This window comes from Dipodomys merriami, unplaced genomic scaffold (assembly GCF_024711535.1).
Source record: "Dipodomys merriami isolate MVZ:Mamm:240054 unplaced genomic scaffold, mDipMer1.0.p SCAF_32, whole genome shotgun sequence".
Lineage (NCBI taxonomy): Eukaryota > Metazoa > Chordata > Mammalia > Rodentia > Heteromyidae > Dipodomys > Dipodomys merriami.
In genome coordinates, this window is record NW_027204715.1 from 4,004,360 (window position 1) to 4,076,009 (window position 71,650).

A 71,650-nucleotide genomic window follows, 5' to 3' on the forward strand; every position below is an offset into this window, starting at 1 on the left:
CACCTTGGCATATTCCCACATTAACAGCCCCGGCAGGAGCCCCGGCAGCATGCGCCCTGTAAACACAATGTCAACTGAAGGAGAGGCATGTAATTACCCCAGGCAGGAGACAGAGCTCACCAGACTGCATGTTTTCCAGCTTCCCATTTTACAATTTAATAATATCTCCTGTAATTATACATCATTACAGCGTGTGATGTCACGGACGGACTCCGGCTCGGCTCTGGGGGAAGGGGCGTCAGTGGCTACGCTCAGATGCTCCCTCAGCCTTCCAGGTGCTCGGCTTCCTGTGGCTTTAGTAAGAATAGAACAGGAAACAGCAAAGCAGGTGCTGCGAAGGGCACCTTGCATGCGCCGCTCGCTCACCGCTCACCGGAGCCAATGTGAGCCTCCCATTGCGCAGTCAAAACAGCCTAGCCTCTACAGGCTATGCTGAGTCTGTGCTAGTGAGGCCTCTGGACAGGGTTGGTGTCCTGGGCCAACACAGCGAGGTAATACAGACTGAGGGCTAAGAGACAGAAATGCATTGCTCACCGTTCTGGACCATAGAGATAGACCTCAAGGGGTAACCGGGGCCAGGCCCACTGGAGCCTGCCGGAGATCGCTCCTCCCCATCTCTCCACTTAGCATATGGATGGCCATCTTTCCCATATCTTTGTACCGTGTCTTGTGTGTGTGTGAATGTGTGTGTGCATGTGTATGTGTGTATATGTGAGTATGTGTGTATGTATATGTGTGTGTGTCCGTCTGTCTGTGTATCTGTCCAAATGTTGCCTTCTCACAAGGACTCAGGTCATACCAGTTTAATGAGTTAAAAATCCATTTTAATTATCTCTATAAAGACCTTACTTCTGGATAAAGTCACATTCCGGGATATGGGAAGTCAGCACTTCAGTTTACCTTTTCTTGGTGCTTGGGGGAATGTGAATCCACTCACAGCTCGCTTCTTGCCTTGACTTGATGCAAACACCACACAAACACCTTAGCACACATTCTCAGATTCAGTGCCCTACAACCCCCCCCCCCCCGCCTTGCATTACTGGTTGAATCAGGATTAGAAATGAGATCTGACCAATGGCAAGACTCCTCACTGCCACCTGCTGCTCCCTATTGCTTCTCTTTATCCTTGTAATTAAAGTAAATCAGCCTTAAATTGGCTCTTATAAGCATCTGGAGAACTGTACATCTCTTTGGGAGGAAAGCAGAAACCCCTTGTGTGTCACAAAAGTGCAAGCAGAAAGCTCACTTCTACAACTCTGTACTTTTACTTTTAAAAGACAAATGTGGTCTTTGGCTCTGTATTCATTTTTCTATGTCCGGTTACCATAGTACTAGAAAATCCAGTCTGTACTGGAAAATCTGTACTGGAAATCCTCTGATGGTCTGTTTTCTCTTTTCATTGAATGCAAAATCTGTTGCCTTTGGAGCAGAAGGCAGGGGCACACAACTCCAGGAGGCAAAATGATCTGTGAATTCAGCACAGTGAACATCAGCTGACATCACTGGGGTGGGGTGGGGTGGGGGAGCACAGGGTGCCCAGCCCTGAGTTTGAAGTCAAAACTTCTGGTGAAGTCATGGTTTTCTCTCTTCATTGCTACTGATTACCTGAGCCCAGTTTCCCTTAGAGTGGGGTCAAAGCTCTTCATGGAAGAGAGACGGCACTTTGCCCCATTCATCAAGACACTTAAACTCTGAGACATCACACTCACTCCCCAGTGCAACGCCACTCAGGTCTGACTAGGAGAGGAATTGCAGGCCACGGGTCAACAGAGGGGTGTGAGTTCTCAGTTCTCAGCAACTTCACCTGCAGTATCCTCAGATTGCCAAGGGACCCTCCTGGTCCCAAGACTGCTCTCAGGAGGTCCACAAATCCTTCTCTCTCTTTGTTGCCACCCATGTTGTATTTCCTCTCACCTTCTGTTGTGGGGGATGTGCCCTCCCCCAAGATACAATGATGTCCTAAAGTTCTGGCCTGTGAAAGGGACCTGGTTTGCAAATAAGCTGAGATGCCATCCTTGCCCCGGAGACTGGCATCCTTCTAAGATGAGGGAGTGCCCTATGATGTCAGAGACTCATGGGGCAAAGGTCATCCGGTGACAAGGGGAGGCTGGGGCGGTGCGGGGGGGGGGGGGGTTCCAGGGACTGTTGGGACCCACCATAAGCTAGAAAGGGGTAAAGATGGCTTCTGACTAGAGTCTCAGCAGGAGCACGGCGGGGCTGATCATGTAAGCTCAGATAGCAGCCTCTCAAACGGTGAAAGGAGAGTTCTCCGTTGTCTCAAGATCTCCAGTCTGTGTTTGGCTGGAATAGCAGCCCAGGGCACTCTTAATTCCGCCTGCATCACCTTCTCTGTTCACAGTCAGTTGGCTCCAGGTTGAGACACATCCCACTTAAGGAAAAATAATCCACTCAAATTTTGCTACTGGTAAAAACATGAATTGAGCAGAAGGGAAAAAACTCCTTTAAAAAATGTATGATGGGAGGAAGGTTGGGTGGGGGCAGTGGGAGGATGGGATGAGAAGGGGAAACAAAGGAGGAGGCTACAATGCTTGATAAGAAATGTACTCATTATCTTGCTCATGTAATCGCAACCCCTCTGTACAGTATTTTCACAATAAAAAAAATGTATGATGGGAATGTGGCTTCGTGGTAGAGTGCTTGCCTAGCATGCATGAAGCCCTAGGTTCAATTCCTCAGTACCACATACACAGAAAAATCCAGAAGTGGTGCTGTGGTTCAAGTGATAGTGTGCTAGCCTTGAGCAAAAGAACCTCAACGACAGTGCCCAGGCCCAGGACTGGCAATAACAAAATGCATGATCTCTTGTGTTGTGAGTGAAACACACACAGTATTTCCACCCATCTTAGTTGGTCACCTCTTTGGTCGATGCTCAGGAACTGTGATGAGCATTTGAACCAGGGGACAAGGCAGGCACAGGCTGAGGAAGGTCTGGGTGACATGGTGGGCTGACTTCTTAGCATACTACCCACCAGCCACCTCCTCTCCAGCAGCCACCTCTTTGAGTCCCCCAGATCTCAAGAGCACTGAGTTTCCATCCAAAGTAAAGCACCCAGCAGAGCGTCAGTGTGACTAGAGAGACTCCAAGAAGGCCACTTGGGAACACAAAGCCCTTCAAACCAGGCCTACATAATCATTGGCAGTGAGTTGCTCAACGGTTCTGAAATTCTCTATAGAGTGCTTTGGATCCTGAAGGATGGTAGGAAGAGCTCATGGTGTGAGCAGGTGTGTTTCTCCCAATGTTCTTTAACAATGGCCATCATCCAGATGAGGGGGGCTCTGGTTAGTATGGTCTGTCTCTGGGAGCCACCCACCGGTGACTCTGTCTCTGCAGTCTTGTTTTCTCTTGGGGTTCCCCATCTCTAGTCCCTGGGGCTCTGTTCCTATGCTGTCTACTATGGATGCATTGGGCCTGCAGGAGACCCTCTGACATCATCAGGAATGAAGAATCTGACTCTGCACTGAGAAAGAGAATGTAGACTAGGGAATGACGTCTGCTGACCTCACCAGTGCCCTTGTCTTACGAGATTGCTGTGCTGAGTTCTCCACCGTCAGAGCCAACCTTCTACCCCTTGCCTTCAGGGTTCACAGACTCCGGCGGGCCCAGGAAGAGGACACCACCCACCCCCAGCCTCTCAAATCAGCCACACTGGCCACAGAGACACTGTGTTGACACCTCCCCAGTGGAGACTTGAAGGAGAGTTTGAAAAGATGGTACCCCCCATAAGACCAGAACTCACGTGGGCCAAATCTGCTTCCCTGCAGCCTCTGTGGCCCACCTGGAGCGTGCTGTGCAGAGTCGAGGCCCTTCCACCCCGCTCCCTGCCGCCTGGCAGTGCCCTGAGCACATCCCCCTGGGAGGAGTCCTTCAGCAGTGAGCTAGCATCCCCGCATCCAGTCCAGCAACCCCAGCCTGGCCATACTTTACACCTACGGAGAGCTTCAAATTACCCAGGCCTGAACCTTGCCCAAGAGGGCCAGGTTAACATCTGATACCCAGCCTTTCCTACCTCGGGTAGGTGAGTCTGGGTATAGCCAGGGTAAGAAGAGTCAAGTCGGAATAGAAGCCCCAAGGTTTCCAGGTGAAGTGGTCTATTCTCTTCTCTCATATTGATTTCTTCCTTCCTTCTTCCTTTCCTTCCTCCTTCTCTCCCTCCCTCCACTCCTTCCTCCCTTTTTAGATTCCTTCCATTATAAAGCCTTAACAAGCTGTCACCACTGACAAATGTCCACTGAATGAATGAATGAATGAATGAATGAAATGTTGTTGTGGTTTTTGTAAGTGACCAGCTTATTCTGGTCACTAAGGCTCTATCCTGCTCAACTTTTATTCTCTAGAATTTCTCATGTGAAAAGGGGCAACACTGTGTGAAAAGTATAATATATTTTCACACCTGTAAAATTGACTGCAGCCCAAAATAATTTGACTTTGCAATTAGATTAAATACAAAGAGTCGCAGGCATAGCCACAATTCATGAAGAGGGGAGGTGATGAAAGCGAGCAAGTGGAAGAACTTTCTACAAGCCGCCAGAGGCGCTGAGCACCTGGAGATCAAAGTGGACAGCCCCGCAGCTCGTTCACCATTCTCGTTCTTTGTGCAGTAAAAGTCCCATTAAATGACATCTTATTTATCAAGCTTCAAACAAGCACCATCTCATTAAATCCAGCCAACTGGACTCAAACATGTATGCAGTAGGGGAAAACCTTCAGACAAGCAAAAGACTAAGAAATCATTTTGAAAATGTGTAAGGAAAGAAAAAGGGAATAGACTAGATGATATCCTCCGAAGAAAAAGCCCAGAATTCTTCACAGAAGAGGAGCCGGAAACCACTCCCAATAAACATTTTATGAGTAAACTGAGAAACGAACAAAATCATGGCCCTAAGCATGTAGAGACAAAAGGGAAATCAGTTTTCATAAAGAAGACCGTCTCCTGACTACAAAGCCATAATTTTCCTTCACAACAAACACATTGATTGGTTCCTTTATTCACAGCTACTCTTTTTAAATGCCCTGTATTAATTTTCATGCTATGCTTATCTAGATTCAAATGATTTTAGAAGCTGGGCATGGGGGATCATATTTACAGTTCTAGCTACTCAGAGTGTCGAAGTCAAGAGGGTCACAGTTACTGCTTAGCCGAACACAAAAGTTCACCAGACCCATCTCAACAGAAGACACTGGGCATGCTGGACATGTTTGTTATACCAGCTAAATGTACAAAAAGAGTAGGGTCCAGGCAGAGGCTCAGACAAAGAGTAAGACCACATATGCCAAAAAGGGATGGAGGCATGACTCTATCACAGAGCACCTGTCTAGCAAGCACCGGGCTCTGAGTTCAATACTACCAAAGAGAAGGTGATCTTAGCCATCCTTCCTCATAACACGCGAGGTCAGTGCCTAGTGGCATTTTACTGGAGAACATACACCGAAAGTATCTGATTCTAATTACATTGTCATGATAATGTGCGTGCATGCCTGTAACATACAAATAATAGTGTATACGTGTGTATATGCATACACTAAATCTTTAAAACTAGACTATATTGGGAACCCTGAGGTCTCTGCTCTTGACTAAGACACATTTGCACCTTGGTCTTTTGACCTCTGTCATCCCTAGGACCTTGGACAGCGGGGCAGATGGATGGATGGAGGGTAGCAAGGTGGATAGGTCTTGGTACATAGACATGCATCATGAATCCATGGCATGTGTGACATGGAAGCATTACAAAGGCTGTCCTGCTTGCTGCAAACTGCAGCTCATAAAACAGTTCTGACATGTCTCTGCAGGCAGACAGGGAATGAAGGACAGACAAGGAATCAAGGACACATCAGATTACCAATCCCTTCTGTAAGACACCTGGTCAGAGCCTAAAAACCACCTTGCTCGACCTGAATTTCGAATGGAATGCTATTTGGTCCCAAGGCAGATCTGGGCAGCAGGTTTTTCTGGGCACTATTTTTTAATTTTGGCAAAGACAAGACAACAGAGAGACAAAGTAAGGAGCCACAGTGTGGCATCTGTGACAACATACCTGAAAATAAAGAACCTACCAGCAAGGAAATTTTGACTCACAATTTCAGAGGTCTCAGTCTATGGCTGACTGTTTCCAGTATATGGTGGTCTGTGGCAAAGACATCATGTCAGGGAGCTCACCTCTTAGCAAGTGAACAAAGAGAGGAAGAGAGAAAGAAAACAAGATCCAACAATTCTCCCTCGAAGCCACACACCCAGGGAGCTGACTTCCTTGCTAGGTCCACCCTCTAAAGGTTCCTTCACCTCCAAGCAGCATCACAGGCCAAAGACACACATGGTCCTTGAGTGCATTTAAGATTCAAACAGCAACAACTAGAAATTCAATCCTTTTAGGTTAAAGCAAGGCCACTCAACCAAGGGTGATCTCACACATAGGCAAGGCTGAGCAATGTCTGCGAACCTTTGTGGTTTCCAAAACTGTTTGGAGATGCTACTGGCATGTGGTGAGTGGAGGAAAGATTTGCTGTTATCCACCCTTCCATATGGGACACAGCCTCCACAGCGCAGACTTATTCTGCTTAAAATGTCACATGCCAAAAAAACCGGATTGAATTGTTGAACATTTAGACATCCGAGGTGAAGGTCAAACTCAAGAGAACCAGTGCTGAAGGTCTTAGATCACCAAGGGAGAGATGCCAAATATTTATTGAGTGGTTCGTGCATCATCCATTTGGGAAATTTTTATTATATCTACTATAGTAATAAATGTCAGGAGATATCATCTTTATTTTGTTGTTAAGGAAACTTAAAATTCACAGAAGTTAACTAGCTCTCCCTACAGTGAGTAACTCTTAGGTGGGTACCCAGAAAGTCAACTCATCAGATTATTTCCCAGCATGTCTACTTACAGGAACATGCTTTGTTCAGAGCAGGACAGATGAAAATTCAACATGAAAGGAAGGGCACACTTCCTCACACTTGTGAGTAAACTTGTCCTTGGTGCTCACAGAAGCCCACAGGAGCTGAGAATACATGCATCCAGGAGATGCTGCACAAACTCAAGAATGACACTGTCAGGGAAAGGACATTATGTTCCTCTGGACAGCTCCTAGTCATTCAGCGGTCACTTGTCCAATTACTCTGAAATCATTGGTGCTCTGATCAGAGACAAAATTTTGTCATTGGATCATTGACTCTTCCAGGTTAGACAACTTTTATGTTCTGAGAAGAGAGACAGGGAGGGAGAGAGAGGGAGAAAAACAGGAAAGAGAGAGAGAGAATCAGAATTAAAGTGATTCCATATTCATTAAGTTTGGGAGCTGAGCAGACACTGAGTAGTTAACTTATTAATAAACAAATCTAGCCCTGTGTTTCAGGGAACTCTCCTTAAGACAGGGATATTTTCAGACTTGCTTTCAAAACTTTCTCCATTTATGCATTCCTCATTAAGATTCTCAAATCTAGACAATCATAATTTTCCACTCCATAAATCCATCCAGGCCCAAACCTTTGAGCCTCGAGCTCTTCTGACGCGCGTCTGACCTCAGCCTTTGTGACGTCTGAAGCCATCACGGGCTGGCTCGGATTTCTCCTGCACAAAGTCTGTTCTCGCTCATGGCACAGCTTTTGTGCAGAACTTTTAAAAATAGTCCCCTTGGGTTCCGAGCCGGAGCTAGCTCATCACTTGGGCTGTGGCATTGCCTTGGAGAGGTTCCCAGACTGGAGGCCATGTGAGGTGCAGGAGTGGAAGGCAGCCGGGCCAGGCAGATGGGCCTGGACCCCGGATCAGCCCCAGGTGCAGCCTTCAGGATCATTCTCCGGCGGAGGCTGACACGTAGGAGCCTCTTTCCCAAAGCTCGCAGGTGGACAAAATAAGTTTGGGGGGTGGGGGGAGGTGTTTTCCTCCTCCAGCGTCAGAGCCCAGAAGCCGGGCCTCCCACCCTTCCCTAAGAGCGCACTGGGACAGGGAAGGGGCCGTGCTCTGTGGGAGGGGAGCGGGAAGAGGGCCTCGCTCCTCTTTCCCTCATGCGTTCACTGTGCTCCTCTGAGATCACAGCTCCCACCAGCACATTCCACACGTACGGTGCTGGGGCCTGAAGTGCGCAGCAGAGGAGGGGAGCAGGCTGGGACCCAGCTGGGGAGAGGGGAGAGGAAGCCAGACCAGCTCCTGAATGGATGCCCTCAAGCAGGGAGGGAGAAAACCCTTTCCCACCCCAGCTCCCACCAGGAGACTCCTCAGAGCCCAATCCCATGTCTTGGGGGGCACCAGCAACAGCAGCAGCAATACAGAGAGCAATGGAGCCTTCTGGGGCTGTGAGTTATTCACTCAGTCTGCCTAATGGGTTATGAGAGAGCCCATGGAGGGCTAGGAAGTAACTCCATACATCCCGGGTTCAAAAGCCACCATGTGCTAGGGACCTAATCATTGAGAATATTAGTATGGGGGCAGAGGCAGATACAATTTGCTCTTTAACACACTTAAAAATGGGCATGGGTGTACAGTCCTTCCCAAAGCAGAGTCTGCCTGTGATTTATACCTTCCACTACACCCAGCGAGGAAAGGTGAGGAACAGAAGCCAGAGCAATGTAGAGTAGGCAGGGAACCCATCACGAAGTTTGAAAATGCCGTGTGGTTAAGAGATTCCTTTGAGGGAGTTTTTGTTTTATCAGTCTGCCATAACAAAATGCCATAAGCTACGCGGCTTGAAGAACAGAGAGTTGTTATCTCACCGTTCTGAAGGCTGGAGATCCAAGACCAAGAGGTGAGCAGGGCAGGTTTCTCTTGAAAGCTCTCTCCTTGGCTCTAGATGATCAGATAGCTCTCTGTGTCTGCATGGGGTCCTCTGGATCCTAATCTCCTTCTTATAGGAACTCCAGGCATACTGGATCAGAGCCTACACATATTACTTCATTTAACCTTAAGGAACACTTCAAAGGCCTTGTCTCCAAATGCAGTCTCATTCTGAGATATTGGGGGGCTCAGGACTTCCAAGAGGCACATAACTCATCCTATAAGAGGAGAAATTGTGTGTCTTCAGGAAGCAAGACTGAAGGTAGCATGTCCCTGGTTCCTGAAACAAAACCAATTTAGCTTTACTAGTTTCTATACCTGGGTAGTGAGCTTGGCCCAAAGCAGCCTCCTTCCGCAGCAAACGATATTCTACCTTGAGAAGTAAAACAAAATGTAACTGAATCCAAGAGTATATTCTGGCACCCAGGGGACTGAGTCTCAGCCAATCACAAACATGCCTATCTTAGGAAAGCACCCATGCTGTCAATCAAGTTGTACCTGTACGTCGCTTCTTCTTTTTTTTTTTTTTTTTTTGGCTATAACTAGAACAGTTCAAGGCTGTGGGATATATTCTGATCCATCTTTGAGCTAGAATGGTGCCAGACCCAAGAATCTTCCACTCTTGCCCAAGTAAATTGTGTTGAGATAGATTTTTAAGAATATTAAGTGATGCTGGGCACCAGTGGCTCACGCCTGTAATCCTAGCTACTCAGGAGGCTGAGATCTGAGAATCGAGATTCAAAGCCAGCCCAGGCAGGAAAGACCGTGAGACTCCTATCTCCAATAAACCACTAGAAAACCGGAAGTGGCACTGTAGCTCAAGTGGTAGAGCGCTTGCCTTGAGCTGAAGAGCTGAGGGACAGCGCCCAGGCCCAGAGTTCAAGCCCCATGACCAACAACAACAACAACAAAAAAAAATATTAAGTGCATTTCAGAGAGCACTAAGAGGGAGAAAGATGCAGCCACGTCCATGGAGCATGGCTGGAAATGAGGGTGGACCCCACCTGCTTTTCCTCCAGCCTAGAAATGGAGCTGGTGCTTGGAGTAGACAGGCAGCCCGTGTGTGCGTGTGACGTGAGCTGCATGGATGACGATCCCACAAAGGACCACAAAGGACCTGCGTCTGAGTGGTGACTGGTTCCCCACCCCTCAGAACACAGATGTCGTCACAAAAGCCCTGCCCTTCAGGAAACCTTCTACATCCTAAACTCTTCTGGTTGAAAACCAAAAGGCTGTTTACATAATGAGTTCGAAAATAAAAGGAAAATATTAGAAGACTTTCTTCATGAATTCTGATGAGGATATTATTCTGTGCAGAAGCACCCTAATTATAAAGCTACACAATAAACCTCAATCCCAACAATTACTCTTCTCTATCAGGCAGATGGTAATTGCTTTTTAAAAATATGTGTGTGTGCGCAACTCATGTCTTATCTGTTTAAGTTATCTGTTTTGAGGAAGTAATATCTATACTTTTAAATTGGTTCATTTTTTATTCTTCAGAGGCTAACTCTGAATAAAATATGTTTTTAGAAAATTATTGCTGGACTAGACAAAAAATAGCACTAAAAAAGAAAATAATGCTTCCTCAGAAACAATGAGATTCCAAAGTGGTAAGACAGAGGGAAACAGTCATGAGCTTTTTCTTTTCAGCTACTTGTGAATGCTGAGAACAAAACTGAAATTTTATTTTTTATTCTGTGCACAAACATATGCTAGGCAGGCTGGGATAGAGAGGATCCAGGCTAGCCCACCTCTCCAGGCTAGCCCACATCTCAAGACAAAGAGAATTCTCGAAATACTAAGCATTTTTTTGTGTGTAGTTATTCCTAGAGTCTTTACAGGTCAATTCTCTTTTTTAAAAAATATGGCTCAAGAAACCTGCCAGTGGAAAGTCTGTGAGACTCTTATCTCCAATGAACCACCAGAAAACCAGAAGTGGTGCTGGGGCTCAAAGTGGTAGAATGTTAGCCTTGAGCAAAAAAGCTCAGGGACAGTACCCAGCCTTGATTTCAAGCCCCATGATGACAGAAAGAGAGAGAAAAAAAAGATGGCTTCATAGTAAGTATTCCAACTGTAGCTCAGAATAATACTTTCCTGCCTTAAAACATTTTACAAAAATATTTGTGAATATTTGGGAAGAGGTTACATTTAGTCATGGAAGACCATGTAGAGTAGGATTTTGATGCTGGCAGATCAAAGCCTATTAGCAAGGATCGGAAATCGTTTAGCATTTTCTTTTGTTAAAAATGAAGTAACTAAGCATCCTAGTCTGAATGAGGGGGTATATGTGTTTTGCTCACAGAAAAGCTAAGAGCTAGGACTCTTTTCAAGCTTAAAAGAAGATTTATTGTGATGCTCACCCATCCATACCCTGCCTTCAGCACAGACAGGGTTAGTGCTGCCGGATGCCATTCCCTGCTCAGCGAGGAGATGCTGGGACGGTGCCATGGGCAATGTCTCTGCTTGGATACTCAGGCAGCGGCCAGCAGACCGGCCTCGCGTGTTTGTCACCTCGAGAACTGGCTTTGCCATGGGGGAGGCAAGAGCAGGCAGAGAGGACGGGATGTCTCCCTGCCTCTAAAGGGGGCATTTGGAAAGCAAGTCTACCTGCTTGATGAAGCGCCATAGATCGAGCCTGCAGTGCGTGTGTGTCACCTGATCTCCTGGCCGCCATGTTCAGAACATACATTTCTTATAGACATTTGATCATTAAAATGTACATTGTCCAGGTTCCTGTAGCTCATACCTACAATCCTAGCTTCTTACGAGGCTGACAATAGAAGTAATATGGTTTAGGTCAGACTGAGCAAAAAACAGTCCGTGAGACCACTCCTGAACCTATAGCCTATGTGTGTATCATCCTAAACCACGCAGAAGGCTGAGGTTCGGGGAATTGAGGCTGAAGGCCAGCCTGGGCTGAGAAGTCTGTGAAACTTCATCTCCATGGATGGAAGCTAGAGGTGGTGGCTTGTGTCCTGGTGATGACAGAAAGCCTAAAATTGGCACCAGCGACTCACACCTATAATTCTAGCTACTCAAAAGGCTGAGATCTGAGGCTGGAGATTCAAAGCTAGCCTAGGCAGGAAAGGCTCCCACCCCCCAAGAAACCAGAAGTAGATCTGTGGCTCAAATGATAGACTAGCCTTAGGCAGAAAAGCTCAGCAACAGTGCCCAGGCCCTGAGTTCAAATTCCAGGATTGGCACAGAAAAAAAATTTACAGATTAGTCCAGGTACCCGATCTGGGCAGGAGTTGAGCCTCTGTCTCAAAATAACTGGTGAATTCTCTACAATAAAGTAAAATTTTAAAAAAAAGAATTAAAAAAAACTGGTGAAAAACAGGATGGAGGTATGGCTCAACTGTATAGTGCCCACTTAGAAGCATGAGGCCTTGAGTTGAAATGATAGATCAGGGAACAAGATAAAGGACAAAACAAAATTCAAACATGAGTTTGGAGGCACAGAGACAGCCCAGACTCGACTCAGGCACCCCAGTATCATCTGCTCCTGAATGTATATTTGAGGTATCTAACCCCACCTGCACCCCACCTCCCTTCCACCCAGTTACATAAGGGTTCTTGAGTTTGGGTGAACTAGTGGACTTAAAAACATGGCGGACTGGTCGTGTAGGGTCATATATTCTCTGTTCCAATGAAATCATTCCATGTGAGACGCTGACATCACTTTTCTTAGATAACACGGGAGGTGGGAGCTTCGTTTCTTCCTCTCCCCACCCCATCTGCGCATTTGGAAGGATGCGGTGCTGTGGCTCTCTTACAGGCTCACGTGTCCGTCCGAGGGGCCCATCTTACACACTCTCTCCCAAACCAAGGCAAGGGCGGCCGGGCAGACACTGGAACTCAGGGAAGCTGAGATGCTGTTGTGCTCTTTGCAGCCAAACAGCAGTCTCAGTCTCTTCCACCTGGCACAGTTGTGGTGAGGGTCCTGACCCTTGCCCCTACCCTGGAAGTGGAGTCTTCCCCAGGCAGCTGCCTGAGTGAAGCACATCCACACTCACGTGGAGATCCGTTATATAGCAAATGTGTGGGCCAGATATAACTGCAAGCAAGCAGATGACTGGGCGTGAGCTGGGCAGCTGCCCAGATCCACACGAGGAGAGCTGCACAGAGATGGTTCTGGAATCAGCATGCTGGGGGAGGGGGGTGCAGGGGGCGTGATTAGGGGGCGTGATTAGGACTCAGCTTTGCTATTTAAGTATGCATTCCTGGATGGATGACTTCATTTAGGCATGTAGTCAACCCAAAATAATACACTACCCACAGAACGCTAGCAAGCTGGATTTTATCTCTCACATCTCTCTTGAAAAGATATTTCTTGTATAGATTCAAATTTCTCTCATTCCTTTCTCTTCCTCTTGTCTTTGGTTCGGGTGGCTTTGCCCCGGGCACTTGCTGGTGTTTTGATTCCTGTGATGACCTGAACACATGTGCTGGCCAGTGGTTCTCCCTTCAAGGAGGGGAGTGAGCTGGTGCTTGTCCTGTGGGAGAGCCACTTCCAGTTCCTCCTGTCTGACCGGCAGCCTAGGCTGTCACCTAAATGTGCCTCTGTCTTCCATGGCTGCAGTAGTTGAAGCCCCGGCCTGGCCCAGCCTGGCCTTTGTCTCCATGGGGTCTGCGAGAGTGGCAGGTGCAGTCCATAGATGCTGTGGGCCAAGGACCCTGGCAACCTGCTCTTATCTACTGTGGTTCCATGGCGATCTCTCCAAAGTCTGGTTCACAGAGGAACTTCTACTTCCTGCTTGTTTTCTAGTAGTTATGTGGGCGGGGATGGAAACTGCTGCATCTTGGAAGAGGGTTTGGAAGTTTCTTATGACGTTAAATATAGTCACCGAGTGTTTGATCCAGCCATGCTCCTCTTTGTCATTCCTGCAAGTGAAATGAAAATGTATGTCCAAAAAGATAGGAGATAAGCATTCCCAGGAGCTGTGTGTAAGATAGCTAAAACCAGATGGTATCACGTGGCCTTCAACAGAACGATGCATCAGCAGACTCTGGCCTGGGCATTCCAAGAACACCAGCAATCAATGAAAAACAAACTATCCCAGGTGACAACATGAGCCATAATTATAATTGATTACACAATGATTGATAGAAGAAAGATAAACAAAAGTACATACATTTTTCCCTTCATATCACACACACACACACACACACACACACACACACACACACACACACACACAATCAAGCAAAACTCACTACTCATGGTGATAGAAACCAAAACAGTGTGGTTGTGGGTGGGCCCTGTGGAACTGAGAAGGAAGGAGTATGGGTGAACTTCCTAGACAATGGGAGTGTTCCCTGCCTTCCTGGATTGCAGTGAAAGTTACACCTGTGCACACTGTTCCAAATCCACTCCGTGTTGCATTTGAGATCCATGTCCTTTACTACGTACACATTAATCCTCAATTTTAAACAACTTAAAAATTAGGTATTAGTTTAGAGTAACACAGTTGGAGGATTTATTCTTCATTATATTTTTGAAAATTGGTATGGGAGCACTAAGATCTTTACAGTCAGACAAGGCTGGTAAGATAAACAGTAGAAGACTCTATTACAGTCTAATACCCTGAAAATGCATAATATAAATATGATACATGTTCTCAGTTTCGGCTAATTATAAGATTTCACTTACCAGCCCTCAGTCATGCCAGGATCAGCTTCAACTTTCTTTTCTCAGAATACTACATTGGGACCTATATTTAGAACCTGATGTTGAAGGTAGCATTGAATAGAGATGCTTACCTTGACACAATATCAGCTGTCATTCCACACTTCCAGACAACCAGAAAGTAACTGTCTTAGCCTCAAGCAAAGATGAAAAGGGCGGTGGGGGAAGGGGGGTGAGGAGATGATTGGAGATGATTATCTCTGGAAATCTCTTTTAGGACCAAGTTATTTCTTCTTCGGAAAGGAGTGTATGACTCATTTCATCCCTCAAGAATTTCTCCAACTGCCAGAGAAAGATCTGTACTCTGTAATTACAAAAGCCATCTCGGATCCCTTCTTCCCTGCTCAGAAAGCTGAGCAAGGCCCACGAGGACCAGTGCTGACTCTGCTGCTGGGGTGCCTCAGCCAGGAGCCCACAAGGCCCCCCCTCCATCCCACAAACCCCTGTCCCCATAAGCCCACCCATCCCACAAGCCCCCTGTCCCACAAGCCCTTCTCATCCCACAAGCCCCCCTCATCCCACAAGCCCCCCCCCAGTCCCCACGTGCCACTTGGTAGCTGGAGGCTGAGGGTTCACGGAGGAGCTGGGCAGTGCCCACCAGCGCCCAGCAGGGGCAGAGAGGCCTGACGGAGGTGCGGAAGCCCTGGGGGGGGTGTCCGTGCTGAGGGGACACCCCTGCAGCTGTTCCCGGACTGGCCGTTGCTGCCCCAGGGGCCTCACGCCTGGAGAGTGGGCAGCTCACGTCTTAGCTCAGTGGCCTCTTTTTTGGCTTCTCCGGCCTCCATTTCTGTCTTTGGGACCTTAAAACCTCAGCTGTTCGTGGCCAGCTCTCTGGATGAGGCCTCTTCTGCTGACCCTGGGAGAGCATCCTGGCCTGTGCTCCCAGCTGGGTCCTGACGAGTCCAGGACTTGGTAGCAGGAGTCACTGGGGTCAAAGGTGGGGAGGACTGGCTACTGACTTTGAACTTCACATGGGTGCAGTGGAAAACGGAGAACAGAGGAGAAGAGCAGTGGCCTCATGACCCCTAACTGGCACTGCTGGTGGTGGTGGCCGCAGGCGGAGGGCACACTGCCAGGAAAGCCTTGGAGAGCCGGGGCCACTACACTCAGCACTGTGAAAGGAGAGGCAGAGTGGACCTGAGCCACCAGGAGGAGGTGGAAAAGAAGGAGGAGGGGGAGGAAGGGGAGGAGGAGGGGAAATGGGGAGAAGGGGGGAGGGGAAGAGGGGGAGGGGTGAGGGAGGAGAGGAGAAAGAGGAGGAGAAGGGGGAGGAGGGAGAAGGGAAGGAGGGGCAGGAGGAGGATAAAGGGGAGGAGGGGAGGTTGGAAAAGGGGAGGAGGGGAGGAAGAGGAGAAGGGGAAGAGGAGGAAAAAGAGGAGGAGGAGGAGGAGGAGGAGCAGGAGGAGGAGGAGGAGGAGGAAAAAAGAAAGCCTGTCAGCCAACTTCAGGCTTTGCTGATGAATAATGGAGGAGTGGCAAAATTGGTCCCGTGACCTTGTAATGTCACAGAGCCACACAGAAAATGACTTCCAACATTGACAGTGACCTTAGTTCAAGAGAAAGCCAACTTTAACAAATCTGGGACAGGTGTCTTGTTAACAGGTAGTACCATTAATGTCATATTCATCTTGTGAGACTGGGGCTCACGACCAACAAAAAGAATTGAAGCTGAGTGCTGTGGGACACGCCTGTAATCCTGGCTACTCAGGAGGCTGAGCTCTGAGGATCACAGTTCAGACAAGCCTGAATATTTTCTCCAATTAACCAGCAAAGGGCTGGAAATGGATAATTGGAAGGCAGCCTCTGAGGTAAATAACAAACAAGTTCTGTCTCTTCCTGACAAGATTAAATGTGGATGGGGAAGCCACTGGCATGTATGACTCCATTCTCAGATGATCAGTCCGCTTTCCTCCTTCCCTCCCACCTTCCCTCTCTCCTCCCAAGCTGGACTGGTTTTCAGCCCTGTCTGCAGAGCCTTTGCCATGTCTATCACTAGTTGAGACCAAAGGATTTCTCCTTAGAGTTTTCTTTCTCACTTACCTAAACGCACTCAGCTCGGCCATTCCAAAACTGTACACTTTATGATTCATGTGATGACTTTTTAGGATCTGATCCTTTTTTTCATTGTAAGTGCAATACATTCCTTTTCCAAATGTTCCAAAATGAAGCAAAAGGCAATAATGGTGACAACCAAATGTAATATGTCCTACTGTTAGGTTTGGGACATATATTTTCATCCCTCTTGGGACGTAGAACATTCTGGAATCTTCTAGTGTAGGAGAAGGACAGTTGATGAACCATGTAGGCCCATTCTGTCTACCCTGACCACCCGTCCTACCACTACAGTGAACTTCTGATGGGGGCACTGGGAAGTCTGGAAGGACTGAGAAGGGAGAGAGTTAAGAAGACCTACTTGTTCTACGACAATACTTGCTGCCATTCAGACTGTCCTTCTAGTCCTTTCCATGGATTCCATATTTGCATGTAATTACAGCTACAGTATAAGATACAATCTTGCACCCTGCTTCTCACTTAAAGTGATTTTGTCAATCACAAACATTTCCCGTCTGCATCATGCTCTTCACGACTATAATTTCAGTGTTGCATAATGCGCCCGGAAGTGGAGTAGGTAGAGCTTCCTAACGCTTCCCTGCTTGTCACTTTAGATTGTTTCTTTTTTTTTTCTTTTTCACTTTTGTTGGTTGTGGGGCCTGAACTCTGGGCCTGGGCACTGTCCCTCAGCTCTTCAGCTCAAGGCTAGCACTTACCACTTGAGCCACAGCACCACTTACTGCGTTTTCTGCTTATCTGGTGCTGAGGAATCGAACCCAGGGCCTCATGCATGCAAGGCAAGCACTCTACCACTGAGCCACCTTCCCAGCCCATTTCATTTTGTAACTGACATTTTCCAAGAGTCAGCCTTGAAGTCTGTGGGTAAGAGGGACGGCTCTGTGGGTCAGCCAGTCCTGACGGGGCCTTCCAGCTCACATCAGTGTGCACTATGATCCTTCCATTCACAGTCAGTATCTACACAAGTCATTCAGTCACTCACTAGTCTGTTATCTGCTACGACACTGAACTTCCTGAGACTAGATCATCGGTGAAGAGGTTGCAGGGGCTCGTAGATTGGGAGTCTAAAGGCCATGGTGACAGCTCTTTTGAGGACCCTTTGACTATTCACCTGAAGGCGGATGGGCTACTGGTGTGAATAGTTCTTAACCCATCACAACCCACGCACCACTGGGGACTACACTTCCAATGCACCAACACGCGAACCTCTGGGGTTGCAAGGGCATTCAAAGCATTGCCGTGGCCCTAGCGAGGCTCCATCTACACACACAGACCAGCAGACGGCAGCCCGGGACTTGGGGTAAACTGCTCCCCAAACGCATCGGAGGCATTGTTGCCTGGGGTGGCATAAAGCGTGTCTGAGCCGGCTGTGAGTTATGGTGATGCCGCTGCCGAGGGCTTCCTCTGGGCCCAGGCAGCGTTTGGGCCGCTGTGCCCACGGGGTGTGGGTGCAGACAGAGACCACCCTGCTTGCGTACGGTTGAGCAGGCCCAGCTGCTGCGCTTTGATACTGCTTCTTCACTAATAAATGGGTGGGAGAAGACTGTGGAAGTCAAATAAGAGCACACAGATCCGATGGCCTCTCTCTCTGCAGTATCAGCTTTTCACTTTTTGTTGTTGGTGGGGGGGGGGGGGCTTGAACTCTTGGCCTGGGCACTGTCCATCTCAAGGTGAGTGCCCTACCTTAAGCCACAGCGCCACTTCTGGTTTTTTTAGTGGTTTATTGGAGATGAGAGTCTCACGGACTTTCGTGCACAGGCTGGCTTTGAACCTCCATCCTCAGATCTCAGCCTCCTGAATAGCTAGGATTACAGGTGTGAGCCACCAGCACCGGGACACTTTTTTTTTTTTAATGTTAACCATCCTTATGTTAAATAAACTCATAAGAACCGGGTGCTGGTGGCTCACGCCTGTAATCCTAGCTACTCCAGAGGTTGAGACCTGAGGATTACCCTTTGAAGCCAGCCCTAGCAGGAAAGTAGGTAAGACTCTCATCTCCAATTAAAAAAAATAATCAACAAAACAAACAAACAAACAAACAAACAACAACCCTAGAAGTGGAGCTGTGGCTCAAGGGGTAAAATACTAGCTTTGAGGAAAAAACAGCAAACTCAGGGAGAAGCGCACAGGCCCTGAGTTCAAGCCTCAGGACTAGCACAAAAATAAATAGATATAAATGCATAAGATTTTACAAGTAGACAATTCTTGTTTGCCCTGTCATCAAACAAGAGAGGGTTGGGTAAAGTAGCACAGCCATGCCATGGGAGACCGAGGTGACCCTACACCACCGGCCTTGGTCCCCTGGCCTTTGTCTCTTAGTCCTTCCTGGAGACCCGGCAAGGCAGCCGCCTCCTGCCCATCTGCCGCAAGCGATGTGAGCTGTCTTCCTAGACGTGTCCTAATCTCAACCCAGGCAGTCAGGAGAGGCCTGTCACAGGAGGCTGACGCGTCCTTTCCCGGTAAATACATCCTAATGATTCAGAACACAGTGGGAAATGTAAGATGTTAAGAAGGAAAAGACAACGTGTGGGGCTCATAACCAGACGAGTCTGCAGCCAGCCACCAACCACAGCAGGGTTATCTGCGTGCAATGTCCCCACACACGCCAACGGTCAGGCCCTCCCGGCTTCCGATCGGCTCTGAATTAGCCTTTTACTGGAAATTTCACCAGACTGAAATAATAACAACAATAATAATAATAATAATAATAATAATAATAATAATAATCGTGGACAGGTTTAAAAAGGGTAGGTAAAAGGAAGGGTGGGCCTGCAGTCCCCCTTGACCTCGGGAGGTGGCAGGTTCGCCTCCGCGCAGCTGTAGCTTCTCCCTGGCATTGTTGGACAGGGCCCCGAGCTCTGCCCGCCTTTCGTTCCTGGGGTCCCCTGCGGTCCAGGGCAGCCTCCACGCATGGCAGGGCCTGGAGTGGGGCCGATGGGTGGGGGCGGACTTGAGCCCCTGTCACCATCCGGGAAGCCCTGCAGGAGAGGGCGGCCGTTCTCTAAGAGATCTGCGGCCAGCTTGCGCCCACCTCCCCTGTGCCCACCACCCCTCCCCTGGCTCCCCCCACAACCCGTCCTCAGGAACGTGTCCTGAGCTCGCCCTCGTCCCGCCACACAGAACCTGTGGGCGGACTAGTGGACCCTAACACCTGACCCCAAGGAGGCAATCATCCATCAGGGTCACGTCCATCCGATTCAAAGGAATCAATCTCCCTTCGGGTTCTCGTCCATCTGATTCGAAGGAACCAATCATCAGGGTCACATCCATTTGATTCGAAGGCATCAATCAGGGTCACGTCCATCGGATTCGAAAGAACCAATCATCCATCAGGGTCACGTCCATCCTATCGGAAGGAATCAATCATCTGGGTGCGTCCTGTGCTGCCCCTCAGGCCGCTCTGAGGACGAGAAGTGGGGTCGAGGTTCGCGAGGGCCCCTGCGATCCGGGGTGAGGGCCGTGTGCGGCGTCCGGGCGTCCCTCCCCAGCCCGGGTCCCCGGAAGCACGGGGGAAGGGGCGAGCAGCCCCGCGCCCCGCGCCCCGCGCCCCGCACCCCGCGCCCGCCGGCGCGTTCCGCGGTCTCCCCCCAGCGGCCGCGCGCGCGTCGCCGCCGGAGCCGGGCGGCGGGGGTGGCCCGGCTCCCGCGAGCCCGCAGCTCCGCCCCGCGCTCCCCCCCCCCCCCCGCCGGCCGTGCCGCCCCCTCCGCGCCCGCCGCGCTCGCTCGGCTCAGACTGAGCAGCCGCCTCTGCGATGTCAGCAGCCGCAGCGGCGGCGACGCGAGCGGCACCGGCCCGGGCCCCGCGGTAGCCGCCAGCGCGGCACGGCCCGGCGGTTGCGCACGGCGCGAGCCCGCCGCCGCCTCGCCGCCCCCGGGGCGCTGCGGGAAGGGAAGCTCCGCGCGCCCCGGCGCGACTCTGGGACGCGCACAAAGGACCGCGGACGGACGGACGGACGCACGCAAGGACCGGCCGGAGGACGGTCGGCCGCGCCGCTTCTCGGCCACGCGTTCCCCCCACGGGCGCCCGGAGCCGCCGCCGGAGCGGGAGCCGGAGCGGGGCCCGTCCCGTGACAACGGGCGGAGAGCGCCGGGTCCGCCCGCCGCCCTGCGCCACGGCCGCCGCGCCCCGCTGAGAGGCCGCCCGTCGCCTCCCCGCGCCCCAGCCCGCGGGGTCCCGGGGCGCCGCGCCCGCGCCCCGCCTAAGATGGCCACGCTGCTCCGCAAGATCGGGCTCATCCGCCTGCACCGGGACACCGGCGACCCCAAGCACCACCGCGGCGGCGGCGGCGGCCAGCAGAGCGCGTCGCTGCGCGGCAAAGGCGGCGCCAAGAGCGGCCACAAGCAACCGCCGCCGCAGCCCGGGGGCGCGGGCGACGCCAGCCCGGGGCCCGGCAAGGGCCGGCGCGCGGCGGAGCCGGCCCCGCGCGACAAGGCTGCGCCTCCGGCCGCGGGGGCGGCGGGCGCGGCGGGCGCGGCGGGCGCCGGGGGCCCCCGGGAGCGGGCGGCGGGCGCCAGGGCGGGGCCGGGGCCCGCGGCGGCGGCGGCAGCGGCGGCTGGCGGCTGCCCGGTGCCCGCGGCCCGCCAGCAGCACTGCACGCAGGTGCGCAGCCGGCGGCTCATGAAGGAGCTGCAGGACATCGCGCGCCTGAGCGACCGCTTCATCTCGGTGGAGCTGGTGGACGAGAGCCTCTTCGACTGGAACGTGAAGCTGCACCAGGTGGACAAGGACTCGGTGCTGTGGCAGGACATGAAGGAGACCAACACCGAGTTCATCCTGCTCAACCTCACCTTCCCCGACAACTTCCCCTTCTCGCCGCCCTTCATGCGGGTGCTCAGCCCGCGCCTGGAGAACGGCTACGTGCTGGACGGCGGCGCCATCTGCATGGAGCTGCTCACGCCGCGCGGCTGGTCCAGCGCCTACACCGTGGAAGCCGTCATGCGCCAGTTCGCCGCCAGCTTGGTCAAGGGCCAGGTAAGGCGCGCGCCCGCGGGCTGGGGCGCGGGCTGGGGCGCGGGGGTCGGGGCGCGCGGATGGGGCCTGGGTGCCGGGTGACCCGCCAGCCGACCCGCAGCACCCCAGCGTGAGGGGCCTGGGCCACGCAGCTCCCCGCCGCGCTGGCCCCATTTGAACACATCTCCAAAGAGACCCTTCCCCTCGCGAGCCGGGGTTTCCTTTTTCCGCCTCCCTCCCGGCCCGGGCGCCCCAGCCTGCCCATCTCTCTCTGCCTCTGCTGCCCACACAGCATCTCTTCCACTGGCGCCTCCCCTCTCTCGCCTGCCTCCATGTCCTTCCCACCTTGCTTCCCTGCCCCTGCCCCCCTCCCTTTCCCCTTCTCCACTCTCCTCTCCTTTCCTGCCCTCCCCCACGGTGGTGTGCCTGCGCATCTCCTGTCCCTACGAGCCAGTGCTAGGAAGGTGTGAACTTTTCCCCCAGCTCAGGATGAAGGGGTCCACTCAGCGGACCCTCCAACTCACAGGTTTCCTCCCCAGGCCTCTCAGGGGGGTTCTGTGCAGGGGTTCCACCGAGGCCAGCCTTGCCCGGGGTCCCCGTCCCCGGACAGGCTGGGACTCCCGTGAAGTGAGACGTGTGCTTTCCAAATACCTCCGGGTTGACCCCTCCTGTAAGTGACAGGGTAGGGCCACCAGGCCTGGCGCCCACCCCCTTCCAGGATAGATCAGGATAGATGGCAGGGTCTTTCAGACTTGGTGTTTTGTTTTGTTTTCTTTTATGCTGCCCCTGTGATGGGGAAGATTGAGCAGGCCAACAATCCTTACCAAAAACAGAAAGGAAATAAGATCACCTGAGTCTCACCCATGGCTGGGGGGGGGGGGGGGGAGCAGCTTTATGGTGAAGAAACCCTGTGGCGGATGAATGAGCTCTCTGAGAGTGGGTTCCGCTGGTTGTCCACCAGCCTGGCGGTTTTATTGTATGTATGCTTTTGAACGTGCTCCAGCTGTACAGTGGCCTTCTCCCAAACTAATACTAAACACTTGATAAAGTTCTGTGTCTGTATGGTCATCGTAGATGTATGGAGAACCCCCGTTTTCTTTAGAAGACCCCGGGTGACCTTCCCTGTGGTCTTTCACAGCTGCTGGAGGAGAAGCATCAGCTTTGCTGTTGCCTGGCTCAGTTCCCTCCCTGCAGGATGCTTCACACTCATCTAATGAAGTTTGTTCTGCCAATTTCACTAGAGGTGGAACCCCTGGGGTTCCAAACAAATAGAATCCTATCTCCAGCAGAGAAGGTCACTGGATCCCTGAGCCAGCCACCCTGCCTGGCCAGCTTCTCCAGGGTTCACAGTCCATATCTCTTTGAGTTAAGAGTAGGATGGATTTGACAGCTGCAGAAATACGGCATTGGGTTCAGGGTTCATGCGATTGAACACAAGCCAGGGTGAGGGAAGCAGAATATTTTGAAGCAGGATTTATATCAATGATGTGGAAGTGTATTCCACAGAAATGTGGTTATTCTTTGTAAGATCATTGCTAATCAGAACTTAGGCTGATCTTCTTCATAGCAAGGATGACTTTGGGGACAAATTCTTCCAGAAAGACAACAGTTGAGACTTGGGAGAGATCTCAGCCTGCAGCCTTCCTACTAGAAGTGATTTTAAATGAAGGGTGAGAAAGTTGTTTTTAAAAGAGTAATGTAGCGAATTGATTTTTCCCCATTTTTTTCATTAATGTCATGAATAAGGACATCTGCACTGGTACCTAAATACTTCTATTAAAACAGAAAGGTCTCGGTATGTATTCTCTTTCTTTGTAATGAAATCAAAAGTCATGCATTCAGTCTGCATGCTAGTCTGAGCGTGTAATTATCACCACTTTTACTTATTATTTTGATAAAAATCTTAGTTGCACTCAGTTTCTTCTGCTTAGCATATTGTGTTAAATTATCTATTAAACATCTGGAAAGCTGGCTAAAAACTTAGCAGTGTTGGAGACACCAGTTCAGTTGCTTTGCGTTTTTCCATACTGGTTTCAACACACAGTTCTCCGGAAGAGAGTAACAAACAGTACACATGAAATATTCAATATGCAGGGAAAGACTTGAAGAAATGAGTAGTCATTAATGTTTTAGGGCTCTGCGAGGAGCAGGACTGTGGTAACCTGAGCATTAGTGTGCCTTTGTGTCCTTTTGCAAATTCTCTCTTTGCAGGTTGTTCACTGCATACATGGTAGTTACCAAATTACTTCCATAGTTAAAGGTAATGTGCTTTGGGAAAGCAATCAGAATACCTGATTAGGTATTCAGAGAGCACCGGGACTGCCACCAAAGCAATAATTACTTTTTTATAAAAGAATTGTTACATTGCAGTTATGTTCCTCTGTTGAGATTTCCTCTTTGTGCTTTCTTTTCTTACATTGCAAAGATAGGAAAGGCTCCTTTGACTTTCGGTTATGGGAGGACTGCTCAGCTTTACTTTCTGAAATGAGAATAGTGTTTCTTTTTTTAAATACTGTTTCTATATCTTTAGCAAATCCGCAAAATAGTTTTAAGCATTTGCTGCTGTAATAGTGTTAAAAAGTAAATCTACTTCACAGTTTTGTGTACAAAATCAAAAGTTCAGGTTTATCACCCATGTAAAAAACCTTAGTCATTTTGTGAGGCTTTTATTAGACTAAATAAATACCCGCACCATGCTGCCAAAATCGCTTGCAGGTTGTAAGGCATAGGATATGAAGTGGACATCTCATTTTCTTATGTGGTATATTCTGTGTAGGAACTGGCACAAGTCTCTTACCTGTTTGTGGGAGAGTAAACCCTCACTTGACTAAGTATTGTAAGAACCCTTCAGCTCTCTTCAGTTGGATGAGAGCTTCCTGGACCTTTAAAATGAACTGGTAAAAATGTTTGAAGGATATTCTTTGGTCATTGAGTGCGTAGTGAGCCCTAAGAACACCGTCTTGGCTCCTATGTCCTGTTTGATGTTCAAAGCCTGTGAGATTTGCCTGAAAGCCAACAGAAACTGTAAAGCGAACACAGCACTTGCACAGTATACATCATGATCCACCAGAACTGCATTCTCCACGATTACAGAGGACGGACTCTGTAGACCTAGACGAAGTGGCACTGGGGTGGGAGGCGTGTGGTGGACGGCTGCCTGGGACCCCCCTGCTTCTTCAGGTGTGGATACAGGCCAAGCCGGGAGCCGTGCTCCCGCAGCTGCGTGGACCGGAGGGCACAAACACATCCACTGGATTATGCTCCAACTCCGAGTTCACACCTGCACACCTCGTGAGTGTCCCCCTTTTAATTAATTAGACATTGCCAGCGGCAGGAAACAGATGGCGGCTGAGTGACAGGTCGTCACTCCTCTGTCCTCTCAGAACTAATCAGACCACTTGGCATGGACATGATGCTGATCATAGCAGTAGTACAGCAACAGCAGCTAATGTTTCTCGTTTGCTTGTGCGGAGCTGGGGGCCAGCTGAGAAGACAGGGTATGAGCGCCCCGGGGACTCGTCTCCCCAAGGTCATTGTCCAGATTAGGAAAGCCCACTGCTCAGTGACGTCACGTTGAGTCCAAATAGCCCCTGAGTGCATGGCTCTGTAAACTGTATCATCCTGAGGAAAGACTATCAGTGGAGGCAGAGCCTCACCTCGGCCACCTGAGCCCCCTGCTGCTTCCAAGCCGGTGGTTCATTCAGTGTGGTCTGTGTGGGAATCACATCCATGAAGAAGACACACAAAGTGGAGCTGTGGCTCAAGTGCTAGAGCACTGGTGGGGGGGGGGGAGAGAGAGAGTGAGAGAGAGAGAGAGAGGAGAGAAGAGAGAGAGGGGAGAAATGCACAACCCAGCCTCAGCAATTCACAAAGCCACAGAACAAAACCATCCCCACGTCTTAGTGTATGAATTCAAAATTGCAAGTGACACATGTGATCATGTCAGCATCATGCTTGCCTGACAGGACTAGGGTCTGGACTGTTGGAGACCCCCCCACACACACACACTATTCTGTCACTTAGACAGAATAAAGAGCTGTGGTTCAGCTTGGTTCAAGGAGATTGTGCAGCACTGAGATCCACTTTAGGGCTCCTGGTCCATAGGGTGGTATCTGCGGGCACATGCACACATGCGCATGCACACACTCACACATGTACATGCAGGTAAAGCCCAATACTTGTTCCTGTGTATACCTGTCAATGACATTTCACTGAACATCTCATAGTAAGGCGTGTAAAAGCGAGCTGGCCTGTGGGCTCCTGGACCTATGGGCTTTCCAACCACACAGCTAGCACAAAGGCATACGGTCCTGTTTTCTGGAACTTTTGCAATCAGGTGACCTGGCCAGGGTGTCTTAAAGAGATGATAGAAGTTGATTCTCTCCTGGCTCTGGTGGCTGGAAATCCAAGGCAAGGCGCTGCAGGGCTGGCTTCTCCTGAGGCCTTTCCTTGTTTTGAGGATGACCATCTTCTCCCTTGTCCTGGTATGCACACCTTCTGGGTGTCCTGAGGTTCTTGTAAGGACAGTGGTCTTACTGGATTAGAAGCCGCTCAAATAACCTCTGAATCTGATGACCTCTTAAAGGTCATATCTCAAAATAAGGTCGGATTTGCAGGTTCTGGGAGTGGTGAGTTGAGCCTGTGAGTTGGGGTTGTGGGAGACACGATTCAATCCACAGCCAACCAGAGGATTTACATACCAACTCGATTTCTTGTTTCTCCAGAGGTTTGAAAGAAACTAAAGCTAGCTAAGGAGGGCTCAGGATGGCGAACCTTGCCCACCGCAGAGGGCAGGGGCAGGCAGCGTGTGTGGAGGGCAGCCGGGAGCTCCTGGCGAGCAGACAGGCCTCGCAAGGCGGGTGGCACTGCCTGATTCACCCGCAGAGACATGGCTTTTTGTTCTTGTGAGTCACTGTGTCGTTCTGTCCTGTGCAGTGTGGAGGGGACAGAGATAATTACTACCGACGATGACTCTGCAGCTTGCCATATCGATATGCCCGACTATTCGGAGAGAAAATAGCTACTTGTTCTTCAAGTAGGGCAGGCAGGAGGACACAGACAGGACTCTGTCACCTAAAAATAGCCCCATGACAACTTGGACTGCTCCAGTGAGAACTCCTGCTCCAAGTCCTAGGACAGTTAATAATACGAGTCTCTTCCTCGCTCCTGCACTGTGATTTTTGACAATCGAACAAGCTAGGAGAGGATGCACAGGCATTTGATTTCTTTTTCTGACAAGGGATGGGACAGCTTTGCTGTCCTGCGGGGGACACATAGGTATGTTGATGTTGAATGGGACGGTGCCCTCTGGGGTCGGTAAGTTGAAGTTCCTGTGAGAGTCCGACCCAGCCTCTCCCCATCATCCTTAGAACCAATTCATCTGGACCCAGGTTGAGACGAACAATACCCTCCCAGTACCACGTAGAGGACAGATGAGGAGCCAGCTAAACTGGCTTTCTTCGGGATAAAGAATGATAACAAGCCAGTTGTGAGGCGTGTATTGTGCGAGCCACACTTCAGCTCTCCACACTTCAAAATCGTAGAATTGATAAAGTGGCAAAGAGAGGACAAGTGACCCTGAGTGTCTTCTCTCTGACCCTGTTTCAGGCCTGGTCCCGCAGTCGGTGCACGGGAGGGTGGGGGGACACATGTGAGTAAATTACCCCAGGGTCAGGGCCCTGCTCCCAGGGGCACAGGCTTTGTGGTGGTGGATCAGGCCTGGCCGAGACTCCATGGAGAAGCTCTTCCGGGGTTCTCACATGCCGCTGGGGTTCAAAAGCCACCCTGCACAGTCCCGCTCCCCAGCCATCTAGGCCAGCTGAGCTCCAGCGGGGCTAGCGCCACCCCCCTCCCCCTTCTTGAGTGCGCTCACTGGTCTGGATCAGCTCTGCAGAGAAGCCCATCCTGAAGCCAAATCTGTCCCCAGGCTGCTTGGACCAATCCAAAGCCCATGAGCCGAGGGGGAGAGAGAAAGAGAGAGAGAGAGAGAGAGAGAGAGAGAGAGAGAGAGAGAGAGAGAGAGAGAGAGAGAGAGTGCTCACACCACACCCACCCCTCAGCTCTTTTTAGACGCAGATGAGAGACCTGCACCTGTCGGGCTCCGAGGCCCTGCCCACTGCTGCCAACCACGCTGGCTGAGTGGAACCCCACCGACACATTGGAGTAGCACGTGGCTGGCTCGTGTTTGAGTTTATTGTGCTTATTGTTTGCATATGTGAGCATCCATAGACCTTCTCGTTCACCACGGTCTAGGTGAGCGTTGGGTTGTAGCGAGGTTGTGACAAGATCTTCCCATCGGAAAACCCTTCAGAATTTCTAGGCAGTGTTCTGAAAGAGAACACTGTACTAACTTGGAGGGCTAGTGCTCTTCTGAACATTGTTGCATTGCCAATAAATGACAGGATCAGGCATTCCCCAAAGCCCACCAAAGAAGTTGTTACAATAGCAGAAATAGTTCTAGAAGTGACTGTGCATTCCTGCCTGATACGTTGACATGAAGGTTAATTGTTCATGAACTCCCACGTGTCTCCCCACCACACCTTCATCCAGTTATTTGGCTCCATTTGCTTGGATCTACCCTGACATGGGCACTGTGGGCATTCCCAGGGCAAGCCTCCTCCACTCTGAGTATTCCCCTGGCCCTCTCCCTGGACCATGAACCCCGCAAGGCTGGAGGGAAAGTACTAAGTAAGGATCCAAAGACACGAAATGGAGAAACCAAGGGAAGAAATAGAGTTCGGGCCAGCCAGGGATAAAGGCTGGGAGATGTGGGCAGGTATGGTCAGAGAAGTAGGAAAGAAATGTGTCTGAGCATTGTCAGGCACCAGTGGCTCGTGCCTATCATCCTAGCTACCCAGAAGGCTGAGATCTGAGGATGATGGTTCAAAGCCAGCCCAGGCAGGAAGGTCCATGAGACTCTTATCTCTGATTAGCCACTAGAAAACCAGAAGTGGCATTGTGGCTTGAATTAGTAAAGCACTAGCCTTGAGAAAAAGGGCCCAGGGATAGCACCTGAGCCCCAAGGCAGATAAAACCAGTGTCTGAGCACACATTTAGCAAGCGTCACGTTCCCGGGGTCAGGAAGCACATGTGTCCCGGGGACTGCTCTGCACATCTCCCCAGGCTCTCTGTCGCTCCCTCCTCCTAGGATGTCACCCCTGTGATTTCTCTTTCTCAGACCCTGGATTTTCACTTACAGAACATGACCCCCAAGTCCACCACTGCCCACTCCAGCAACTCTGCTTCATCCTCCCATAGCTTCCTCTGGGGTCCCTTTCCCACCAGCCCCGGCTGCGCAGAAGGCCCTCTGACCCCACTCACCAGGTCAGCTTCTGGCCACCCTTCAAATCCTGCTGGCCTGACCCAGCTCCTTCGCAAAAGGCCCCTGAGTGCTCCTCCGGTCAGTGATGACGTTCTGCTCCGAGCACTCACTCACGTGCTATGGTCAGTGATGACTTTTCACTCTGAGCACTCACATGTGCTCCGGTCACTGATGACTTTCCACTCTGAGCACTCACTCATGTGCTCCGGTCAGTGATGACTTTCTGCTCTGAGCACTCACTCACGTGCTCCGGTCAGTGATGACTTTCTGCTTTGAGCACTCACTGACATGCTCCGGTCACTGATGACTTTCCACTCTGAGCACTCACTCACGTGCTATGGTCAGTGATGACTTTTCACTCTGAGCACTCACTCACGTGCTCCGGTCAGTGATGACTTTCCACTCTGAGCACTCACTCACGTGCTCCAGTCACTGATGACTTTCTGCTCTGAGCACTCACTGACATGCTCCGGTCACTGATGACTTTTCACTCTGAGCACTCACTCACGTGCTCCAGTCACTGATGACTTTCCACTCTGAGCACTCACTCACGTGCTCTGTCAGTGATGACTTTCTGCTCCGAGCACTCACTCACGTGCTCCAGTCACTGATGACTTTCTGCTCTGAGCACTCACTGACATGCTCCGGTCACTGATGACTTTCCACTCTGAGCACTCACTCACGTGCTCTGTCAGTGATGACTTTCCACTCTGAGCACTCACTCACGTGCTCCAGTCAGTGATGACTTTCCACTCTGAGCACTCACTCACGTGCTCCGGTCAGTGATGACTTTCCACTCTGAGCACTCACTCACGTGCTCTGTCAGTGATGACTTTCCACTCTGAGCACTCACTCACGTGCTCCAGTCAGTGATGACTTTCCACTCTGAGCACTCACTCACGTGCTATGGTCAGTGATGACTTTCCACTCTGAGCACTCACTCACGTGCTATGGTCAGTGATGACTTTCCACTCTGAGCACTTACTCACATGCTCTGTCAGTGATGACTTTCTGCTCTGAGCACTCACTCACGTGCTATGGTCAGTGATGACTTTCCACTCTGAGCACTCACTCACGTGCTCCAGTCAGTGATGACTTTCCACTCTGAGCACTCACTCACGTGCTCTGTCAGTGATGACTTTCCACTCTGAGCACTCACTCACGTGCTATGGTCAGTGATGACTTTCCACTCTGAGCACTCACTCACGTGCTCCGGTCAGTGATGACTTTCCACTCTGAGCACTCACTCACGTGCTCTGTCAGTGATGACTTTCCACTCTGAGCACTCACTCACGTGCTCCAGTCAGTGATGACTTTCCACTCTGAGCACTCACTCACGTGCTCCAGTCAGTGATGACTTTCCACTCTGAGCACTCACTCACGTGCTCCAGTCAGTGATGACTTTCCACTCTGAGCACTCACTCACGTGCTATGGTCAGTGATGACTTTCCACTCTGAGCACTCACTCACGTGCTCCGGTCACTGATGACTTTCCACTCTGAGCACTCACTCACGTGCTCCGGTCACTGATGACTTTCTGCTCCGAGCACTCACATCCTCCAGTGATGACTTTCCACTCCAAGCGCTCATGTATTTCCAGTTGTGTCATCTCCTTCTCCCTGTAATGTCCAGCACATCTTTGTGCCAAGGCCACTTAGGGGAGCCAGCCCCCGGCGCCCTTCCCTTTGTTCCTTCCTGCTGTGTCCTTACAGACACTCCAGGCGCTCCTCACAGACCAGCCACCTGCAGAACACCTCGTGAGACTCAGAAGTTGCCTAGCACCTGGATGCTGCTGCTATTTTCATTCTATAGAGAAGGAAACTGAGGCTGGCAGGGACGCAAGCACGTGTAGGTGCTGAGCAGCTGTCACTCAGTGGTCAGCTCAAGAGCCATCCACTCCGATGTGCCATCGAGTGGCAAGGCAGGACCCGCTAAGCGAGGGCCGGGCACTGCGGGCTCTTCCACAGGGGGCCCAGGCGGGTGACGGGGCCTCTCTGCGGATACAGAGTGCTGTGCTCTACTGTGTCCACACGCAGGATGGATCCGTGAGTGGGCTTGGTGCTTTCACACAGCCCCACACGTGGTCCTGAATTACCAGCAAAGTTGGGGAAATAGATTGGTCCAGATTCCCTGTAAGCTGGTTGCATCTATTGTGTGAAATGAAAGAATAGTTTAATTCTTTCAAGCTCTAGGAGAAAGATAATTAATGCCGATTTATTTCTTCTTTGTACAAAAGGGAAAGGCATGTTAAAGATTCTGAAAATAACTCAAGAAAGAAGTGCTTCTCTGAAGATAATTGTTGCATTGGTAAACTCATTCAAATTGAAAACAATGACTACTTTAAAAATAATTTCTGTAAAATAAATACCAATCTCCCATCACAATATTTGGCAAGCATTCCCCCCCAAATTTTTTATTTTATTTTATTTTAATGGAGATAAGTAAGTACTGTCACCTATAATGGATCTAATCACATTTAAAGTTGAAACGTGTCCAGTTCATTTGGCAATGGAAGGAAAATTTTCCAGAAAAAAAAGTCTCATAAGGGTATTTTCCATTTTTTAGTCTTAAGGATTAGGCATTTTCAAAATCAGAATATAGAATTACAGAATTTATTAGGTAATTGTGAAGGTGAAAATGGATGTTAATATTTTAAGAACTTGGATGTTTTGAACAAACAATTAAAGATAATTATTGTAGAATATTGATACACATGTGTTAGTGTGATTTTTGAGTGTTGGTTTGGGTATGAATTGCTTCTCAGGAGATGTGAGCAGAAATAAAAATTGTACAAAATAAATATTGATAGCTGCAGGGATTTATTTGTGCTGGGGTCCTTGGTGCTTAATTTAATATACTCTACTCCAATCTGCTACACAGAGCAGGAAAAGGAGAAATATTACAGAAGGAATTTACAGAAACTAAATTTGTTACAAGCTTACATTGATTGTAAGTAGTTGAATGCTTAGAGCCTTTAAAGTGCAATCTTTTAAGAGCCATCAGAATACTATAGGAATGCGCCTGCCGTATTTCTCACTTTGTCCAGGAGAATCCTACAGCTCACACCTGCCAATATGAGAGAATTGTCGGGGATGGTGCTTTCCTCTCCCCAATTCCCTCATCCCTTCTTCCCTTCTCTTTTCTGCCCTCCTCCAACTCCTCCTCCAGGTTGGTCCTGGGAAGGTAGAGGATAGGGAAGAGGCAATGGTAGCCTCCAGCAACAATGCCACACCCCATGTGAAGGCAGGGGCTGGGCAGGGGTCACTGACCCCAGCCCTTCAGAGAGCTGCCTCTTGGTGAGCTTTGACCTCTTTTATAATATACATTATAAAGCATATACTCTAAGAGAACTCTTTTTTTTTCTTCCATATATATTTTTATTGTAAAAATACTGTACAGAGGGGTTACAGTTACATAAGTAATGAGTACATTTCCTATCAAGCATTGTTACCTCCTCCTTTGTTTTTCCCCTACCATCCCTTCCTTCCCATCCTCCCCAACTCCTCCCCTCCCACCCCACCCCCAAAACTGTAAAGTTCATTTTCAACAGAGTGTCTTGTACACCTCACTGTTACAATGGGTCAACATGTATCCTTATTTCAGCATTTTGTTATATCCCTTCCCCTCCCCAAATTATAAAAATATATATACAAGATGCAGGACGCTGGAGTCAGATACAGGGGTTTTACTGTGGGGGAGGAACATACAAAAGAAACAAAAGAATCGCATAGTGCATTATACGTATGTTAGAAACAATAGCAAGAAAGAAAAAACCACTGTGTCCCTGTCTTGGGGCTCATTTCACTCAACATCATCTTATATGGTCATATGTATATAGCTTTTGACCCTTTTTACTTGTCCCAGACATATACTAGTTATTGCAAATAAGGGAAACCATGGGACCTATGTTCCTTTGGGCCTGGCTTACTTCACTTAGTATAATTCTTTCCAAGTCTTTCCATTTCCTAACAAATCGAGCAGTGGCATTTTTTCTGATGGAGGCATAGAACTCCATTATACATATATACATATATATATATATATATATATATAATGTATACCACATTTTTCTAAGAGAACTCTTATAAGATGGTTTCTCCCATCTGTGAAGATAAAGCTTTCAGGACATTGTCATAATTCATAAATAAATCTAACCTAATAAACAAAAGAGAGCTTGAAGTCTATGAAATTGAATTAGGATGATGATTTTATTAGTAATTTCATTAAAAGGGGGATCCTGGCAGCTGCCTTTTCATTAATAAGATAGATAGAGGTCTTGTGGTTAATCTCAAGGACTGGACAAGGAGAAACAGAGATGCTGGAGCCACTTCTTACTGCCTCTAACTCCAGCCAGACAGGCACTTCAGAATAATGCCTGGAACATGTATAGCACTTCCTAGAAAAGCAGCTGTACTCAAACACAGTTATCATCTTCTTTTAAACGTTATGAACTAAAATATGGGGGTGGAGGGGAATAATTGTCAATATGCCAGGAAGATTTACATTTCTCCTCTCCAGACATTAATGAGCCTCAGTGGTATTTCCGAATAACAACTGTAATGCAATTTTACTTTACATCTAGGATTTATGTTGGTGGCAGGTCAAGGAACCACTAATAATGCTGTGATTTGTTAAACTAATCCTAGTTAAAGAACTCATAGAACTTCAGTTAGAAATTCATGGAGATAAAAGCATTTTTCCCCTCATGCCTGTAATCCTAGCTATTCAGGAGGCTGAGATCTGATCGAGAGTCAAAGCCAGCCTGGGCAGGAAAGCCTGCGAAACTCTTAGCTCTAGCTCAAGTAATAGAGAGTTAGCTTTGAGAAGAAGAAGAAGAAAAAAAACCACCTCAGGGACAGTGCCCAGGTCCTGAGTTCAAGCTCCAGGACCAGCACAAAGAAAATTAAAAAAAAAAAAAAAACACCCTTCCAGCCAGGTGCTGGTGGCTCATGCCAATCTTAGCTACTCAGGAAAATCCTTCCACACTGATAAGCCCTTGGGAATATGTGCATGGTCAGGTGAGGTAGCACCTGAATTTGAAGGTGATGGCTGTCTTAGGGAAAGTCTTAAAGCTTATGTTGAGCTATGGCCATAAGCATTGGGACCAGATCTAGGAGTACAACAGGTGTCTTGGTGCTACCTTCGTGCAGGTGAGAGTGGGATAAAGCCATGAGCCTGGAGGGAGAAGCAGGGCTGTGGCCGCCCTCCTTCCCAGAGCACATAGCACGACTGGGCCGATGGCTACATTCCTGTGCAAAGGGCGCTTCACCCAGACCCCACGACACACAAGAATCCTAACCCTCAGAGCAGACCACACAGACCCCACCACACACAAGAATCCTAACCCTCAGAGCAGGCGACTTACACAGCTTCACACAGACCCCACCACACACAAGAATCCTAACCCTCAGAGCAGGGGACTTACACAGCCTCACACAGACCCCATACACACAAGAATCCTAACCCTCAGAGCAGGTGACTTACACAGCCTCACACAGACCCCACCACACACAAGAATCCTAACCCTCAGAGCAGGCGACTTACACAGCTTCACCCAGACCCCACCACACACAAGAATCCTAACCCTCAGAGCAGACCACACAGACCCCACCACACACAAGAATCCTAACCCTCAGAGCAGGCGACTTACACAGCTTCACACAGACCCCACCACACACAAGAATCCTAACCCTCAGAGCAGGTGACTTACACAGCCTCACACAGACCCCCCACACACAAGAATCCTAACCCTCAGAGCAGGCGACTTACACAGACTCACAGACCCCACCACACACAAGAATCCTAACCCTCAGAGCAGGTGACTTACACAAGTTCTTCCAAGAGAGAAGGTGATCAATAGGTGTCGTTTTTGTTCAAAGAACTACAATACTCATTGAAATAAATGCATAAGAAAAGTCTGACCAAAGACTCCACATTGCTCTGGCATTCAACATCGGTTATACAAAGAGATTTGCCGCCATCACTGTTAATGTTTCAGGCCGCATTCACATCCACTTGGTGCCAATATATCTATACTGGATACTTCCAGCCGACTCAGCATGGCCTTCCTTCCTCTTCTTCCCCTCGCTGCCGCGCACGAGGCCTTGCCCGTTAGCTCTGATTATCCTGCTGCGTCCGTGGCTGGTTTCTGATCGTCACCATGGCCACACTGTTGTGCAACTGAAGATTGACAGCTGGGTTCTTGCACGTTTTCAACTTTGGCCATGTCACAGTCTCCTTCTAGGAGCAGTGTCGGTACATTTCTTGATTTTTCTTTGCTGAAAGGAAGTTACACAGGAGAGTATTTCTATTTTAAAAATTCGCCCTTGTGCTCTCCAAATGTCCTTCTATCCGTTAGCCATTGTAGAAATGACTTCTTTGAGAATACCATATCCACTTGAAAACTCTTTGGCTACCACTTTGTTTTAATTTAAAAAAAAAAAGAGTTTATAAATCAAACTATAAAACGTTGCAGAAGGTTGTGAACTCTCAAGTCTTTTGTGAGACATTAAAACTCACACAAAAAGAAAATGAGTTATTTCAATGTTATTGCATGAAAACTTAAGTTTGTTGTGCCTTGCTTTTCTAATACTTTCAGGAAAGGCCCTTTTTCTAGTAGGATTCACGACAAACGTATTTGGCCTGTAGGAATTGTTGAAACCATTCCTTAGCAATGCCTGGGGTGCACAGGTGATACAGCCTGTGGCTCATCTACAGCGGAAGTCAGTCCATCCACGCTCCCTCAGAGGCCCAGTCCTCTGAGACTGGCCTGGGATTCAGGCATCTGGTAGGATCCTGACAAAGCTCAGATAGGTAAGAGTCAGTATTCACAGGCAGGGACTGGCCCACACATAGTCAATCATCTAGGACATGTGTGCGATCTGCGTTGATATTCTCATGCCTAGTGACATAGGCATTTCTCCTTGGTAGGCAACATATTAGTCTAATAATCTACTCTTTACCTGGAGTACACATGCTGTCTAAATCACACACACACACACACACAGAGGGTCTGTATGCTCCTTTGTTTAAGGCTCTGAAGCTCTGGGCCTTGACTAAGATTTCACATGACTGCTTTAAGTTTAAGTTTACAATGCATTGTAGCATCATGAGTAGAAGCAGAAACCATTCTACTCCACAGCTCAGCTGTGTTCCCACACTCACTCCTGCCTCTTTCTCTCCCGGCACACACCTTATTTTGCTGACATTTAATCTAGTCAAGAGCATTGCAGTCTCCCTATTTTAAGAGAAATTGTGAAGATCTTTAATCCTAACCTTGGGTCCGGCCGTGGACTCCAGCTCTGAGACCATGCAGAGGTCTCAGGGTCACTCTGGGCTTGCCCAGCTCTGTCAGAGTCCCTGCAGATCAGAGCGTGCCCAGACCTCAGCCGTACCCACTTTGTTGGAAGGCACAAACCCTGCAGGCAGGTGTGATTGCCCCTGCTGGGGATTGTGGCCAAAGAGACCCCCTTCAACCCGGTCAGGCAAGGTCCCGCGCCATCTCTGCAGCTAGAAGCAGCTCAGGGCCTGCTCACTGGTGTTGGTCACTGTAAAAGACGTATGCCATGTGCAACCCAAAACCCAAATGTGGGAGGAGGCCTATGAAGGACACCCAAGTGGCTGCCCTAAGACCACAGGTCTGCCACGAGGAAGGGAGCAGGGACTGGACAAGCAGGTGCTGGAGTCCGTAACGGAGGTCGTCTGCAGAGAGGGAGACAGAGCCTGCACAGCATGCAGGGTTTTCTGGAAGTCCGAGAGTGGGAGAGACACCGGTATGAGGAACAAGAGAGGCTGGAAGCGAGGAGGAGCGAGGGGAGCACCCTGGTTTGGGGGGCTTCCAGAGGTGGCATAACCGAACCCGACCATTACATAGCAAGAAGCGCCTGTAGACCTGCACCCCTCCATTCTACATGGTGCGAAGTTCCAAGGGCATCCTCTTCCGTGTGTCTCATTTTGAAGTAGGAGTTGCCACATGTCCAAGTTTGAGTGACCTCTTTCTAGAGGCCAGTCACCCTGTGGGTCTGGACATCCAAGCTGGTCAGAAGACTTTGAAGAAGGAGAAGGCCCCCACCCCTCGCTTAGCCTGGACTCGGGGCAGAGTGAGTCCGTCCATAGAACAGTCTCCAGAGAACTCAGGGGAAACATCTGTCATTTATCATTAAATTAAGTCACCAGCAAGGTTAAGAGAAACGTTCACTTCTCTGTTGCAAGGAAATGGTTCTGAGTTTTCCAACTCCAAAACCTGTGAAAGACCGTTTTGTAAATGTCCAACAGCAAATGAATGACTAAACTGCCACACATTCATATAATTGAATACTGCTCAGAATCACATAACTTAGCAGAACTGGAAAAGTTCACATAGTGACTAAAATCATTTGTAAACCAAGAGTTCGAATGTTTATTGAGCTGTGATTGCATTCTTCATTTTCTCCCCATTCAAAGCAAATCTCTCCATTACACGGCGAGTTCTGTGAGTGGACAAAAGAGCTACAGAAGTCTTAAAAATCCACATTAGACAAAATGTTCATTTAAGGTGGTCAGATGCTGTCTCACAAACAGAAGGAAAATGCACACACACACACACACACACACACACACACACACACACACACACACACACACACACACACAGGGTCGGTTTGCTCCTCTGTTTAATGCTCTGAAGGCTTTTATCAGCAATGGCTGGCTTGCCCAGCAGTGTGGAGGCCCTCGTCCACGTCTGGTTGCATCCCCAGTTACAAGGGCCTTGAATGGTAGGAGGGGGCAGGATGACTCCTGGAGATTGGAGCTGTGGCACCTGGCAGTGGAAGGTATGGGAGGTGCGGCTGCAGGGCCACCTGTGCCCTGGGTTCCTCTGGTGTGTTCCGTGGCACTTCCCCAGAAAGCCCCGGAAGGAAGCTAAGGGTCTTAATGACACAGAAGTAGGAATCCAGATGGATTCCTCAGGACCAAGGTGGCAGCTCTTTTCTGTTCTGGATGTTTTAACCCTTGCAGAGATGAGCATCCAGAGTTCTGAAGGGCCATGGATCTCGCTTCGAGAGAAGCCTCACACAGATTGGCCGTGAAAAGAAAGCCATCCTCACGCGCCCCTCCGACGCCTCATTCCAGAATCCGAGCACTCTTCCAACGTCCTGTGACGTCCTTTTCAGATCTCAGACACTCCCTCGTGATGGTTTGCACCTTGAAATTTCAGCTCCTAGCCAGGCAGACTTTAGACAGTGTTTTCCTAAGAGTGCTGTAATTTCATAACAGAAATCCAGGAGAAGAGGACAAACATGGCTGCCAAGTCCCTCGACTCAGGAACTAACTTCTCAACCTTGATTTCCACCTCCTGCTACTTGTCAGCACAGAAGTTCTGCACTGGACTGCCTGTGTGGCCTCAGTGTCCCCGCTTCTCCTTCACTCCTGTCCTTGGCCTGTCCAGGGCTCTGAACCGTCAGGAGGGCCGGACCGCTGTCCCCACACACCGCTGATCCAGTGCTACGATAGTGCAGCTTGCCGTGTCATAGCAATGGCTAGCAACTACCCAGGACCACAAGTCCACCTCCTGTCTGCATGGGAACATTTCTTGAGGCTCACAGTGCATACCAGGGGGCATGTGCTCCCCCCTTTACTACCCTAAGGCCACAGCTTTCTGTTTCATCCTATTGATCTAGGTGCATCGCAGCATCCCGTGTCTCCTACAGCCTCTGCTTCCCTCTGCCCAGGCTCTGGCTAAGCAGCCTGGAGTCTTGGCTTCCATTCCCTGGGGTTCCTGTGCCCCCCTGAGGAGCTGAGCCTTGTGTCCCCACCTGCTGCGCTGGACGCTCCCAGAGGAGCCACGTGGGCAGCAGCCCAGACCCTGGACTAGCTGGGACCTTGTGTGGACACTCGGCAAACGCTGAGGAGTGGAGCAGAGCGGGTGACCTTCAGACCCAGCGAGCCCGTGACTCATCGCCAAAAGCCTGGGGTGGCCAGCGCCCACTGATTACAGGGTCGGGTGGGCATTTTTAGCAACAGAGCCACACCAGATCAAAGGGCGTTCCCTGCCCCACACCCAGGACCAGCGCAGTGTGCTCCTGGTGCAGGGCGCAGTCCACACCATCTAAGTGTTTTGTTTTTCTCTGAACATGGAATGTGTCCATCCTGGTGTCCTCACAAACGGACGTTGGCTGATGAGGTTTTGTTTGAGGGTGGACATGCGGGACCGCTGTGAGAGGGCCCTGCCAGGAAGGAGCCTGCTCGCAGGCCTCGGGCTGCTGAGACATTAGCTTCTTTCCTCCCCCAAGAGTCCGCGTCCTGACCCATGGGGACGCTTCTCGAGCACAGTGCCTCTAGTACTTACTTTGCTGAGGAATCTGGTGATGGGTGTTATCTAAAGAACTATATGATAGTTTGACTCCGAGTTTGGAACCACACCAGAAAACATTTAGTCACGGGTAATATTATTTACAGTCTGGCACCCTAGACCAATCACAAAGCTTATCAGCAATCACTTTATTCCACCATTTTCCCTTTATATCCATTCTAACTGACTGACAGGATTTGTGCATTCAGGGAGCCCTGGATCATCCTCTCGGCAGCCTGCTCCCCAGCAGGCCTGCCAACGCTTGTCTCCAGGGTGTTTGAACCCCATACATGGCAGGTATGGTTTGATTCCTCCACACCAGCAGAGGGTAGCAGAGCGGCCTGGGCCCAGGCCCCGTCTCCCATAGAATAGTTGCATGATGCTGTGCAACCTCCCTCTGTCTCCAAGATCAGCTGGGCACATGGCTCTCGAGGCCCGTTCCCACACTCAGTCACTGTGGCTGGACGATGCATGATGTTAGGTGAGATTCTCACAAACTTCACACATATCAGAATCTACCAGGATATCATCAAATTAGGTCCTGAGTGTATGTAGCTACACACATATACATGTGTGTATATTTAATATGTATGTATGCATACACACAGAACACCACACATATGTGTATAACTGAGGAAATATAAGTATATGTATATATGCATACACATGCATACATAGAATATATGTTTACCTGAGACTATTTTGTGTGCTGGTACTAGGTCTTGAACTCAGGGCCTAGGCACAGTCATTTAGCTTTTTTGCTCAAAGCTGGAGCTCTACCACTTGAGCCACAGCTCCACATCTAACCTTTTGATGGTTAATGGCAGATAAGAGTCTCACAGACTTTCCTGCCTGGTCTGGCTTCAAATCACAGTCTTCAGATCTCAGCCTCTTGAGTAGCCAGGATTACAGGCATGAGCCACTGGTGACTTGCAAAATAACTTCTTATAAAATGAAAATACATTCAATAAGTATGTATTTTTGCTCAAGCAGCATACAAATAGATACATGCATCTGAAATTACAGATAATGTGTGATGTAGTTAAAATGGTACAGAGATGTTTGACTTCCTCTAAATGCACATAAGCCTAAAAGGCAACTAACTGAAGAAAGAAGAGACTTTGTGGTTGCCAACTTTGATCTGCCTTAACGATAGCAATTAAAAATCAGAGGAGATGGCTCTCATTTAGTTCATATAAGGAATACTATTGAGTTGGAACCCAGGCTCTGAGTGTAGACACAGGAAGGTTTTTGTGACAGGGTTCTGAATATAATGCTGCATTGTATGCTGAATTTCAGACCAGGAGCACAAATAGTGAAATCACCTGTGTCCAGTAGCCAACCTGCTGTTCTCAGGGTGAGCATCACCAAACATAGAACTCCTCCAAAGATTCGGTTATTTAGAAGACAGAACATGCTATTTTGTCCTTGACTTCTAAATGAATGATGGAGCCTTAGAAGACCCACCTTTCCCATGGGACAGTTCTGGGAAGTGCCTTTGTCTTTGTCTAGGCCCCTGCTGTCCATGACTGCAGAGAGCCAGTTACACAAGTATATTCTAGCTATCTTTATTGCTGTTTTACTGTTGCCTGCCATGAGTCTCAGCGCTTTGATATTCCATGAAGAGGTGGGAAAGGTGAAGACAGAGGGAGACTGGAAAGGACTAGAATGGAACACGTGAGGTGTTCTAATGGCTACAGCTCTTACCAGCTTCCCGAGATAACAATCTGTACGTTACGAGAGGCCAAAGGCTACTGTGTCTGAGTTCTTTTGTTCAAGACTGGTGCTCTACCACCTGAGCCACAGCTTCACTTTCTGCTTTTTGGTGATTAACTGGAAATAAAAACCAGCCCTGGCTGGTTTTAAGCCTTGATCCTCAGATCTCAACCTCTCCTGAGAAACTAGGATTACAGGTGAACCTGTGTCTCTTTTCAGAATACAAACACCATCAACTCAAGGTCCTCAGAAATAGCTAGACCTTTCTGATTTTCTATGTGCACCATGCCACTGTCACCAACAAATAATGAACACAATACTGCACCTCAGTGATTTCAGAAAGTCCTCAGTAACCACAGGCAGACAGAACCAGAGCACGCACAACTGGCTAATTTGCCCTGTCAAAGATGAGGATCAAATACGGATGATTTTTGTTATCTTCGAATCCTAATACAAGCCTATGTAAACATCACAATAAAAAGCCATGAGAACTAATGCCTTGGGCCAATGTACAGAATACACGTGGGGTTAACTTTTCCTTTTTGAGGGAAAGACCAGTTTTGATGGCTTACTCTTCAGCTCCTTTTGACATCTAATTTAGCACTGTTGACAGCAGACCTCCATGAGATTACTGGGTACAAATTTAACATGTTCACAAGTGATTTGTGTGAGACTGAACGAGTTTACTTTGAAATCAACCCCAGTTTTCTGAAGACGTGTGGTCAGACCTCCCGTGGGATGGAGTTTGGAGACTCCAGGGTGGAGACATCACCGACCCCCACATGGAGTGGCCAATGGGACAGTCCAGAGTTGGTGCCACCAGAGTCAGTGATGTTCTAGAAGGTGCAGCACAGAGCCTGTGTTCCGGGAGGATTCCACTGCCCAGTAAGGATGGTGAGTCCTGGGTCGTGAGGAGATTCTGAAAGGTTCCAACAGCCAGCAGTGACCTCCTATTTCTGGTGAAAGGATGGTCAGCATCCCAGGCGAAGACTGAGCTGGTGAAAGATTCTCTTACCAGAGGAATTAGTACACACACACACACACACACACACACACACACACACACACACACACACACACACACACACACACACACACACACACACACACACACACACTTCTCCACTTACTCATTTCTAAAGCTCCAAATGTGTTTACTTCCTAGGTAAGCATTAGCCCAGTTATCATGTTTGAAATGCTCTGGGGAGAAGGGGGCGGGGAGAGACATATTTGGGGAAATAGAGACATGCGTTCCATACTTTGGAAATCTAGCAGTGGCATAGAAGCCCGTGGGGTTCATTGTCCATTGCTCTGTAAGCTCGCTTGAGCACCCAAGGGATTCTGGGTCTGAAGCGTGTGAGGCTTATAGTGCAGACGGGAAGAATGAGGGGAGATGTCATCGTGTGAGGTTTCACTGCGGCAGGAAATGAGCAGCGATCATGAGTGCAGACTGGGGAACCTAACTGCCAGGCCAGGTCCCTGCACCAGCCCTCACCGCCTGAATGAGGCTATGAGGATTCAAAGTTGCTTGTTTCAGAGCTAGGGACATGAATCAAGCGTAAACACCCTGCCTGGCAAAGGTGAGGCCCTGAGTTTAAACCCCAATACTGAAAAAAAAATGTCCATATATTAGGGGGCCAGGCATGGTGGCTCACACTTGCAATGCTAACTACTCACTAGGCTAATGTCTGAGCATCACAGTTGAAGCCAGCTCGGGAAGACAAATCCATGAGACTCTCACCTCCCAAGTAACCAGCAAAAATCCAGAAGTGGAGGTGTGGCTCAAATGGTAAAGCTCCTGTACTGAGCGAAAATGGTAAGCAAGAGCATGAGGCCTGAGTTAAAGCCATGGTTCTGGCACAAAAAAATGAAATACATAGTTTTGAAATTTCACAATGATGCTCAGAAGAGCCGCTGAATTGTTTTCTCTAAGTCTTATTCAAAGACAAAAGACTGCCGGGCGCTGGTGGCTCACGCCTGTAATCCTAGCTACTCAGGAGGCTGAGATCTGAGGATCGCCGTTCAGAGCCAGCCTGGGCAGGAGAGACGGTGAGACTCCTATCTCCAATAAACCACCAGAAAACCGGAAGTGGCGCTGTAGCTCAAGTGGTAGAGCGCTAGCCTTGAGCTGAAGAGCTGAGGGACAGCGCCCAGGCCCAGAGTTCAAGCCCCACGACCAACAAAAAAAAAAAAAAAAAAGACTGTGGCTATAGCCTCAGAGAAATGACAGGACGAAATCAGGACGTCTCTCCCGGTAGTGACCCGAGGACAGAGCATCCCAGCCTCTTGCAGAGATGCTGTCTTTCATGGGGTCAAGTCAAAGCCAGTCCCCTACTTTTTCAACCCATGACTCGAAACGAGCTCGGCCTCAACTTCTGTGTTTAAATGAGGTCTTCAGATTGCCGTACGGTAACCACACATTGTGTTTTCCATGAAGGCGCCCATCTTGTTTCGGCAACACTGACTAAGCTGTTTCCTTGCAGACACAGAAAAAGCGCGCGCTGGGTTCCTTTCCAGTGGAACTGGGATGGTCCGGGGTTAACGCCGCACGTTGAAGGGGTGCTGACATCGTTTCGTCTTCCCTCGTTACTTACAGCAGTTTGCAGTTATTTCAGGGTTCTCTCATGTGCTCAGGGCTCCGAATGCTCTGAATGTGACTGGACACTGGTGAGAGCAAAGCGGGTTGGGAAGGCAGCGGGGAAGGGGAAGCAGGCCGTGACCGAGGGGTAGAAGCGCAGCGAAACCCAGTCACATGTGGGTCACGGGCAGGATGCTCCAGCTGGTGCTGGGTGAGTCCTGATGTGCCAGCCCCGTGGAAGCCAGCTGCCCTGACCCTGTGGAGAGAGCTGTCAGCCCCTGAGACGTGCAGATGTGCCCGCTCAGCTGCTGGGCCCACTGCAGAGCCCCCCAGGAAGCAGGCTTTAGAACGCAAGCTGTGTCTTCAAGGGCGGGAAAGGACCGGTGTAAGGGGTCACACCCACTACCAGGGCTCGGGTGTGGCCTCCTGGTGCCTCCTCACCCTTGCAGCGGGGGCTCTGATGGTGGGAAGGGGGGACGCCATCTTTGCCTTCCCTGTGCACCTACAGCCTGGCGCCACATTAGCACCTCATTAGCAACCTCAGCACCAGCAGTCAGAATGCTGTTGTCAGGGTAAACCGCACCCAGTGTACTTCCAGGTTGTTTTCTGTTTGGTTGACTGGTTGGTTGTTTTTGTCCTGTTTGGGTTTTTTTTGGGGGGGTGGAGTTTGTCTTCTGAGATGTTTTTCAGCACATGAATTGTCTGAGAGAGGAACGCTCCCCGTTTAAGAAGGCATGGGAGGTTGCTGTCCGGGTCACTGCGTGACGGTGCACTCAGTAAGCAGCCCTGCAAGGGCAGCGCTGGATTGCTCAGTGGAGGAGCAGCCCAGGAGAGCCTGGCGGCTGCGACAAGGCCAGAGCAGCTGGCTACCGCATGGGTGCGAGTGCTGCGGGCAGCAGGCTGCTCCGCAGAGGCCTAGACCTCTCCGGCAATACCGCGTGTTTCCTCTGACTGACGTCACCTTCCGTCAATGGTGGGGAATTCATTTCCACAGCAGGAAAATGTAGTTGAGCTTCATAAATGTAATCTGCGATTGTCTTTGCAGGACGTCAATCAGAAATCAATAATGGTTTGGCACTGATCATGGTTTCCAATTAACAAGGGCAGGAATGGGCCCTTCTTGGTCAGAAGAGAGGTAGAAATGGTCCCTTCTCCTTGGATGTCACAAACCCAAGCTCCAGAGACTCACAAACCCCCAATCCCACCCTTAGCCCTGGAACTAGCACCCCCCATCAGTACTGAGGGTCCGTGGACCAGTATCCAGCATCATTAGTACTGAAAGTCCTTGGTCACACAAGCTACCCCACCTTGTAGATGTTGGACGCTCGAGGGCTGGGAGTAGGTGTGTCAGGGTAGATCCTCTGAACCCCTCCCCGTGTGAGACACCCACAGCCCCCAGAGGGGGCATTCAGCCCGTGATACTACCCCATTCTGAGCCAGCACCTGACCACGTTTGCTCAGACAGACTGGCATCTGCTCTCATTCACAAGCTCTGCGGAGACACGCCGAACCCCAGCGTGAGTTCCATCTGCACTGTCTACCTCCTGAAAGAACGTCAGACCCCACACACCCTGCTTGTCCCCAGCAGCCGCCCGAGCAGACGCAGGGAGCTGCAGTTCTGCCACGCGTGGACGTGCCTTTGAGCAGACGCTTGTATCTTCCTGGGCATTCCTCGTGAAGCAGAAGAGTAATAAATTAAGGGACATAAACGATCTATGTAGATGCCCACTGCTGTGTTTCTGCAACAAAACCAGACGGTCCTAGAAAGCAATATGTGTTTTATACAGTCTATACGCAAATCCAAACACTTGCACACGTGAGGTCCTTAGGAAACATGGAAAACCTTCCAGGGACTAGATTCCCATTTGCTTTCCTTGGCGGCTGCGCTGGGCGGGGCTGGGCGGGGCCTCTCGAGGAGGGCTTTTCCACCCAGCTGCCTGGCCTGGCCTTCGGTGCAGCCCTCTGCCATTCTGGAACACTGGGAGAGCATCAGGTGGGATCACAGTGTCCTGTCCCTAAATCCAAGCTTCCAGTCACTTGGGGACAGCGTGGCGTCAGGGACTCGCGCTCGTGCGGGTGACTGCAGGCTGCCAATGGCAGAGTAGTTCCTCCAAACAGGAGTTTGGTGGAAGTCGCAAAGAACTGTGGAGCAAAGGCTGTGAGGCCCCGAGAGGAAGGAGTGGAGTCTGTTCCTTTTCAAAACGTGTTCTGAGGCGAAGGGAAACGTCAGTCGCCCAGGGTAGACTGCCAGTGTGGGAAAAGTGTGGATCTGGACTCTGAGCCGAGAGGTTAGACTGACAAGGCAGACGCCATCGATCCTGCACGTGACTCAGAGTGTCACCGCGGACCTGGCCTCTCCAGGCGAGAGGCCCCGGGAGAGACAGCGGGCGCTGGGCAGTGGCTGGAGCCAAGGCCTCGGAGAAACCGCTCGCAGTCAATGCGGAGGTACGAAAAAGGTCTGCCTCCTCCGGGCAGTCTGCCGATCACCACAGGGAACGGATGTGTGAAGATGTTGCCAGAACATTCTACGTGGACAGCTAGACTTGGTTCTGAAGGAGAAAACACAGAGGAGTCGCTGTTTTGTACCTGTTTTCACCTTGAAAATAGAACGTGCGGTGCTTGGCATAGCCCAGGGGAAGCCGCTTCCTTCCCGTGCGGAGCTGGCGGCGGGAAGGCCGGGCTCCCACGGCCTGTTATCTCAGACTGGGAGCTGCCTGGGGGAGAGGACCGGCACCGGGGACCTGTGCAGAGGTCACAGGCTGCGGTGGGCAGGCCAGTGGCTTGATGACCAAGGCCCCTGCCAGCTTTGAGGCTTAGATAAAGGCTGGGAACTCCGCCTTGAACTCTGGCTTCCCACACACTGGAAAACCTGGCCCAGGGAGGTGTGGGGCCACAGCTGACTGTCGTAGAGTTCACCGTCGTTATCCAATTTGCCCTCTCTCTTATCTTATCAGGGATTCTTCTCTGCCCTTCTGCGAGCTGCCTGACTTGGGAGGATGTCCCAAGCCACAGATCGCTTTTCCAGAATCCTGGCTTGGGCCTGTCACTAGCTGCGTGACTTCAAGCCTTCTGGTGATCTCTCTGTGTCTCAGGGCAGGTGGTAGTTCAGGCCTTGTGGTGAGAGCTGCTGGTGTATTGCACGGGAAGATTTGGGGGAGGACTTTTCCAGATGTTCCCGTCTACCTTGAGCATGTGCATGTCTTGCTGTCCACCACGGCCCATGCTAACGCAGCCTCCTGCAGTCTGGCCACATGAACCAAAGTGCATTAGTGAACTTCTAAAAAGCAACTCTAGCCGGGCACTGGCAGCTCACACCTGTAATGCTAGCTGCTCGGGAGGCTGAGGTCTGAGGATCTCAATTCAAGGCAACCCTGGGCAGGAAAAGTCCATGAGACTCTTACCTCTAGTCAACTACTCAGAAAAAGCTGGAAGTGGCGCTGTGGCTCAAGTGGTAGAGCGCTGGCTTTGAGCACAAAGAGGCTCAGGGACAGCACCCAGGCCCTGCGTTCAAGACCCAGGACTAGCACAGAAAATTTAAAAAGTAACCTTAAAATGATCATCTGATCTCGTTTACATTTGTTAGCAAAAAGTTCCTTTTTCTGTGCTTGCTTCCTCCCAGAGAAGACCATCTGTTTCATAGCAGATTCGACAGTCGCTAGAACTTTCTTTAGCCTGCTGCAGGCAGCCATGCTTGTGCTTTGTGAGCACCTGTGAACTGTGCCTTTGGTGCTGCTGGAGCTGGAGGCTTCTCCTGAATGCTCCTCAGTTAAGCTTTGTTTGCTGACCTTGTCAACTTTCACACAAAACTGCTCCTGCCTTCGTTCAGCCTGAGACGTTAACTGGACGCAAGACGCGAGACGAGTATTGCTGAATAATTGGGAACATACTTTAAAGACTATAGCAGAGAATCTTGATCCTGTAAGATTTTTCTAGGGAAGTTCTAGAATTTTCTAGTAAGGAAACATTTCCTCGTGAGCAGAGTGACTTTGCACAGTGGACAAGACTTTCCTGCTTTGTCCTCCTAAGAGTGGATTTCCTACCAAAGCTGATGTGTGCTCCTTCCTGCCGTTGGGGAGAGACTGAAGTCGGTTACATTCATTCATCCACTCACACACTCATTCATAAACTCATTTGATGAACTGAAGCCTTCACTTGCCAGGCCAGGGAGACCCCGGCCTCTGACTCTCCCGGTAACCCCAGCAGTCCACTCGACCTGCTGTGTGTGTTGGAGGGGGGGTGCTTAGCCTCTGGGGACCCCAGGAAGAACCCTTCGGACTTGTTCATGGCCAAGATATACTTTTTTAAAAGAACTACAGATTGTTTTTAATTAGAGATTTAGTGATTTCTTTCGGTCATTGCTTTTATTATTAAGTAGTTGTACAATGGGTGACAATTCCGTACGTCAGGTGGTGAGCACAGTGCCCCCTTTCCTTTGTTCTCTCCTGTCTTCCCCCTCCCAGACCTGCCCTCAAGTTAATATAGTTCATTTTTGTACATAATGTACATTGAGTATACTGGCTGCATTTGCTCACACTTCCTGCATTCCTGTGCTCACCCCATGGTCCACTACCCCAAAAACATGTGTCCACTTCCTGGTGTTAGTTTTGGCAAACAGTATTTCAGTTGTTCAGGAGTGCACCCCTCAGTATCCCAGTAAATCTCAGTTAAAACTCTGTGTCTCAGTGTCTCAGGAAACGCGTCCAGCCCTGCATGTGTGTGGGTAAATGCATGGAGCCCTGTATATGTTATCATGTCTAGCTGTATTTCAGATCTAGCTTCCACATATGGGAGAAAACCTACGCTGTTTGTCTCTCTGAGCCTGCTAGGTTTGTTGTTTTTGTTTTGATTCTTCAGAGATTGCTGGAAAAACAAGGACAGGAAGAATTTGCAAAGTTCAGGGATTACCTACGTAATCCCCACACTTGTGGAGTAACTGTTCTCCCTGGGGCTTACCCCAGGTGCTATCAGAAATGGCACACGTCCCACTTCCCTGTGTCCTGGCCAATCTGCCTCACCCCCACCCACCCCCACCCCCACCCCCATCCCACCCTTCCCACCCCCACCCCACCCCCGCCAATCTTCAGCACTGTGATTGCTGCAGGCTGGAGTCCGGAGGCCGGGCATAAAGTCCATCCAGGTAGAAGCCCTCCCCACAGAGCTAATAATTCTCCAGTCTTACCCAAGGTCTCACTCTCTCCAGTCAGCAGAAAGCCACCTTCTACGTCACCCCTGGACTCTGGTCGGATGTCATTCTGAGGAGCACTTACAGTTTTGTTAGGCAGGGGCTGGCCTAGAAGCCACATGCCCCGCGTCAGGGGCTAGATAAGCTGGTTAAGTTGGTTGTGGTGTGCCCGGTACCTGGCTCAGAGACAGATCACAGATATCCTCAGCTCCGGTGGTGACACAAAGCTCTTGCAGTGGGTGACAGATTGTCACATCTGTGTCTTTTCGCATTAAGCACAAGTAGTGACTGTCGAGAAGAAATGAGTTATCTAAAGGAAATATTTCAGACTAGCCTCTAATTGTTTGCTAGATGGAAACAGAGGGAGGAAGTTGCTAGGAAAATAAGGAAACTGGTTTGTAATTCGTTGTGTGTGTTCAACATGCTCAGTGTTCACAAGCTCACTTCCTTACACTAGCCGTGGTGCCCCACACATCAATCCCCGAAAGTCCAAATCTGGAGCCCCTGTACCCTAGAAGGAAGGGGGTGGTGCCCCAGCCACACCTTCCGTGGGAGCGGCATCCTCTCTTCCTGTGCCGTGGCACTGTGGGGTTCTCCAGCAAGAACCGGACGTGCGTTTCCCTTGGGACCTGCAGTGGCCAATCAGAGGAGGAGGGACCTCTCTGAAAAGCATCTGTTGAGAGCAAGTGTGGGTGGACGACCGGGGCTGAGAGCTCTCCATTGACAGCTGAGTCTCGGGAAAGTGGGGCTGGCCAGCATCTAGCAGGCTCTGTCTTCTGCCAGTTGAATTGACTCTGCCCTGACTTCCAAGTTCATGATGCCTCAAGGGAAGAGAGGGCCACAAAGGGTAGTTTGTTTCACTGGGGTGGTGTTTGTTATATCTTGTAACAATTGGGACATTCACAAAGATCAGGCAAAGTGAAGATTTCTGTGAGCCTGCATTTGTCTTTCAATCAGAATTCTCAAATCGTACCATAAATCTTCAGTATTGTCAACAAGAATAACAGAGATGGTTAAAATATGCATTTTTTTCAAAAACATGGCCTTTGGTAGCTACTCTCAATGGATGTCTAAATCGATGCCCAGTGCCTGCTGCAGATACCTTTGCTCAGTCCAGCGACTTAGCTTTAGACACTGCTCTCAGCCAAGACTGCGATGATGGAGGTACTGGCTCCTGGTGTTCCCCTTCCATCTCTCATAACTACACCACATCACCAGAGTACCCAGTTATAATAGAAATGGGGATCGGGGCTGGGAAGGCGGCTCAGTGGTAGAGCGCTTGCCTTGCATGCATGAGGCCCTGGGTTCGATTCCTCAGCACCACATAAACAGAAAAAGCAGGAAGTGGCGCTGTGGCTCCAGTGGTAGAGCACTAGCCTTGAGCTGAAGAGCTGAGGGACAGCGCCCAGGCCCAGAGTTCAGGCCCCATGACCGGACCCAAAAAATAAATGAATAAATGAATAAAAATAAAAACGGGGAACATAACCTGGAGAGATGTGGGCACGTTTCTAGAGGTCAGTACATGGCCGCTTCTTGTCTTTTCTCCCTGTGAGCAGCTCATAAACACAGCCGCCTTTAGAAAGGCTGTCACGGAGCCAAATACCAGCTGAGATCAGGAGGATCATGGTTCAGGCCAGGCCTGGGAGGAAAAAGTTCAAGAAACTGTCCCCAACAGAAAGAGCCTGGCATGGTAGCACATTTCAATTGTGGCAGGGAGCTTGAAACAGGTGGCTTGCAGTCCAGGCAGGAAGTGAGACCCTATCTGAAAAACAGCACAGAAAAGGGCTGGAGGCATCGCTCAGTGCCAGCCTGACCTCCTAGCAAGAGCAAGCCCTGACTTCACCCTTAGTGCCACAAGGAAAAAAAAAAAGGAAAAGGAGGGGAAGGGAGAGGAGAGCAGACTAGAAGGAAATCACTGTGCACTCTTCCTCAACTTCCACCTCTCCCGCTAGGAGACACTCTCATGCCCACAGGTGAGGAGACAAGTATTGGAAGGGAAGCAGAATGCATGCCCAGATTGCCAGTGCCGGCTGCTCTTAGCTGCTGGTTCGGAAGCCAGGCCAGCTTCTCCCACTGTGGGCTGGTGGCCACTCCCTGACAATGCCTGTCCCCAGCTGCTCCTGTGGTGGGAGGTTTGGTTCTCACTAAGGTACAGGGCTCGCACCATGGCAGCCGTAGCATACACCAGTCCCACTCAGCCTCCAAGAGTGCAGGGTCCACATAATGGCTGTGAACTGGGGTGTGTTACAGGCTCTCACTAATCGCTCTCAGGCTTGGTTTGGCTTTATCTAAGCCTTCCACACTATAGATAAATGTATTGATCTCTGCTGCTCTAAAAGAGATCTTAGAAGTTGAACGGTATTGGGTGGAGGAACTCCCTCTCTCACTGAGGAAATCGGAGGCTGTGTGGCCCCAGGGAGAGCCCGCTGGCTGGGAGTCAAGGAAAACCTTGAGCTGAGCTTGCCCTGGTTGCCTCCGAGCGGGACAGAGCCCATCCTCCAGCCACACAGAACGAGCAAGTTCAGATCAAGCCGAGGCTGTGGGTTTGGAAGAGGGCCTCTGAACCCTGTAGGTTTGCTAGCCCCTGGCGCCTCCATATACTCTGTCCCAGGGCTGCTGCGTCCTCTGTTGTTTTCTCCTTGATGGTGGCCAACGCCACCCTGGGCAGACATCGGAAACGCCCACCCTGTTAGGTGTCTGGCCAGGATCACTGCTAACCGTGTAACCTGGGCTCTCCTCTCCTCTCACACAGGGACGGATCTGCAGAAAAGCCGGCAAGTCAAAAAAATCCTTCAGTCGCAAGGAAGCCGAAGCTACCTTTAAGAGTTTGGTGAAGACTCACGAAAAATACGGCTGGGTCACCCCGCCCGTGTCCGATGGCTGAGGAGCCCCCAGCCTGCCGGCGAGCCGCCCGTCCACACATCCATGCCCAGCCACCTCCATGCCGCTCACCCTCCATCCTTTTCTACTCCAGCCAGAACTGCGTCCTGAATGCAAAGGACACCTTTAAGTTATTTATGAACCGATGTGTTTACAGAGAGAACGAGGACGCACGCGCGGTCCGGGTCCGGATTGGATTTCCATGATAAGTGATCGATCATCTCTAGAACAGGTGTGGCCAGGGTGCGGGTTCCCAGCCGCCGGCCCTCCACCCACCCTGCCCCGTTGCCCTTAGCTTCTCTCCACGACAGCAGCTCCAGCGAGTCGGCGGGAATCTCACAACCCCTGCTTGCCCCATCACCATGCCCTGGCGCCGTCCAGATCTCCTGAGAGCGCTGTGCATCCTGGGCACCGCTGGTCCCCATGTGCTGTGCTCGGTGTCTGTTTCTCTTCCTGGCAGGTCAACGTCACTTGAAGACATGTCTTTCTTCCCGTGGCCTGGGGTCTGCTAGGATGACATTTAGACTTCATTTGTGCTCTGCACTTTGGCTCGTGAAAACACAGATCTAACATTGCCAGATCCTAGCGATTTCAAATTGACAACTGCCCGCTCGGTCAAACCGTGCTCTCTCGTGCTGATTTTGTGGTGTGCTGCTGTCCTCAGCTAAATCAGTGCCATTCGATGAGATTCAGGGGGTGCAGAGGCCCCAGGGGTTGGGGGGGACAGGATGTCCCCACGGGATCAGAGGAGAAAGAACTTCAGAGAGTAGGAAATGATCCCACGATGGCGCGTTTGTGTCCCTGCCTTCTCTCAACCATCCAAAGCAAAAGACAATTTCCCATTCACTGCGGTCATCTGACTCATCTTATCACCTGTGCTTAGTGACAGGGAACACCAGAACTGCCAAGGACACCAAGTGATCCTACGAGGATTTGCATGACCGGGTCTGTTTCTTCACCCAGTAGTCTCTTGTGTGCCCCGAGGTCGAGATATGAGCACCCTCACTGTGTACAATTCCTGTTATTTAATCTCTCCACTGTGTCATTTTTCTCTTCTGTTAAGTTACCTAGACCTTTCTGAGAAACTCCATGAAATGAGGAAATGCTGTTTATAATAACATACAGAAAGAGGTAAAATGTTCATTCCAAGTGGAAAAAAAAGTCTTATTGGACACATTTTAAATAAAATCATGCATACCTGACGCATTGCCTCGAGCATCCAATCATTGTGGGCTGGCCTTGCACCAAAAGTAGTTCCTTGGTTTTATAGAATTTTAATATTGAAAACACTGCAGCCCTCGTCCGTGGGCTTCTGCAGCCGCATTCCACGGGCAGGAAATGAGCCAGGCACCCAAGGTCTTTGCAAAAATCCAGTTGATTAAAATGGTCAGAGACGCTGCCGGGAAGCCAACGAGAATCTGCCTGGATGCACGAAGGGTAGACAGCCAAACTCAGAGGTGGCCAGTGGGGAAGGAAGAGCGGGCTTTCTGCCCACCCATGTACCCATGTACCGTTCCCTGGGCAGGGTGTACTCCTACTCGTTCTGGAGTTCATAGCAGCCCCAGCTCAGCTGCTCCCAGTGTGGCTGGAGATCTCCCAAATCTCCCTTCCTTGAGGCTTTAATTTCTTATCACTTTCTCGTTTGACCCAGATACACAATGCAGTTGTTGGCTAGGACAGTCGGCTGACGGCGCCTGGCTGGCCCGCTCAGGTTCCCTGTAAGCAATGTGAGGCAGGAAACCCAAGGACTGTGCACTTGCGGCACGCATTCATCTGATCCCCGAGGTGGAATTCTCCGCTCCAGAAGCTGGCCCTCCGCACATGGTCTTTGGACCCCAGAGTTGGTGGTGGTCATAGAATTTCTTCAACTGTGGCATTGAGGGCGCAGGGCAGAAGCTCTTCCTAGAGACAAGCTGGAGCATTCCTCGTCTACTATGAAATTGAAATATTTTAAGGAAAACGTACCCAAAGCAGAATCACTGCATTCTTTGTTCATTGGCTGAGTGAAGAATCTGTTTGGGGATGGTCTGCCCAGGAGGGACCGCCAGAAGACCTGGTGTCTGTCACTTGAATGTGACGGTGACCGTCCACAGCCGCCCGGCCCAGTTCCAGGCTTTCCTTGCACCTGGAATTCGATTCATTTTGCATGACATTTCCATTAGGATTGCTAGAAACTTATGGAAGTAATCGCATTTTTAGCACAGAAAGTAGCTTTTCCCCCACTTAAATAGGTAAGAATTCCAAATTTAGAAGCAGTAGGAAATGCTTTAAAACAGGATTCTCTCCAACCCATGCCCCCTCTCTGACAGTCCCATACATGGCAGTTCCATATAAGCTGGCCATCAATGCACCCCATATCCACTGCCCCTGGTCCTGATGGTCACATCCTGGTGTCCACACTTTGGCCATTAACCTCTTCCCCCCCAGAGAAGTAGATGCTCACTGTGGAGCCCAGGGTGAAAAGAGGCTGGTGCCCGGGCTGGCTGGGGCCTGGGCTCACACTGGCTAAGAAATCTATCACTCCTGAGAGACAATGAGCCAAAGCTGACAGGGGTGCCACAGCTCATGGTCACCATCTCCGCTCAGAATTCGAACCAAGCCACGGGCCACAGAGCCAAAGGGACAAAAATTGCAAATTCGTTGCCTCTCCCCATGCAAAATCTGCAGCCTTGCCAACTAACCAGCTTTGCTCTGGGTGTCTTAGCCTGTGGCAGCCATCAGAATCCTCAGCTAACTTTCAGAAGACTGAGAACGATGTCTGAAGACCCCATCACGGCCCTCAGTCTCACCCGCACAGAGGAAGACTGACAATTGTGAAATCCATTACCCAATTAAGTCAGGGTTTAGGCCTGAAGTTTTGGGCTTCTAAGTTCATTACATTGACCAAAATTTGGTCTTAAGAAAAAAATGTGGTCGTATGTTTTCAGCGAAAAGTCTTTGAGCCGGTGTAAAAGACCCAAACTTGAGAGAGAGTCAGAAAAAAAAAAAAAAAACTCTCTATGTTCCTGTGGTTCTGGTGGCTGAGTTTCCTGCCTGCGCCTGTTTTCTGGGTTGCAACCTTGTTGTATGAACTTGGCATGTTATTGTCATAGCCTAGGGAAATTTTTATTACAAGAAGGGGCTTAAATTGGAATGCACTTGGATGCCTGCTTCAAGCTAACAAGCATCTTGATTAAATGCAATTGTGCATGTACATTAAGTCAGCCTGCCATATTGACTGTCTCCACTCAGTCAGCATGCTCTTCTTAAAATCAGGGAAGACACATCATCTTCTAACTCAAATAAAGATGACACCAGGGACTAGCCACAGGGAAACTGAACACAAATGGCATTGCAGAAATCACAGCCATTGCAAGGCAGATGCTTCCGGATACCTAAGCAGGAAGGTTTCCTGCAGGAAGGTTTGAACCACAGCTGGGCAAAGGGAAGGACAGGTAGAAATGGAGGAGAGGCTGAGGACTGTGTCCCCATCCAAGACATGGTCTGCATGCTCACTGGCCCTGCGGGGGGGGGGGGGAGGAAGCGGGCGGGGGGGGCAGCTCCTTGGCACTTCTCATCTCCCAGGATTCACAGATCTGAGGACAGCAGTTCACAGACCACTATGACAGCATGGCAGGTCTGGAGGACCTGCAACAAATGTTGCAGCATTTGTTATTCACCGTGCAGGAGTCTAAAGGAAGGTGCTTTCTGAGGAAGCAGAACTTGCATCCTGCCTGCAAAGAGGGTGCAGCTGTGGCTTCCAGAGGCCTCTTGGCCAAACCTGATGCCCTCTGCAGAGAAGGAAGGAAGGAAGGAAGGAGGGAGGGAAGGAAGAAAGGAAGGAGGGAAGGAAGGAAGGAAGGAAAGAAGGAAGGAAGGAAGGAAGGAAGGAAGGAAGGAAGGAAGGAAGGAAGGAAGGCAGGCAGGCAGGCAGGCAGGCAGACCAGGGCTGCCACATGGCTGGTACCAAGTTGACTGGGACAAACCAAGACCCTTGTCCTCTTGTGTGGCATCCTGGCCCTTTGTGCTGCTTCCTGCACGAGGTGGTCCATTAGGTAGTTCGTGTGACCCACACCAGAGTGCACACTCCCCTCTCCCCTCGGGCTGCTGCAGCACAGAGCAGAGTGCTCACTGGGTGGTCCATGCTACACCAAAAGCTTGTAGGCACCAAGAGCACAGGCTCTGCTTCACTGACTCCCGGAAGTTTCAAGTGAGGGGCTCCGAGCTCAACCCAGGTAATCAGTCAGAACTTGAAACGTTGTCTCAAGTCTCTAAAATAATAGCAGCTCTGTTCCTTGGTTTTATGCTGCTTTGCCTTATTTTTCTAATTTTTTGCAACCTCCGGTTCATATAATATTGAGTGTTATTGAACCCCAGGGTCCATCTGACCCACAACATGTGGCCAATGAACTGGAAAGGCCAAACCAATGGTGTTGGGTGTTGACATTCAGGAAAGCAATAAATGATATTAGCTTAGTTCCAGGAGAAACAGAGGAGCGAAGTATGCAGGCAAACAGACATAATCAGTGCACAATATTTGCACAAAGTGTCGATCCAAAGGGAAGCAAGCAAGATTGGATGACAAGGTTGTAACAGAGCTGGACAAATACCAGAGTGAACTGAGGAGGTCAAGTGCAAGGTCATCCTCCTGTGTGGGGAAAGCAATAAGTCCTGGGGAAATCCAGCCCTGGGCTGCACACCCTGCTGCTCTGGCAGAATGTAAATGGTCTTGCTTGATAGTCATGTGTATCTCTAGATCTTGAGCAATCGCTGGCAAGGACGCTGTACCCTGTGTGTTTGATTTCATTCCTGCCTGCCTTCGCTACCAATGTGAATTTTTGTCCCCTGGATGATGGGGGAACCCTTCCCGTGATGGCGGAAGCTGCTTAAATGTCACTGGTTCTTGAAAATGTTCACATCTTCACTGCAATTCATACTGTCATTTGAGTATGTGTTTTTCCCCCAGAGTTGTACTGCTCTGTAATGCTCACAACGAGAAAGAGCAAATTGCATGTGCCACAATACAGAGGAAGAAAATGTTTGCCACTGGGAGATGGTGAATGCATGAGTCAAATCATCTGTAGGCACTGACCGCCCTCGTGGGAACAATGATGATTTGGGAAAGCTACCCTTTACCACGAATAAACATCTTGCATTGGAATGTCGGCCCTGTCCTTGTCTGTTCTGTGCTCAGTAACTGTCTCGATTTCTCCGTGCTTCCTGTGCCCTGTCTTCTGTGGTCCCGTGGGAACGGCTCTCTAGCGTGTGGCCCCTCTCAACCCTGTTGACGTTCTCTGGTTTGCCGAGTGGACACTGCACGGTAGGTCATGGAGATTCCCTATTAAGTCAATAAGATGCAACCGGCCAGGTCCAGCTCCACATCTACCTCCGCAGGCTCTGCGCTCAGCTGACACGTGGGTCAGGAAGGCTTGTAAAGGGATTTGCCAAAGATGCCCAGAAACGTTTCTCAATGTTCTTGAACTACTGTGCTTCGCACACAACTGCAGGCTGGCACGCTGCTGAATTATGGGGGTCTGCTTGGAGAACGTCCACAGGAGCACCTCTGAGAGCAACAGTTTTCAAATTCCTTGAGCACAACACTTAGAAAGCGCTTCCGCGGCCTTTTCACACGGTGTACAGGTGGGGCTCATCTTTATTCCAGACTCTTTATCACAAGACTTTCTTGTCGGTATTTAAGACAGTGCTCTAATGAAAACACATTTTTCTTTTCTTTTTTTTTTAATTTTGTTGGTCTTGGGGCTTGAACTCTGGGCCTGGGCACTGTCCCTTAGCTCTTCAGCTGAAGGAAAGTGCTCTACTGCTTGAGCCACAGCGCCACTTCTGGTTTTCTAGTGGTTTTTTGGAGATAAGAGTCTCACAGCCTTTCCTGCCTGGGCTGGCTTTGAACCGTGATCCTCAGATCTCAGCCTCCTGGGTAGCGAGGGTTACAGACGTGAGCCACCGGTGCCCGGCACTGCCTAGAAAGCAGGAGGCAGAGCCTGGTGTGCAATTGGAACTCAATAGGTGACGCCAGAGAGGGCAAGGCGAAGGGGCAGGGGCTCTCAGGCCTCTGTCAGGCTGCTGGCTTCCTCCAGGTGAGAATCAGTGAAGAGTCTCACTGCCCTTAGGCGATGCACGGGACCAGCACGAGGGCACTGTGGGGATAGGGGTGTGGGGTTCCAGCCAGCCACACGCTGCCCGAGCCCTGCTCTCAGCTGCGTCTGGAAGCTGACAGTGCCTGGATCCCTGTTTTCCAAGAGTGAGAATGTGTGTGCGTGTGCGTGTGTGTGTGTGTGTGTGTGTGTGTGTGTGAGAGAGAGAGAGAGAGAGAGAGAGAGAGAGAGAGAGAGAGAGAGAGAGAGAGAGAGAAGAGGGAGGAGGGAGGAGGAAGGAGGGAGAGGGAGAGAAAGGGAGAGAGTGTAGGTGTAGGTGTCTTATTTTTCCCTCCTTCCTCCCTTCTTTCCTCCCTCCCTCCCTTTCTTCCTTCTTTCCTTCCTTTCTTTTTGCTTCTTGTGCTGGTGCTGGGGCTTGAACTCAAGACCTCCTGCTGTCACTCAGCTTTCCCCACCTCACAACTGGCACTCTACCTTTGAGCCATGCACCCACTTCTAGCTTTCTGCTGGTTAATTGGAGATAAGAGTCTCACAGACTTATTTGTCCAGGCTAAGTTCTAACCTCAATTCTCAGATCTAAGTCTCCTGAGTGGCTAAGATTACAGGTGTGAACTACCAGTACCCCTTTTTCTTTTTTCTCTTTCCTTCCTTCCTTCCTTCCTTCCTTCATTCCTTCCTTCTTTCCTTCCTTCCTTCCTTCTTTCCTTCCTTCCTCCTTACTTTTGATGGAGCTGGGAGTTGAATTCAGGACCTCGTGTTTGCTTGCTCAATCACTGAAGCTCCTCTTCCATGCCTTTGGGGGTTGGCTGTTTTTGAGAGAGTCTGGTTTTGTGCCTGGCAGCCTTGTGCTCCCCTGTGTGTCTAGGATGGCCTGGTTGAGGGAGTCTCGGTGGGTTGTTTTGGCCCAGGCTGCCTGGAGTCACCTTCACCTCCCACGTAGCAAGGATTACAGGCTTGAGCCATTGTACCCAGCAGAGACATACGTTTTCTTAGGTAAAAGAAAAAGGCCCAATACCAACAACTTCAAGCGTGTTCTGCTTCTGAGGACAAGCACCGAGAATAACATAAAATCAGTTCTCCAGTTCTGGCTGCCTGCCCCTGAAGCCTTTTCCAGAAGAGGTCTCTGTTCACGTCAGAATGTGCCCTGTGTTATTGGAAGCATGCTATTACTTCTTCAACAGTGGGAAATGGCCGAGGTACCAAAGTCGGCCTATACTCACACTGTGCCACCATGCAGCTAAGGTAGATGAAGCTTTATTTGCTCATCCCTGTGTGCAGGGATCACGTGAGCATGGGCAGTGACTGGCCAGGGGAGATGGGGTGGGGACAGGGTATGGGGAGTTCGGGAAGCACAACTTTTGAAAACCTGCTCAGGGCACTTGTCAATGATTTTTGAATCGTGATCGTCTAATGAGGCTGCAAGTGCAATCCAGTCCGGTAATTGTAAGTGGTCTGAGTGAATTTTTCTTTGGGAAACTCTGTTAAGTTTTTAATTTGTCCCCGGCCTCCCCAGGTGGCGCTGCAAGGCAGACTGAGGCAGAAGTGGGCCACCTAGCGACAGAAGCAGGTATTAATCGATTTTTTTTTTTTTCCAACCTGATTTTACTTAACCATGGCCAATGACTCTTCATTGTCGCTAAAGCATGAAGTCCACCCTAAGGCAGTATTTTAATCTCTAACTTCAAAAAGATCCCAGGCTACAATTTTCCAAAGCTCACCACTTTTAAATATTATCAGTAATTTTGCATTAGATAGCTCTTTTACCAAATTCTATGTTTACAGACATGCGTGCACACACACACACACACACACACACACACACACACACACACACACACACACACACACACACACACACACACACACACACACACCTGATTTATGAAACCTTTCTTCGTCGTTCCAAGGTATTTCGTGCAGGTTTAGCTTCTGTGCTTCAGGTGCTGCTTCCCCATAAAATGTAATAATTCGCACCCTAGCCCACTTCCCTGAGCACTGCCTCCTCCTTGCCTCCTCTTCCAGGGAATCTCACCTGACTCACCACCAGCGGCAGGGGAGGGAGGAGATCTGCACGGATGGACCCAGGTGGGTGACATCCTAAGGACTGTGTGGCCATTGGCAGGGGAGAGGGGAAGGGAGAGGGAGGGAGAGCAGCGGCCACAGGCAGGAACCGAGAGGCTGTTCAGGCTGCGAGGCGGCTGTCCTGAGCAGCTCCGGAGTCCTGGCCAAGCCACAGCACAGTTGATGGCGTTGTGCCGGTCCAGCGGTCCACGCTGCCAAGCCTGCTCTGCTTCCGCCACCATTTGCCCACCACTCCTGGCTGGGTTCCAGGTGTGCTTGCTGAACCTGGGCACCCTCGCTGGCTGGCTGGTCTCACGCATCACATGGCTCTGTGGTCCCTTCAGCAGACCCCTTGATTCTAGTCCTCATTTCCAGAAGCCTGAGCGTCCCCTGCCCCAAGCCAGCTCACCCTCTCTCTCTGTCTTCCTCCCCTACTTCCACAATGCAACGGGATACCCTCCCCCTTCCTCTCTCCCTCATACTGCACCAACCGCTTAGTACGACCGACCGGAGTCAAGCACCCTGGATGCAGCACAGGCTCTAACCTCCCTTCCTCAGGTGTGTCAGGATTTCAGTCACGTATTACAGAACCTTCCCGTTACCACAGTCTAAAACACAAGCATGCATGGTCTCCCATAAAATTAACTCTGACGTTTCTGGTAGATGCCCTGGGGTGTAGTCTGGAACCTTCCAGACAGAGAATGACTTGGAAGAGTGGTAGTAACCTGTGGACGTTTGGGTCCCTGCGTGTGCCTGAACACAATGCCTTGAGCCCCAAAGAGCTGCGGAGCTCTGCTCCTGTCCACATCGCAGAAAACAGGAGGGCGAGAGGAAAGACGGCCCTGCTCTCCCTCGTGCGCAGGTGCAGAGCCGCTGTCACCGAGTCCAGCGATTGCACTCAGTTCTGAGGGACTCGGGGAATAACGAGCGCACCGTAGAGGCCACCAAGACACAGGTGGCATTGCCCACTTTCAAGTGTCTGCGCGTCTCCTGGGAATAAAGTGAGAGTTTCCTTGGGCGTGAAGTGATAATGGTTCTCAATTTGCAATTATTTAATGACTAGTGGCGTCAAGAACACTGCAAGTCCTTGAAGTCTCTTCTTTGGGAAATTGCATTTGCTCTTTTTCCTGTTGAGGTTCCTGCCCTCGTCTTCTTAATTCCAGCATTTGCTTTCCCCTCATGTTTTTATGAGCATTAATTAAAGGGGATTTTATTTTGTCATGTCCATATGTGTACATGGGTTCCTTGAACAGCCTCCTCCATCTGCCCCGCCCGCCCCTTCCTCAGCCAGACTCAACAGACTTCATTGTTACATATGCACAATGTGTGCACATGCAGTGTGTTGACCAGTGATCCTTCTTCTTCCTATTTGCTTTTCACCTCCTACTGTGCTTCACACATGGCAGGGCCTGTTTTATATCCCTGTGGTGCACTTGATTAAAGTACGTGTTCATTGTTCAAAGCAGTCTCACGGTGGCACTTCACACATCCACACACAGCACTTTCACCCGACGGACCCCTTGACCTCTCGTTTTCCCCTTCCTTCCTACCCAACCCCTATTACTCAACAGCTTTGACTGTTTCATTGTGTTATCTTCATTCACAGATGTGATAGATTTCACTATTAGTCACACTCTAATATTGACTTTTCTTCACCCCTTCCTCTAGTCCCACAGGCAGCCCTAGAGTTATGAATACATTATACATGCATACATATATAATCTTGTATGTGTTTATGCCTTCTACATATGACCTTTGTTCTTCTGAACCTGAGTACCTCACTTAACACGATGACTTCCAGTTTGGAAACAACAAAATTGTATTTTTCTTTACAGCTGAATAATTGTGTACTGTGAGTATATACACCACATTGTCTCATCCATTCCTCAGTTTTAGGGCCTCTGGGTTGTTTCCATAGCTCAGTTATTGTGAATAATGCTGCAATAAACATGGGTGTGCCAGTGCCTCGACTGTATCCCGACTTACATTCCCTTGCATAGATGTGGTATCACGGGACCATACAATAGCTCTGTGTTCAACCTTTTGAGGAAGCCCCACACTGATTTCTACGGTGGTTGCGCCGGGTTACATCTCTACCAACATCCTTTCCACTATACATTGCTCTTTGTGTTCTTCATGATGGCGATTCTGACTAGCATGAGTGGAAATCTCAGCGTGTTTTCATTTATATTTCCTCTACAGCCAGGAAAGTTGAGCTACACATATTTCTTATTTGAACATTCTCATCACTAATAAATGTTCTATGTGCCATACGTTTATACAAGTACTAAAAAGATCTCCTGATATCAAACGTTTTCATTATTCTTCCTTGAGAGTTGTACTCTGGTATGAGTTCTTTTCTGGTGGTTGAAAAAGGCAAATGATTGAAGACTTTTCACATTGTCATAATTCATAGTTTCTCTCTGTTTTTCACTTTTTTTTTTGCCAGTCCTGGGACTTGAACTCAGGGCATGGGCACTATCCCTGAGCTTCTTTTGGCTCAAGGCTAAAGCTCTGCCACTTGAGCCACAGTGCTACATCTGGCTTTTTCTGAGTTTACAAGAGTCTCATGGACTTTCCTGCCTGGGCTGGCTTTGAACCACAATCCTCAGATTTCAGCCTCCTGAGTAGCTAGGATTACAGGCGTGAGCCACAGATGCTCTGCTTCACTTATCTCAAATAACAGTAACTAATGAAGGCTTTCCCAAATTGCATAGATATCAGGTTTCTCTAGAGTGCAGACTCTTTCATGCAGTTAGAAGAAACTGCACTAGTGAAGACCTTCCCATATTGCTTATATCAGTATGGTTCCTCTCTACCAGGTACACGTCCCCTGCCATCAAAGGCACTGTGATCAGTGAGAGCAATCCCACAGCACTGTATCCACAGCATTTCTCTCCAGTGGGAGTCCTCTCATGTCTCTGAAGGCAACAGCTGTGAGTGAAGGGTTCCTTAATTGCTTACACATATAAAGTTTCTCTCCAATGTGAGTTTCACTTGTACTTGTTATTAGAAGTGAAGACTTTCTCCCACTGTTTACCTCTATCCAGTGTGTGTTTTCTCATGTCTTTTTAGGTAACTAGAACAAGAGAATGCTTTCCCACATGGCGTACATCTGTAGAGTGGTGGTGTTTTTTTTTTTTTCCTGCATTTTCTCTACAGTGTGAGTTCTTGCATGCCCTTGAAAGGAGTATGGAGATTTCCCACAATGCACGTATTCACCAAAGTGTTTGACTTCAGCTTTCCCACATTGCTTGGTGTTTCCAACATTCGTGGTGTTTAACGTGAGTGCTCTCATGGTTTTGTCAGCTCAGAGACACCTGCATGTGTTGTCACATCATTTACTTTCTCCACCATCTCTCTTCATGTCTCTGAAAGTATTGGGACTGAGTGAAGGCTCTTCCACATTCCTTATGAGTGTAAGTGCTCTCCACATACTCCTGACACTCAAAGAATTTCGGTCTTATATGGCTCTGAAGGGCACACTTTCAGGTGAAGGACCAGTCACAATTTCACCACACACATCCATGGTGCCACTAGAGGAAGAACATTCTTGTTCACAATATGCTCTGGAATCTGTTGGGAGGCTTCTCCATGTTGTCTACCTTAGTATGCTCATGAAATATCTGTAACAACTTAGTTCTTACTTAGTTCTGGGATTCTTATCATTATCTTCAGTCATTTCTTTGTTCTGATTTTCCCCATTTTCCATATTGTATGCATTGGGGCTCCTGCACTCACAAGATATCACAAAGCTAACAAATGTGTCATCTGCTTGTCTCTGTCTCAGATGCAGAAATTAGATGATCACAAGGATAATCACCTGAGGTCAAGTCATACTCTTTAATAGAACCTGCCATTCTACGTTGTTTGACTGGAGAAAGGAGACCATTAGCATTCAATGCTGTTATTCAAAGGTATGTGGTGATTCCTGCCATTTGTTGTTTTCCTAGTGTTTGGCCCTTTCCTACTTTTCCTTTGCTTCTCGGCTCATCTAATGAGATTTACTTTCTCCCCTATGTTCATAACTATATGAATCTTCCTTTTCTGTGTTGATTCATTTGAATATCTTCTGTAGTGCTGGTTTCATGGTCCTAAATGGCACATATTTACTGGGTAGATTAATCTAGGTTGTCATTTGTTCATCTTCAGCATTTGAAATATATAATTCTATGTCATCCCACTTTTAAGGTTTCTGGTGAGAAATAACATGCTGTTATTTTAATGGACTGACATTATATTTCTGACCTGGAATGTCTCTCTTGTAGCTTTCAGTATTCGTTCCTCATTCTGTACACTCAGTGTTTTAACTATATTGTGTCTTGGACTGTTTTCTGATCTGGTCTGTTAAGTGTCCTAACAGCTTTTTGTACTTGGGTGGCTGCTTTTTCCTTATGATTTGCAAAGTTTTCTCCTACTATTTTATGGACCCGTTTTTCTATCCCTTTAGGTTACACTTCTTCTTCTATGCCCAATCCCTTTTAGCTTTGGTCTCTTAATAGTGTCCCAGATTGTTTGCATGCTTCTTTATTTTAACCTGTTTTTTTTTATTTGACTATTCTAGTAGAGTCACCTTGTCTTTGCACCCTAATAATCTCCTTTCATAACCTACTTATTCTTTTCTTTAATGGTTTTACACATAGATATCTTCTCTCAACTAATTTTGAGCAGAAATCTTTTCTTTTCACTCTTCATCTTGGAGAAAATGTGCAGACAAGAGATGATACCCACTCGGGCTCTGTGGCCTTCCAGAGTAGAGCTGTAACAACCACTGTGACAGTAGGGGCAATATTTTTGTTGTTTAATAGAAAGAAGAAAAAAAAACATTAAAAGGCAATGGGCCTAATTTCCAGGCAGAGCAGATTGTCTTTAGAAACATGAAAATATGATGGAAGGGAACTCTGAGAAGATGTATTGTTCACAAAAATGGACACATTGAATGATGGGAGGGCACTCTGACCATGACTCACTGAAGGTATAAATGGATGTGTGAAATTAAAGCCCTACAACCATTTTAGGTAATTTTTTAAATGGGGGAAAAGGAAACATAACACAGCAGGAGGAAGGAAGGAAGGAAGGAAGGAAGGAAGGAAGGAAGGAAGGAAGGAAGGAAGGAAGGAAGGAAGGGAATGAGGGAGGGAAGGAGGAAGGGAGGAAGGGAGGGAGGGAGGGAGAAAAGGAGGGAGGGAGCGAGGGAGGGAGGCAACTAGGAGATGCTAGCCTACTTGTTGCAGATCCTGTAGAATTTTACTACTGGACGATAGGAAAGAGCTCACGTGTGCTGGAGGAGGTGGTGGTGTGGGCCACCACAAAGAAAGAAACCTGGATGCCTGGTCTCAGACGCGGGCACTCTTAGCGTCACGCCCCCTCGCCCTCCTCCTCTCTCCCGACCCAGAACGATACCTTTAGCTCTCATGGGGTTTACCTAGCTTCTTCCTACAGCTCAGCATACACGAAACCTCGCAGTCCTCCAGCTCTTCCTTGCGACTTCTTGTAGCATGCAATGGTTAAGTTTATGCATCAGTTTTTTTAAATTTAATTTTATTTTACTTGTGAACATACTGTACAGAGGAGTTACAATTACATGGGCAGGATAATGCGTACATTTCTTACCAAGCGTTGCAGCCTCCTCCTTTGTTTACCCTTCACATCCCTTCCCAGCCTCCCCCCTCCCCCCAATCCCAATCCTTCTCCTTCCCCCCCCCCCCCCCGCACCGACGTTGTAAAGCTCGTTTTGGACATGACAACTTGTACTTCTCATTGTTGCAACAGGTCCACCTGTATCCTTAAACAACTGGTTTTTCCCCATCTCCTCCACAAGTTATACTGACATCAAATATAGTGAAAGCAGGGGTTATACTGTGGGGGAGGGACATACAAAGCAACAAAGAGATAATCTTATAAATGCGTTAGAAACACATGCATGAAAGAAAAAAACATTAAAATACACATCTAAGGGTTCATTTTCCTGACATCACATTATCTGACCTTTTCCTCTTGACTCATACATATACTAGATATTGCAAATAAGGGAAACCATGGGACCTATGTTTCTTTGGGCCTGGCTTACTTCACTTAATATAATTTTTTCCAAGTTTTTCCATTTCCTAACAAATGGGGCAATGTCATTCTTTCTGATGGAGGCATAGAATTCCATTGTGTATATATACCACATTTTCTTGATCATTCATCTACTGAGGGGCATCTGGGTTGGTTCCATATCTTAGCTATGGTAAATAATGCTGCAATAAACATAGTTGTGCTGGTAGCTTTAGTGTGGTCTTTTTTGTAAACATTTGGGTAAATGCCCAAAAGTGGGATTGATTGCTGGGTCATAGGGGAGTTCTATGTGAAGTCTTTTGAGGAACCTCCATACTGCTTTCCAAAGTGGTTGAACAAGTTTACATTCCCACCAACAATGAAGTAAGGTTCCTTTCTGTCCACATCCCCTCCAGCATCTGTTGTTGTTAGAGTTCTTGATTTTTGCCGTTCTAACTGGAGTGAGGTGATATCTCAATGTTGTTTTGATTTGCATTTCTTTTATGGCTAGGGATGTTGAACATTTCTTCATCTGTCTATTGGCCATCCTTCTTTCTTCTTCAGAGAAGTTTGTCTTTAAGTCTTTCGCCCACTTATTTATTGGGCAGTTGTTTCTTTGAGGATTTGTTGTTGGGGGTTTAATTTTTTGAGTTCCAAGTATATTTTAGATATGAGACCCTTGTCCGTTGTATGGCTAGTAAAGATCTTCTCCCAATCCGTAGGCTTTCTATTGATCTTGCTAGCTATGTCATTTGCCCTGCAGAAGCTCTGCAACTTTATGCAATCCCATTTGTCCAACCTTTCTTTGATTTGTTGTGTTTCTGGGTCTCTATTCAGAAAATTTCGGCCTGAGCCAAGGAGACCTAGGGTTTTTCCTATTCCATCCTGTAATGTTTTCAGAGTGTCTGCTTTGAGTTCAAGGTCTTTGATCCATTTGGAGTTGATTCTGGTGCAGGGTGATATATAAGGATCTAGCTTAAGTTTTCTACATGTAGTTAACCAATTTTGCCAGCACCATTTACTGAAGAGGTTGTCTTTCTTCCATTCTATTGTTTTAGCTCCCTTATCGAAGATTAGATGGCTACAGGTCTGTAGGTTCATTTCTGGGTTTTCAGTTCTATTCCATTGGTCCTGAGGTCTGTTCTTATGCCAATACCAAGCTGTTTTGATTACTATGGCTTTATAGTAGAGTTTGAAGTTTGGTATTGATATTCCTCCAGCAGTGTTCTTTCCATTGAGGAGCATTTTTGCTATTCGGGGAAGTTTATGCATCAATTTGAATGGGAAAAGGTGCCATATACTTGTTCAAACTTTTTGTGGGGTGTTAGGGATAATGTTAACATTTAAATTAGTAGAGTGAGTAAAGCAGATTGTCCAGCCTAAGGTGGAACCAGTGAAGAGCCAGAGAGACCACAGGGTTCTTCCTGTTCCTATTCCACTGGAATATCAGCTTTCCCAGCATTCGGATTTGAACTAAGTCCATCTTGCAGACATCAGATTGTGGAAATTGAACACTTCCATGTCATGTGAGCCAATCTCTCATAATAAATAAATGTGTGTGCTTGCACGCATGCACACACACACACACACACACACACACACACACACACACACACACACACACTAGTAGGGACATGCTGAGACCTCTCATCTGCTTGCTCAGAAGCTTTTCTCCCACTGCCTTTGGCTTTGACACTGCCTTCTGGGTAACTCCTGGGAATCTACTGTTGCAGGAGACTGAGCTTATTCGCAGTGTATTCTTTTTTTTTTTTTTTTTTTTTTGAGGGGGGATCCGGTTGTGGGGCCTGAACTCTGGGCCTGGGCGCTGTCCCTCAGCTCTTCAGCTCAAGGCTAGCACTCTACCACTTGAACCACAGCGCCACTTCCAGCTTTTTTTCTTTTTGCTTATGTGGTGCTGAGGAATCGAACCCAGGGCCTCATGCGTGCAAGGCAAGCGCTCTACCACTGAGCCACCTTCCCAGCCCTCACAGTGTGTTCTTAAGCACTCCTTCAACAAGTATTGACATGGTGTCTATGTGTCAGACACTGTTCTGGGAGCTGGGACACAGCCTCATAGAATTCTCATTCTCAAAGAGGGGAAAGAAAAGAGTAAAAGGTGAACTAAGCAATCGAGATGCACAGCTATTACCAAGTCCCGTAGCCAGAGGTGCAATGAGAGCATGGGTGAAGAGTGTGGAGCCGACCAGGGAGAACTGTCTGGGAGCTGCATGTCAGCAGAGTGCTCCCACCCACAGCACTCGGGTGGTGGACAACGTTCAAGACCCAGGAAACATCAAGAGGCCTGGGTCCGCCTAGAAAACTTGGGAATCTTCTAGGACATACAGAATGGTGGTGTGGCGGGACCCAGATGAATGAGGGGTACAGAGCAGTGGACACAGATGAGTGCGAAGGAGGGGCAGCCAGGTCCTCCAGGACACTGTGGCCATGCGGGGACATGGGCCACCACTAGACAAGGCCCAGCATGTACAGCCACAGACAGACAAGGCACAAATGTAAAAAAGCAATGAAAACAGGACCCAAGTATGAGTCCATTGGCTCCAGACAAGAGAAGGCACTATTTGGATCTGAGTAGATAGAACCAAGAGGGATAGTAGGGCTGTGGAAATTTCTAGAAGCAGGAGTTAACAGCATTTGTAATAGAGGGAGAGAGAGAAAAAGAAAAGTAGATGATATGAATATGTATAAAAGTGACTTAGTAAGCAAGCAGAGGACGCCTTGGACTGGGTTCTCAACCTCACCTCAGCTCACATGTTCTTTTTCTTTTTGTGCCAGTCTTGTACAGGCTTGAGCTCACGGCACGGGTGCTGTCCCTGAGTTTCTTTTTGCTCAAGGCTAGGACTCTCATTGAGTCACTGCTCACTTGCAACAAATGAGCTAGCATCTCCTAGTCCCTGGGGTGCACACCTGGGCTTCCTGAGCTCTGTCCCCCGCAGCTGTGGGATGAATGACCATTTCCCACCTCCCTTTCCTCCTGGGGGAGGCCCTGACCACCAGGGCTCCTGAAGGCCAGCAACCTGTGAAGACTCGTGAGCCCTCATGGAGGGGGACGGGGGGGGGGGGCTGGCGCCCCTCCCTCTGAGCTTGTGTCCAGCATCACAGGGCAGAGGGTGTGGCATTACCTGGAAGGGGGTCCATCCCACAGGACGTCTGGCCTGGCCAGGGCAGCCGCCCCCAGCCCCAGGGGCTTCCCCCACCTCCCCGCCCCACGAAGCACCTCCACCTCCACCTCTCAGTTCTTGTGGGCTCTGGGTCTTGGCGAGCTGGCTGTCTAGACGGCTGGACTCTGGCCAAGATGTTTTCCCAAAAGAGACTGCAGCTGCCTTGCCAGAGAGGGGCGGGGATGGGCTTGCTGCAGTGCAGCCTGGAAACACTGGAAAGATCCAGCATCTTTGTCCTCAGGGGCTGGGCCTCCCTGGGAACCCGGCCTCCGCTCAGGAGTCCCTGAGAGGAACAAATGTTAGAGGTAGAGCCTGGCTGGTCTCTACTCCATGCATGGTGGCAGTAACAAGTCATTATTTTTGCTCTGTCACTAAATTTGGGGGGATGCAAGAGTCGACAGGAATAACTGAAACAGTGCCCCAATGAGGGCTGTGACACGGAGAAGACTGCAGCCCCGCGCAAGCCCACTCCACCCGGCTACGCCCGGGCGGACATTTCACTAACAGAAATCAATTTCCTCTCTCTTGGAAGATGCCACCAGGCATCCATCACCCATGGTATGTTCTGGAGAAGAAAGCAGGGAAACAAGGGGTGTTCACCCAGGTACCAGCGGCTCTCACCTGCAATCCCAGCTCCTTTGGAGGCTGAGATCTAAGGATGGAGGTTCAAGGCCGACCCACACCGGAAAGACGAGATTCTCAGCTCCAACCAATAACAAAGTTGTTTTTGATGGCCTCCTGGTGGGTCCGTGTGGACTCTGTCTAAGCCAGGAGCAGCACAGAGGAAGAGTGCTATCCCTGGGGGGTGGGGGGTGGGGGGAGAGAATGGAGCTGTCCAGAGGTTGCCCTTCAGCCGTCCCCTTGTTCACTCCTGGAGCAATGCCACTGGCATCTGGGGTTACCAAAGGCCTTGGGTGATTGGAATCTAGAGGTTCCCTTCCCATTTGCTGCCATTCTAGACGAGGATATTTGCCACTGCTGGTGTATTGGGGAGACTTCTCAGACTTGGCACAATTATGGGGTGTGTAAGCCTCCAAGCACAGGCTGGAAAGAGAAGGCAGCCCTCTAGGCCACGGATGGACAGCGGTGTGTTCGCAGTGAGCTGCTCGCGGTGCACAGACTCCACCAGAAGCTATAATTAAGTGGCATTCCCTTGGTCGACAGAATCTACCCAGCACAAAAAGGGTTACACAGAGAATGTACTGTTGTCCTGGCTCCTGTCTCTGTAAGTTAGAAAACTGTAGTGGCTGGTACAGTTTGTAATGTTTTAGGAGACATAAGCAACAGGCGCATGCTTTGACAGAAATTGTGTAAAAGATACAAAGTATGTGAAAGGAGAAACAGCAAAGTGACAGTGGTTAACGATATCGCACTATCTAATTCAAAATCCCTAAAAAGGTTAAGCACCCTAATGTGAAGGAATACTCTAAGTATTCAAGGTTATAGATCTGCTAATTAGCTCCAGTGAATCATTCCACAATGTAATACGTGCGTGCTAGCTTTATCCTGTACCCCATAAATATATACAGTTATGATTTGCGTATGCAAGTATGAAAATAAGAAGCATTTCAATTTGCTTTTGTGGGTGCTGTCCTCACCTCTTTACCATGCACTGGCATTTCTTATGCAATCAGGAAGAACATAAGTTGAAAATACAATACGAGGCTGTTACGGGATTGCTTGTTTTATGGAAGCTACTTTGGCTCAGGAAATTTTGTTCACTGGTCTCCAAGATTGGGGGTGCGGGGGGCATTGTGTGAAGCACTCACAGATGTTAACCACTGGAATTCAGCTCCTTCTCCCGGCTACTCTGCCTCCCCAGAGCTCGGGGCCAGGGCTGGGCCCTTGTGGAGTGACTCAGCGTCCAGCCATGACAACTTGACCATCTGCACCACATCCACCCGCCTCCCCAAGCCTTGTCATGGCTGAACAGGAGCAGAACACCCTGGCGCACATCCTCAGGAATGAAATTCCAAGTCAAGGGCCTGTTGCATGGCAACATTTCAACAAATGTGTATTAGAATGTGTCTGCTGCCCATGCTGCTGGCTCACGCCTGTCACCCTGCTATTCAGGAGGCTATCTGAGACTTAAGGTTCAAAACCAGTCTGGGAAGACAGTTTCAAGAAACTCTTATCTCCACCTAACCAGCAAAAAGCCAGAAGTGGGGGTGTGGCTCCAGGGGTAAGAGCACCAGCTTTGAGGGGAAAAAACAGAAAAGCTCACATCCTCAGCTGTTGATGGGAGATCAATCCCTAGCTTCTCAGAGGTGGAGGGGTTAGACTCCTGGAAGGTCAGGTGGAGCAGGTCACACCCTGCCCGGGGCCCAAGGCCTCCACCGGAAGCGCTGTCACAGAGTTTCAGAAGGTCCCCTCACGAGCGGCCCTCAGGAGCCCGGCCCTACAACAGGATCGCTGCCCGTCGCTACTTTTGGGAAGGATGCCACGTCTCTGCCCCCCTAGCTTGCCCTAGGTCTGGGGTCTCCCCTTCCCTAGACACAGACATCGATTCCTCCAGGGAGTCCCCACGGAGGGCACGTAAGAATGTCTCCGTGTTCACGCGTGTGAACTCCAGCTCTGTTATCCCCAAATTCATCTTGCACCGGGCACTGCAGTGCATGGCTGGAGTCTCTGCTACTGGTGAAATGGAAGCAAGAGGATCTCACCCAGGGACAGAGAGCATGAGATCCCCATCTCAAAGATGGAGAGAAATAGAAACAAGAACCAAAGAGCTGGCAGAGAGCGTGCCTGGCATGCGTGAGGCCCCGCGTGAGTTCAG

The 71,650-nt window shown here is 49.5% G+C and overlaps 1 protein-coding gene across 1 annotated transcript; it reads left to right on the top strand.

The window, feature by feature from the left end:
* The first annotated feature begins 20,303 nt into the window (after positions 1 to 20,303).
* On the top strand, positions 20,304 to 52,705 carry Ube2ql1 (ubiquitin conjugating enzyme E2 QL1). Its single transcript, XM_070042155.1, has 2 exons — positions 20,304 to 21,520; positions 51,376 to 52,705. Exons 1-2 carry the CDS (start codon positions 20,753 to 20,755, stop codon positions 51,505 to 51,507), a joined length of 900 nt encoding a protein of 299 aa, XP_069898256.1. The 5' UTR covers positions 20,304 to 20,752; the 3' UTR covers positions 51,508 to 52,705.
* The last annotated feature ends 18,945 nt before the right edge of the window (positions 52,706 to 71,650 follow it).

Bases quoted from the DNA above. Each gene is read 5' to 3' on its own strand.
- Ube2ql1 (XM_070042155.1), top strand. From the start codon at position 20,753: ATGGCCACGCTGCTCCGCAAGATCGGGCTCATCCGCCTGCACCGGGAC. The intron at 21,521-51,375 runs GTAAGGCGCGCG...CCTCTCACACAG, and splicing joins CCAGCTTGGTCAAGGGCCAG to GGACGGATCTGCAGAAAAGC.